The sequence below is a fragment of the Hippopotamus amphibius genome, chromosome 1 (assembly GCF_030028045.1).
Source record: "Hippopotamus amphibius kiboko isolate mHipAmp2 chromosome 1, mHipAmp2.hap2, whole genome shotgun sequence".
NCBI classification, from domain to species: domain Eukaryota; kingdom Metazoa; phylum Chordata; class Mammalia; order Artiodactyla; family Hippopotamidae; genus Hippopotamus; species Hippopotamus amphibius.
The window spans coordinates 112928420-113000508 of record NC_080186.1 but is presented as its reverse complement, the minus strand read 5'-3'; the positions used below and the strand labels follow the sequence as shown (position 1 = coordinate 113000508).

The window sequence follows — 72089 nt, the reverse complement described above, 5'->3', positions numbered from 1 at the left end:
CAAAAGGGTTCTTGCTGTGATTTATGTCATAGAGTGTTCTGCCTATGTTTTCCTCTAAGAGTTTTGTAGTGTCTGGCCTTTACATTTAGGTCTTTAATCCATTTTGAGTTTATTTTTGTGTATGGTGTTAGGAAGAGGCTGTCTTTTCTCCATTGTATATCCTTGCCTCCTTTGTCAAAGATAAGGTGACCATATGTGCGTAGGTTTATCTCTGGGCTTTCTATCCTGTTCCATTGATCTATATTTCTGTTTTTGTGCCAGTACCATACTGTCTTGATTACTGTAGCTTTGTAGTATAGTCTGAAGTCAGGGAGTCTGATTCCTCCGGCTCTGTTTTTCTTTCTCAAGATTGCTTTGGCTATTCAGGGTCTTTTGTGTTTCCAAACAAATTGTAAAATTTTTTGTTCTAATTCTGTGAAGAATGTCATTGGTAATTTGATAGGGATTGCATTGAATCTGTAGACTGCTTTGGGTAGTATAGTCATTTTCACAATGTAAATTCTTCCAATCCAAGAACATGGTATATCTCTCCATCTGTTTGTATTGTTGTTGACTTCTTTCATCAATTCCTATAGTTTTCTGCAAACAGGTCTTTTGCCTCCTTAGGCAGGTTTATTCCTAGGTATTTTATGCTTTGTGCTGCAATGGTAAATGGGAATGTTTCCTTAATTTCTCTTTCTGATTTTTCGTTATTAGTGTATAGGAATGCAAGAGATTTCTGTGCACTAATTTTGTACCCTGCTACTTTACTAAATTCATTGATTAGCTCTAATAGTTTTCTGGTGGCATCTTTAGGATTTTCTGTGTATAGTATCATGTCATCTGCAAACAGTGACAGTTTTTATACTTATCTTTAGGCAGTCAGCTTGTTATTTACATAGGCGCATTCCTAGAATCAGCATTGCTCAGTCAACGAAAATGCACACTTTCCCCTCTTAGTTTGTCTGTTATCATTATCATCATTATTGCATATATTTGTAGAGTGCTTATTATATGCCAGGCAAATATGCTTGATATGTATTTTCTCATTTAATCCTGACTATAAACTATGAGTAGACACTATTGTTATCTCCATTTTACAAATAAGGAAACTAGTCAAAGAGGAATTTGGTAACTTGACCAAGGTTATAAAAAGTAGAAGCAGGATTCAAAACCAAGCAGTTTGATTTCCTCTGCATTCTCACCAGTAGATTGTAACAGTACCCTCCTCATCCCTCACAATTCCTGCTTTGTAGTAAAAGAGCTGCTGCTTTAAAAAATGAGTGAATGTGTTTCATTGACCAGGAACAATTGGGGGAATAAGTATTGTTGCAGAAGAGGAATGAAAGAGATCCATGACCTGGAAGGATAAAATACTTTTTTTTCTAGTAAGCATCTATAGTTTACAAAATTTGAGGAAGTAGGTTTGAATCCATGTAAAAAAGAACTAGCATAATGCAGCAAACATTGTAACTAAGGCAGAGAGTAGTCTCTAATATTTAATGATCAATGAAAGTCATGATGCTCACAAGAGCCATTAGGAGAATTTAGATCTATATATGACATTCATATTTCCATATATTGATGATATTTTATAATATCATCATACTCATAGGCTTCATGCTTTTAAAATCACTTTTCTCAAAGGTAGACACGAAGTCTTTTTTTTTTTAGCTTTCAAATTCTTTTTTTTAATTGAAATATAGTTGACTTACAATGCTGTGTTAGTTCCAGGTGTACAGCAAAGTGATTCAGTTATTATACATAAATATACTCTTTTTCAGATTCTTTTCCATTATAGGTTATTACAAGATATTGAATAGCGAAGTCTTATTTGTCTCTTTAAAAAATTTTCTCTTCTCTACCATAGAAAATAGTTTGTGAACAATTATTTCATATATTTTTAAAGGTAAGATAATTTAAATGTCATAAAGAAGTGACCAAAAATTTTTTTTCACATTCTTTATGAGTAAAAAGCAGTCAGTAATCCTTGATGCTCTACTCAGTTCCTTTCTTAATAACCGTAATATTTTAGAAATTACTGAAATCTATCAACTAAATTTTAGGTAAATAATTGTATATAATTGTCTTCAGCACAATTTTGCTTAATATGTTTTGTATGCTGTTATATCCTACGTTTATATATCTGCTAATGCTGGGAGTGTTTTTCAGAAGATTCAGACAAACTTTACCTGATGTTTTTCTTCAACTATCATTCATTACAAAAAATTCCCCACTGGTTTAATTTCAAGTTTCCATTAGAAATTCAATTGATTTTTTATTATTATTTACTTTCTACTTTATCAAATCTTTCTCTTGTTCCTACATCCTCAAAGTGATTTCATCAACTTAAAAATTTTAATCTTCATCTATGACTTTATATCATTTAACCTTTATGATTAATTTATGATGGTGTTATAATTTGTCTTTTATAGGTTGTTTTAATTCGGAATGACCTTGTCCATTCCTCTTCCTCTAACCTCACATTTTTGTCATTGTGAGTATATTCATCAAGGCTTTTGTCAATTTTCTTGTGTGCACTTGAGATCCCTTCCTAAGCTTTTTGGTGGTAATTAGAAATCTCAGTCTGTCTGCTTTTGCAATCACTTCCATCATTCCCAAATTAGCAAGGTCACTGCATCTGGATTTTGTTCCTGCATCACAGCAGCAAGACGTTCTGGTCAAATTTAAAAGTCCAGAGGAAGAGGGGGAAAAGGTTAAAACATTTATGTATCTGTGTTTCTAAAAATAGCTATCACCCAAAACAGAGAAATTATTCACATGAACCCCTCCCCCAATTAACTGATAGTGTGAGTCAACACTATTCTGATCTAAATCCCAACAAAAACATAAATATGTCAGTTAATTTTGGGAGGATTTGTATCCTTATGACACTGAATCTTCCAAACCACGAACTTGGTATATCTACTCAATTATTTGGTATTCCTTAATAACTTTCCATAGATGTGCCAACTACAAATTGGCATTTGCCATCTACCTCTACAAGGAGGTAAATTATGAGCTGCTGCAGCTGCTGACCTTCAAGACCCCCTGAAAGGAGTTCAGGGTGGAGATCAGGAATGAGGCACTCTGTGTTCTGGGAGAAAGTGACAGAACATATCTTCAGATAGATATTTTCAGGAGCCAATTTTATGAGCCCAATTCTTGCATCTCCTCGTATCTAGAAAAGCACTAAAATCCTTCATGGTAACGTCTGCTCCTCGTGACTAGCAGCAATGTTCTGCAAAAAATATGTGCTTCATATCATGTACTCCCCCTTCAACAAAATCACATATAGACAGACTTTCCCCCCTACCTCTTCAGAGCAGTTTCTCAGAGCTATCTGAAATGCTGTCTCTGGGCTATAGTCCTCATTTTGTCCCAAGTAAAACTTAGCTCACAGTTCTCAGGTTGTGCTTTTTTTTTTTTTTTTTCAGTTGACAGATGCATAGTTTTTTCCATATATGTCTTGAAGAGATCTTATGGGATTTCTTTCTAGGGGTGTGTGTGTTGAGGGGGGGGTGTATCTTTGCCAATTCAAAAGGTAATTTACAATTACATTTTCTAAATGTTTGTTCATGGTATAATGGAAATGCAGGTGATTTAGGGAGCAAAGATTTTATATCCACATACTTTCTAAAGTCTTTAGAAATTGTTTTCAGATTATTTATTTGCAGATTCTTTTGTAACTTTTTTAATGTTATAGGGCTTTATTTCTTCCTTTCCAGTCCTTACATGATTATTTTCTACAGAATTTTGGTAGATGTATTTTTCAGGAAAATGATGCTTTATTTCTTAGTTTGCTAAATCATAAATGGTGTTAAACTTTATCAAATATTTTTTCTCTATAAATTGAGATAATATAATTTTTCTCCTTAAATTTGTTAATGTGGCTAGTTGTATTTATAGATTTTCTAACTGCTAAAAACTCTTAAATTCCTCAGTAAATCTAATTTCATCACGATTTATTATATATTTTTAGATATTGATGGATTTGGCCTGTCAAAATGACAACATAACCCAGAATCTAAAAACTTTACTATTGGTGATACATTTCTGTAATGATGGGGATATTTTCCTTGTAATAGCCTATGAGAAGAGGGAGACTGGAGTAGTGGTAAGGAAACTTCACTATAAGTGAAATTGACAGTTTGAAGAGCATTTTACAGTACAATGCTACTTCAGCTAGAAGCTTCTACTCTAATGACTTAGCTAATGCTCCTGACTATAGTTTCTTCAGCACACAGTCCAGACAATAAGTAACCTTCATCCTGTGGTCAAGATTGGTGGGAGTCAGATAAGTTTTTCTGAACTTCGAAAAGCTCTCAGCTCACAGAACTACTAGGGGTGAGTAGGTGTGGACTGATGGACTCAACAAGATCTTGTCATGGGAGAAAGTTATTTGAATGAAAATCTTGTACTCTTGAAGATCAGAAAAAGCATATACAGTGATCTTAATCCTTGAAAATTTTGTTTTAGCCAGTCTATGTGGGTAAGGTTGACCCTTACTCATAGTCTAACCTGTTCCTTGCCACCACAACTTAGTTTCTCTTTCTCCAATAGCCTCTAGGCAGATTCTTAGCAGGACATGAAAACAAAAGTTATTGGAAAGGCAGAGTAACAAATTAGACTCATCCATCTAAACAAGGCTGGAACACTCCAACATTTTTACTTGGATGAGAACATCTAACTATTATCTCAATTTTATGCATGAGAAATAAAGCTAAAAGAGGTCAGGTGACTTGCTGGTGGTCAAAAAGTTAATAAATGAAGCAGTGAGACACAAACTAGCCCCAAGTCTGATTTTGTTCAGTAGCAATATAATAATTATAATATTTAACAGAAACAATTATTACTAATTGATCACAGGTATGCTTCCCTCTACACTGTAACTCAAAATCTTTTCTCAGACAATTAATGACATCCTGTGGAAGGGAAGGGGGCTGAAATTCAGTCAAAGCCAGGTCCTCTCTTGGGAAAATTAGTCCTTGGTAGTAGGGATGTGGTGAGTCAAGAAACAGAGCATTTACATCTTCATGGCAGCTTAGCACTTAGTAGCAGTAGTAATGTAACTGACCAGGACCCTATGGGGCCTTCCCGGGACAGACTTCTCCCCCCAGGTCCTCTGCTTTAGTTCCTCTCTGAAGTACCTAGATAACAGTATCTGATGTACATTTCCTGAGTTGTTTTACAGAACATATCTGATGTACATTTCCTGAGGTGTTTTACATAATGTATCTGATGTACATTTCCTGAGTTGTTTTACAGATGCTAAAACCCCCACCAAGAAGTTGGAAGTTAACTACTTGATGACCATGAGCACTGAAGCCCCTAGACCTACTGGAGCCTGAGGATTGATAATGTAACACCACCCTGTTACCTCAGCATCAACCAATCAGCATGAGCTAATCACACACCCTGAGACTCCCTCCCTCCGTCTTTAAAAATATCTCCCTGACCCCCCCCCCCCAAAAAAAATAAAATAAACAGAAAAAAAAAAAAATCTCCCTGAGGGACTTCCTACATGGTGCAGTGGGTAAGAATCTGCCTGCCAATGCAGGGGACACGGTTCGATCCCTGCCCCAGGAAAATACCACATGCCGTGGAGCAACTAAGCCCATATGCCACAACTATTGAGCCTGCGCTCTAGGGCCCATGAGCCACAACTATTGAGCCCATGTGCCGCAACTACTGAAGCCTACACGCCTAGAGCCTGTGCTCTGCAACAAGAGAGGCCACCGCAATGAGAAGCCCGCGCACCACAATGAAGAGTAGCCCCAGCTCACTACAACTAGAGAAAGCCTGTGTGCAGCAATGAAGACCCAACACAGCTAATAAAATAAATAAATTAATTTATTTATTTATTTATTAAAAAAAAACAAATCTCCCTGAAACCCATAGGGGAGTTTAGGTATTTTGAGCATTAGCTGTCCCAGACTCCTTGTCTGGTACCTTACAATAAACGGTGCACTTTTTCACAACCCAGTGTCAGTAGATTGGCTTTACTGCGTGTGGGAGAGTGAACTCGTTTGGCTTGGCAACAGTAAATGCTGTATTATCATCTTTTGACTTTTCAGAGGGTAAACACAGGCTTCTTGTAGTCAAAAGGGACAAAGAGAGATATTTCTTTTTACAACTATAATATAAGATATTAGAACACAATAAAGACCCTGTTTAAGTCACAGCATTTCAGATCAGATCCTCTGAGCTTCTCACCTGACTTCATGAAGATGGCATAATATAGATATAATGCAGTTTATGTCCAGGTTTTCTGTTGAACACTGCCCTGAAGGAGAAGAGCTATGTTTGTGCCGACTGCTGAGCCACAAAGGCTTGAACAGCATCTCTTAGGAGCAGCATAAGTAAGAGGATGACAAACACTAACTCAGAGAGGATTAAGGTGGTTTTTAAATTACAACCATATTCCTTCCCTTTCCACTACTCACTTCTAGATCCAAGTCTTGGTTCTTTTGACCTTAGAGACATCACTGCCCTAAACATGGCCCAGTCTTCTGTTCCATCTCTACGGTTTCAAAAATTACGAACTATGAGACCAAATGAAATAGATAAGATTAGAGCTCTAGGAATACAAGGACTTCCTGGGATGATATCACTATTCTCCCTGTTTTGGTTAGGAATATTGTTATCCTAGCTCAAATAGATGGCAGTTGGTTCAGTTCAGAAAACTCACATGGGGAAAGGCCATTTCCAGTGTCAGATTTGTGGCACCCTCTTCTTCCCCAAGATAAGTGAGTTAAGGGTAGTTTTTCCTTCATACATATTAAAAAAAATTTCCTCTGCTCACAACACTTCTGACATTGAATGTATGAGTTTTTCCCCTACATTAAGCAATTATGATACTAACTACTCAAAGCACAGACCCCACACGGTAAGGGCTCAGTCCCACAAGCCTGCCGCCCCACTTCACCTGTGCTTCTGACTGACCAGCTATGAATCAGGAGTTCCCACAACCTCCTCTTCAGGTTTGCAAAAATTATTGATAATATCAGGTTGGAAAGAATGAAAGCCCATCCTTCTCAAACTCTTCCAAAAAACTGCAGAGGAAAGATCACTCCCAAACTTATTCTATGAGGCCACCATCACCCTGATACCAAAACCAGATAAAGATACTACAAAAAAAGAAAATTACAGACCAATATCACTGATAAATTGAGATGCAAAAATCCTCCACAAAATACTAACAAACAGAATCCAACAACATATTAAAGGGATTATACACCATGATCAAGTGGGATTTATCCCAGGAATGCAAGGATTCTTCAATATACACAAATTAATCAATGTGATACACCATAATAACAAACTGAAGAATAAAAACCATATGAACATCTCTATAGATGCAGAAAAAGCTTTTGACCAAATTCAACACCCATTTATCATAAAAACTCTCCAGAAAGTGGGCATAGAGGGAACCTACCTCAACATAATAAAGGCCATATATGACAAACCCACAGCAAACATCATTCTCAATAGTGAAAACTGAAAGCATTCCCTCTAAGATCAGGAACAAGACAAGGATGTCGACTCTCTCCACTACTATTCAACATAGTTTTGGAAGTCCTAGCCACAGCAATCAGAGAAGAAAAAGAAATAAAAGGAATCCAAATTGGAAAAGAAGAAGTAAAACTGTCACTGTTTGCAGATGACATGATACTATACATACAAAATCCTAAAGATGCCACCAGAAAACTACCTGAGCTAATCAATGAATTTGGTAAAGTTGCAGGATACAAAATTAACACACAGAAATCTTTTGCATTTTTATACACTAACAATGAAAGATCAGAAAGAGAAATTAAGGAAACAATCCCATTCACCATTGCAACAAAGAGAATAAAATACCTAGGAATAAACCTAACTAAGAAGGTAAAAGACCTGTACTCAGAAAACTACAAGACGCTGATGAAAGAAATCAAAGACAACACAAACAGATAGAGAGATATACCATGTTCTTGGATTGGAAGAATCAACATTGTGAAAATGACTATACTACCCAAAGCAATCTACAGATTCAATGCAATCCCAATCAAATTACCAATGGCATTTTTTCCAGAACTAGAACAATAAATCCTAAACTTTGTATGGAGACACAAAAGACCCCGAATAGCCAAAGCAATCTTGAGGGAAAAAAAACGGAGCTGGAGGAATCAGACTCCTTGACTTCAGACTATACTACAAAGCTATAGTAATCCAGACAATATGGCACTGGCACTAAAACAGAAATATAGATCAATGGAACAGGATAGAGAACCCAGAGATAAACTATGTTCAACTAATCTATGACAAAGGAAGCAAGGATATACAATGGAGAAAAGACAGCCTCTTCAATAAGTAGTGCTGGCAAACTTGGACAGCTATATGTAAAAGAATGAAATTAAAACACTCCCTAACACCATACACAAAAATAAACTCAAAATGGATGAAAGACCTAAATATAAGGCCAGACACTAAAAAATCCTAGAGGAAAACATAGGCAGAACACTCTATGACATAAATCATAGCAAGATCTTTTTTGACCTACCTCCTAGAGTTATGGAAATAAAAACAAAAATAAATAAGTGGGACCTAATGAAACTTAAAAGCTTTTGCACAGCAAAGGAAACTATAAATAAGATGAAAAGACAACCCTCAAAATGGGAGAAAATATTTGCAAATGAATCAACAGACAAAGGATTAATCTCCAAAATACATAAATAGTTCATGCAGCTCCATATAAAAAATACAAACAACCCAATCAAAAAATGGGCAGAAGATCTAAATAGGCATTTCTCCAAAGAAGACATACAGATGGCCAAGAGGCACATGAAAAGCTGCTCAACATCACTAATGATTAGAGAAATGCAAATCAAAACTACATGAGGTATCACCTCACACCATTGAGAATGGGCATCATCAGAAAATCTACAAACAATAAATGCTGGAGAGGGTGTGGAGAAAAGGGAACCCTCTTGCACTGTTGGTGGGAATGCAAATTGATACAGCCACTATGGAAAACAGTATGGAGGTTCCTTAAAAACCTAAAAATAGAACTACCATATTGACCCAGCAATCCTACTACCAGGCATATACCCAGAGAAAACCATAATTCAAAAAGACACATGCACCACAATGTTCATTGCAGCACTATTTACAATAGCCAGATCATGGAAGCAACCTAAATGTCCATCAACAGATGAATGGATAAAGAAGATGTGGTACATATATACAATGGAATATTACTCAGCCGTAAAAAGGAATGAAATTGGGATATTTGTGGAGACACAGATGGATCTAGAGACTGTCACTCAGAGTGAAGTAAGTCTGAAAGAGAAAAATAAATATCGTATAGTAATGCATATATGCAGAATCTAGAAAAGTGGTACAGATCAACCAGTTTGCAAGGCAGAAATAGACACAGATGTAGAGAACAAACATATGGACACCAAACAGGGAAAGTTGCGGGGGTGGGGGGGGTGGGGATGAATTGGGAGTTGCGATTGCCATATATACACTACTAATAAGAAAAAAAAATCAAATTGTACACTTTAAATATATGCAGTTTATTTTATGTCAACTGTATCTCAATAAAAGTTCTTAAAAAATAAATAAAAAAACAAAAAACTTTAAAGAAAAAAAGAGAAAAAAATCAAATTGTACACTTTAAATATATGCAGTTTATTGCATGTCAGAAGAAAAAGAATGAAAGAAAATGGATACTTTTATGCACTGTGTCAATGGAAGTAAATTGGCAAAGGCTTTTTTTTTTTTTTTTTAATGTTATTAAGCAGTGTAGAAGCAAGTTTGAATTTTGCCCATTAGGTTAATCTACTGTATTGAGCCATATGAAACTGCCAATATTTGAAATATTTTGACGTAAAAATGAACTCAAAGATAAATTGAAACTATCCACATTGAAACACACACACAAATGAGCGAAATGTTTTCAAATTTTCAAGAACATATGGGTCAGAAAAGAACTGAACCAGACCAAAATTTATTTTTCAGCTTGGTTGCTCCATCTATGTTAGGTAAGGCAAGAATTTCCCTCCTACATAAGACAGGAGAAGTGGGTGGCATAATTTCAATTGCTCTATCAATTTCTCTATCTCCTAAGAGAACACTCTTGCTTTCCTGATTCCCAATCCATATACCTCACTGTCATTTAAGGGAGTGTTTTATTGTGTCTCCAGAGACGATTTTTCACTTAAAAATTAAGAAGTCATAATTTCTAGATACCATTTTGAAGCAGGAAATGAGATGACCATTCAAATAGAAACAATGGTAATAACCACTTCCAGGTACAACATTAGATAATGCATGACTTATTGAATAGGCTTATGATAGTCAGAAATGCCAGTAATTAGGTTTCTTGGGTCCTAAGATATCCTTACAGTTGGAAAGGATCCCAGGATTATCCCACTGTAGGGTCACAACCGCCAAAAGCATCTCAAGGATAAAAACTGGTGAAGAATTTCTCTATCGCGTCCTTGAAATCCTAAGTAAACCCTCTACTTTTGTACTTTAGAATCCTTTGACAGCAGAGCCACTTTCCTTTGCAGACTCAGCTTCTATTTATTTAAATATTTATTTCTGTCACTTGAAGGCACTTGGAACCTTTCACCATTCGTTCATTAATTCTACATGACGTGTCCTTTGGCAAGTAATTAAAAACTTCAAGGACACTGGAAAATGCCAAAAAGTGTGCTCTCAGTTGTGGGTGAAATAAGGCTATGCCATCTTATTCAGACGGTTGAAGTTGAGGCTGGTGGTTCTATGGTGGCATTCTTGATTCTCACCTGTGAAAACTTATCTCAATTTCTAGCCAACACATACATATGCATCTATCTACTACACTCTTCTAACAACGTAATAAAAATAAAAAGTTTAATTTTAAATGATGTGACTTGATTCTCTTATCCAAAGTAAAGTCTGAACATGTATAGGATTGCCATTGGGGGGATCCAAAGGAAAAAAAATGTTAGCTTTTGAGATTGAAGCCTTTGATTGCATGGCCCAGAATAGACTGGTAACTGGAATAAGTTAAGAAAAAGAGGGGAAAGAAAATTCTATAGTAATTTTCTGTAATAAAATCTGTTTTTGTAGTGGTCTGATAGTTTTTACAATGGTGGAACTGTGACTTGTACTCCATCTTTTGGTATTGGCAACTTACATTTAAGTCAGAGCCATAGCAATAAAACATGACCTTAATTTTTGTGGCATTTAGTATATTTTAAAAGTTGATGATACATTTCTGGTAATAGTGGCTAGAATATTTAAACTAACCTTCCTTCTGAAAACAAATAATTGTTGGAAAAATGCAGAAAACATATTCTTAAATGCATTAAGGTGATGATTAGATAATAAAGAATCACCAGGTCTAAAGTAAGGAAAAACTGGAACCCAGAGACATAAAAAAGCATAGAAACCACAATTTTTGCCAAGGGCACTTCCTGATCCTGCAAATTTGGTGTTACAGCTTCCTGTGGCTAATGGAGCAGAAATAAAAGATCAGACTCTGCATAAGTTGGGGGGTCTACCAGAAAAGCATTCCTATAAAAAGCTAGGACCCCAAATGAGTATAATCTTAGGATGAAGTTAAACTAGAAATGAAACATCCCCTGTGTTGTACAATTAACTTCAGAGCATCTTTCACAGCTTTTACTTGGTTTAAGCTTGTTTTAGGCTGGGAGTGTTCCCAGGTGCCTGGCAGGAAAGCCTTCATTGTAAGTCTCAAATTATTCCAAAACTATTTTTTCAGATACAACATGTAGCACATATTCAAAGATAACAAAAACAAAGACACTAGATCCATGCACAAGAACCAGCAGACACATCAGGCAACAGAAACTGACCCTTGAAATATTAGCTATATTGGAGTTATCATAAAGACTATAAACAATGATGTCTACATTGTTCATGAAACAAGTGAAAAATTTGAAAATACTAACTCAAAAAGATACATGCACCCCCATGTTCAGTGCAGCATTATTTACAATAGCCAAGATATGGAAACAACATAAGTGTCCATCAACAAATGAATAGATAAAGAAAATTCAGTACACACACACACACACACACACACACACACACACACACACACACACAGAGAGGAATATTATTCAGCCATAAAAAAGAATGAAATCTTGCCATTTGCAATAACATGGATAGACCTTGAGCACATTATGCTAAGTGAAATAAGTCAGACAGGGAAAGACAAATACCATGTAATCTCACTTTTATGTACTATCTTAATAGAAAAAAAATGGAGCTTCTAGTTACAGAGAACAGATTGGCAGTCGCCAGTGGTGGGCAGTGGGGTATGGGCGAAATGGGTGAAGGGAGTCAAAAGGTAGAGACTTCCAATCATAAAATAAGCCATAGGGATGTAATGTACAGTATGGTAACTGTAGTTAATTGTACTGTATTGCATATACAATTAACTGTAGTTAATTGTACTGTATTGCTAAGAGTAAAATTTAAAAGTTCTCATCACAAGAAAAAAATTCTATGATCATTGTTAATTAGACACTGTGGTGATCATTTTGCAACATATACAAATATTGAGTCATTATGCTGTACACCTGAAACTAATATAATGTTGTATATCTATTATACCTCAATAAAAAATTTAATTGAAAATTTGGAAGAATTTTACCTTTTAGGGAGTTTTCTTAGCTTCAACGAAACATTCAGAATCACAAGATTTTCACAGGGCACACATGGCACCACTCTACTCAGAAAGATAAAAGATAAGAAGTACAGCTTCCTGGCAGGGCAGTCTCAGGAATTACTCTTCTATGGGAGGAGTCCTTGCAGCAGTCTGCACTGTCACCCAGGAGATGTTATCTTCGTTCTCTGCCCCTCACTTTCCACTCCAGGATGCTGAAGAGTGAGGTGTAAGGGAACAAAATAAAGTGGAGCCACTCTGGCTTTGAAAATCCATGTCCCAGGAACCAACATCTCTTGCAAAAACTTCACAGTGTAAGCAGATGAAGAAAACCAGGCATCGCTTTCTTGACATAAGAGAAGCCATTTTTGGCCTAAGCCATTTTGTGATCTAAGCCTGACCACACTGCTTGCCCTTGAACAGGTCTCAGTAATAATGATCTTAAGGGAACAAAAGAACAAACTGTTATCAAGCAAGAGAAGTAACAACAGCAAAGATAATAAATCAGTTGTAAAGACTCTCAGGTCTGTTTCAATGGTAAAGACTAGCCTGAAGCACTTTCTGGAGCTGATATGCAGAATTTAACACCCCCTACCCCCCACCCACCCCCAGGCTCAACCACCAATTCAACAGGAATCTAAGGGATGAGAGGCTGGCCTTTTCCGACCCCTGACGTCTATCAACTAAAGCTTGGATTCTGTTGGCTGCCCACCCCCCTTTATGAATACGCATGTACCCTTAGCTTAAAACTTCCCCAATTTTGCTGTCTCGGGAGACACTGGTGTTCTCCTTACTTGCTGCAAGTAATAAACCCTTCCTTCTCCCAATCTTTAGCTTGGTTGTGTCTTTCAACACCTAAGAGGTGAACCCAGTTTTCAGGTAACAATAACGTAGTTTCCAGTGTCTATACAAGGTTTATGCAAGTTACAAGAGTCACTGCATTCAAGGAAGCTCAAAGTATAGCTTCTCACCAGATACTTCTTTTTCCAAGTCCATGTGTCAATCAGGAGACATTTTTTTTTATCATACAATGTATTTTAGTAATACAGTTGATATTTTACCCTTATAAGATTCCAGGAAAACAGAGCTAGAAGGTTAATTAAAGGGGAAAACAAAACTTTTGCTTGTTTATTTAACATTTTACCCACAAAATGGAAACTAGAAAAAGTGACAGAACTGACTTAGAGTCAAATAGAAATTCTAAAATGATATACCCATCCGAATGAGAATAAGCAAAAGCTATTTATTTAGAATTTGCTATAGCAAAGGAGTCAGCCACCATCCTTTGGGTTTAGTAGAGACTCAAAGGGAAAGCTTTATGGAAAAAAGGGATGGCTTCAGGTATGCTATGTTTGGAGGCTGTTGGCATGCAGAAGCAGTAGGCAGGCTAACAGCTTCCAGCATCCAGCTGTAGAAGCAGGATGTCCTATACGACTGGTTAAAGGTGCATATTTGGCCTTCTCTGGTTGGTCCTAAGTTGGAAGCAGGGTCAAAAATTAAAGAAGCTGTCAGTTATTAATCAAGTCCTGGCCATTTGGGGCTGATTGCTACAAGGGTTTTTGCTTGGCTTCCTGGATTGCTTGCTGAGAAAATGGTTGACTTTCTACAACTCTGACTTACAGATAGTAGGTTGACTTCCTGGGTTGGTTAGTGCAGATAATGGGTCGGTTTTCTAGGCTGGTTGCTGCAGATTGTGGGCCAGAGTTCTATTTTCATTTGTTATCTGGCCATTGTACATTTGCATATTTGTCTCTCATCTAGAACTTACTAAAATCATGCTTTTATCCCCACCACTCCCCTGAAACTGCTTTTCTCAAGGTCACCAATGACTAATTTTCCTAACCCAATGGTCAGTTCTTACCTTTATTTATATATCTATCAACATTAATCTATCAACAACAGTTGATCCTTCCCTCTTCCTGGAAATGTTTTCTTCACTTGGTAGAAAAAAAAGAAATTCTGAAATAAAATATAAATAACTAAAATTTAAGACTTAGTGGAAGAATTTAACAGGAGAGCAATCACAGCTGAAAAGAGAATGAGTAAAGTGGTAGATTGGCAAGAAGAAAAAATTTAAAATGTAGAACAAGAAGAAAAAGTACTATTAAACAAAACTGAAAAAATAGCAAATAGAGTGAGAAGGTCTACCTTATTTTTAAGTTAGAGTCTCAAAAGTAGAAGAGAGAGGAACGGGGTAAAAGTAATATTAGAAGAAGTAATGTTTGAGACAACATGAAACATACAAACCAACAGATTCTAGAAGGGAAAGCAATTCCATACAAGATAACTAAAGGGACATCAGTACTAGAGAGATCACACTAAAATTGCAGAAAATCAAAAACAAAGACAAAAATTATAAAAACACCCAGAAAAAAAAGAGAGGTTACATTAAAATCATAGCAGTTAGACTATTGACTGACTTTTTAAAAGCAAAAATCAAATGCAAATATCTTCAATATTCTGATAGTAACTGCCTCTAGACTCCTATACTTAATAAAAATAGTCTTCGAAAATTAAAGAAAACAAAGACTCTTTCAGAGAAAAACAACTGAAACAGTTCTTCACCAGGGACCAATACAAAAGAAATTTCTAAATGATGTTTCTCAGGCAGAAGGAAAATAATTCCACCTGGAAAGACAGACACAGAAAAAAATAAAGAGAAAATAATAGTAAATACATAGATAAATCCAAATTAATATTGGCCATAGAAAAATATATAAATAGTCTTCTGGGGTTTAAAATGCTTAGAACTATAAAAAAATAACAGTATATATGTAGAGTGAGACTAAATGGAATAAAAGTATCCAAGGTCTTTATACTGTTCATTATGACGGTAAGGGTGATAATTATTACTGTGCTCGATAAACTAAGGATTAAGATTGTAATTTTTAAATTAATCACAAAAAGAACAGAAACAAAGTGAAATAAGATTAAAAATTTAGAAGGAAAAAACTGAAACAAAGTATACAAAACAATAAAAATATAATGTTATAATAGTTTAAAAGATAACCAATTTTTAAAAATCCAAGAAATAGAAACACAGAGCAACGAGGACAAATAGAAAAAGATAAAGATGTTAGTTTTAAATAAGTTATATCAGCAATTACATAAATGTAAGGAGATCAAATTATTTAGTAAAAAATAAATATTGCTAGGCTGGATTTAAAAATTAACTATATGCTGTATTCGAGAGATATACCAAAATCATAAAGCAACAGAAAGTTTGAAAACAAAAGGGGAAAAAAGAAGTTTTATTGAAAATATAACCAAAAGGTAGCTACATTAACAGACTTTAAGGTAAAAAACATGACTTCAGAATAAGTCTCTTGTGGAATACAACCATCCATTTCTAATTGATTTTTATACTAATTGTTTATTACGGGTAATGATATATAAATTAATCTCCATGGGCCATTTTGTTAGACAAAGAACTTTGATATTTTCTTCTTCACCCTGCAACTATAAAGGCATAAATAAACTAAAATATCTTTAAAGATACCTTATCTTTAAAATTTGTGTGTGTGATTATAGTCAGGTTATAACTTAGGAAGATTTCCATGCCACAGCCTGCCCTCAGAATTTCTTCCCTAGGCGAATCTTAGGTTATTGACTGCCCAGGGTCAGGGGAGACTGTAGGAAAAAACCCAGGATGACACTGCCTCTGGCATACAGATGGACGCATGGTGGTGCCAAACTCTCTGCCTGCTCTTGCCCAGCTTTCTGCCGCTCTTTAGTCTCAGCCTCCCATAGTGAATCAAATGCTCATTTATGTGGCTTCTCTGATGCCAACTGCTTCACTTAGCACTGGGCCAATAGCGGGAGGTATCTGGACCAGAACAGTCTCCCACACTCCACCGAACTGCAAACACTATCCGTTCCTCCCTCTTAATTTTGTCTCTTCAGAACACCAAGACTGGTGATGCCAATTTCCCCATCCTGATTGTTTGGCTAGCCCCTACATTCCTGTGTTTCCTACGCATGTACCAAAGAAGCAGCGATCTTACACTCTCTTGCACTCTCAGCCTTCTGGAGCTGGCAGATTTGGACAGAGCAGAGATAAGGAGGCCAAGGTCTCTGTTTCAGCAGGTGAACTGTCCACATTAGCACCTGATGTAGTCTCGTCTGTGAGGAGTGGCCACGTGTTCAAGCAACTAGGGAGTTTTGCTGTTAATTGAGTGGTTGGCAATTAAAGCTGATTGGCTTTTGACTGGCTTTAGCATTTTCTAGAACTTCTCCCACACTTCAGTTCCTTTCAGTTTATTCTGTATTTGCTGTGCCCACCTAAGTCAGAAGTTCTGAATATTCCTCTGTTTGTTAAGTTAACTGTAAGTGTCTGATAGACTGTTAGAAGAGGTAAATAATTAGCGTTCAAAATGAAGAACTGACTTCTCAGATACTAGGTTCCAAAAGTTAACTCAATGTACAATTTTGACCATTTGTGACATTGTGGTGACCTGTACAGTGACCCATTGAGAGAAATGTTTTTATTGGCCAAATTTCTCATCTTTCTGGTCCAATGTAATATAAGAGGTTTAAGAAAAGTTTATGGGATGGCAGCCTAAAGGAGAGGGTGAGACTTCCTCTATGTTCCTCAGATCTCTTAGGGGTATATTTACATGCATCATGACAAGAGAAAACCAGAATAATACAGGCATGACAAGGGAGGGAAATCTTCTGATCTTTTTCCAAAGCTAACTTCCAAAGAGAGAAACACAGTATTCTTCATATTCTAGGACACTCCATTTGGTAGTATGTGATGTCATGGTCAGAGGTTATACACATGAGTGCGGCAAGGATTTTAGCTCCAAATGTTACATGTCCCAGCAACACACCAGAACTTACTTCCTGCCTTGGAAGATGCACCCCAGAGGAGCAGTTGTGTAACTCATGCCAGGCACTAATCTTTCCATGATCATAGCCCTATCCCACTCCCAAGGCTGTCACATTACTCTTTGGAAACGTCTTCAATAATTTTTGTTTCCAAAACACTGCCCATTTTATTCTTTCCCTCCCTCTCCTCAGCTGACTGTGTTGCCCCTGCCTGTTGGGTCTTTGTATAGATGAGACTTGCCTTTGCAATAAAGACTTAATAGAGGTAGTCAATGAAGCCACTATGTTGGAGAAAAAAGAAAAAAAAACAGATATACATTTTGGCCTGCAGTCAAACCTGGGTCACTCAGGTGGGAGATAAGATGCTTTGCTATTGAAGCACCAGTATTCTTAGTTTAAGGTGTTCTTCGTAGGTCATAACACATCCAATAATTCATGAGATTGATTCTCCCACAACCACCAGCAGGTCCTAGGACTTCATCTACCAGGATTCTTCAAAGAAATGGAGCTACCTATCCACACCTAGACTCAATGACCACACAGATTCCAGCACATTAAGCAGCCCACTGTTTCTGGAGCTTGGTCTGGGATGGAAGAGAACTGCAGGTAGAACTCAGCTCCCTCTGAAGGATAAATATTCTCCCAAGGAACCCAAAGTTGTCCCTGTGTGAAGACCTCTGTGTTTCTAGGACCTCTGAATCTTGACAACTAAGAATTCCAGTAAGACCAAGTTTCAGAATATTTCCTCCAGAGAACTTCCTACAGGGGCCTTTTGGTGAGCTTTACTCCAGCTGCTAGGAAACTGACTTGGTGAAACTGAAAATTCAGAAGCCCAGGTGTACCAGCACAGTGACTCATTTTTATCCTTGCTCCCTAATTTCCAAGCCCTGTCAGAGACTTGTGCTTTTCCAACACGTAAATGTTCCAAAGACAAGTCCAGAAACCTAAGTAACTCCAGAGGCTGCTCTCTTGCAATTCTTTTCCCAGCACCTCCCACTGTCTCCAGGGCCCTAATGACCAAAGGAGAGAGGACTACTGTTGCTTGGCTACTTTTTTGGTTGACATGGATTTAGGTTATAGGTAGGTCCAGATTTATGCCACGGAATGGTCAATCAGAATGCAGTGTGGCAAAGGGACTGGAGTTGACTAGACTGGCTGTAGGGAGGCCAGTTTTTAATCTGCTTAGACTAATGGAGGTAAGAGGTGATAGAGGAAGGGTATAGTAATAAAGTGGAGGTGAGTCTGTAGAAAATCCAATAAAGTTAAGCACTATTTATTAATTATACTGGAAATAAACTTCTGTGCTGGGAGGATTAGAGAGTCTGTCCGAAAAGGATAGTAAGATCTGGCATGGGCAACAGGCTGGATGGTGGTGAGGGTTTGGGTGTTGTTTTAGTGATCAACTGAAACATGGGACAGAATACTACTCCTCTGGGGATGCCATACCTGGGTCTAATCATAGAGTGTGAGGCAGGTGTGGTGTGTGATGCTGACAGGGAACTCACTGGTGTGTTGAGTTTTAGCATTTGTGACTCTGAGACGCATAGGAGGCACTGACTTGTGAATTAGGAGTTGTGCGTTGAAAGTGCATGTTTGTAGTTTAGAAAGAGGGGTGGGAATACATGTAGTTCTGGTTGATGCTGGTGGTAAATGGAAGCGTGTTGGCCAGAGCTGGTGTGTGTCTTGGGTGTTGGGCAGAGGGCAGACAGAGCCAAAGCTCTTCAAGGTCAAGGTGATGGTCATTTTCCTTGTTGAGCTCAAGTTTATGACTCAGCCTCCACCTAGCTTGGCTTCTCAGCAAGAGAAGGATGATTGCAGGTCAAAACTCCTGTCTTTCAAAAAGTCCTAAGTCCCAACATGTGGGGGAGCTCCCCAGGTTCCTTTTGTCAGTTTAATTTCCCCAGGAAGAGTTGAGGAAAGAAACCTCTATACTATTTGAACTTCACCAAAAGATCACCATGCTAATATTTTAATGATCAATATTTCTTTAAAATAGTCTATTCCTCAAATAGCTAATAAATCAAAGCCTATTAATTTAGGAAATTGGATTCTCCCAAAAAATTAAATATTGATTGCAAACAATATTAATCTTTTCATACTATATACCATTCAAATGTTTTATGCACCTTAAAAAGCAGACACATAATATTATTATAATGATTGTAAGACTGATCATTACTCTTTCACACACACACAAAAAAGCCTCAAAGGACCAACTCCAAGAAGCAAAATTTATCTCTTCACTATCTCTATCTTGATGCTGTCCCTTTTCCCCCTCCTCCTTCTACCTGTAATTCTGATTCTGATTCTAATTTCTTTCCTGGATTAGAATGCTACCTTACCTAACCTACAAGTTAGGTTACCTTCTCAGAACCACAAAGGCAACAGTTTGAGGTTGACAACTGAAGATTTAGAAACAGAAACAAAGAAGCTGGATGAATTTCTGATGTTTTTCTATCAGAATCTGTTGTGCAACTGGATAAAACCTTCTTCAGAGTTAAGAGTCTGATCAGATAAATCAGATATTTTGTTATTTATAGTTCTGTCTACTATAAGTCTTCTATTAAAAACCTTTGGGATGGTGTTGTGCACTTCTTATTGCATACTGCATCCCATTTGTTTTGTGTGATGCTAAGATTAATCTGCTGTCCATCAACCATTCCCCTGATGATTTTAGTATCCATTGATGATTGTTGCCTACAACCATTATTTCATGAAAGGCTGAAAAATAGTGATTTTAAAATTCCAATCTTTCTGGAGGATTACAGTGGAAGGGGCAGGCTGTCATCCATTGCAGATGGGGCTCATTGTGCCAAGGGCTCATGGGTCACCAGTTCTCCAAGTGCCAGGGGTGGGCAGGTGGTGGCACTGATCCCCCTCCAACATTGTGCCCTGGTGGAGAAAGCACTGACCTGTCCTGCCCCTCAGTCTCCCTCTTCTGACATGCCTCTTGCACCCTTCCTATTAGGACAATCAGTCCCCTATTATTTGGGAGCCCTCTTTTCTCTCTCTCCTCAGCCTCTCCTGGCACCCAACCACCTGCCCAGGGGTGTCCCTCCTCTCACATCCCCCCCACCCTCGTGGCCAGCCCAGCTGATTTTGTAAGATACTAGGTCGGTGCACAGTGATTTTTTTTTTTCTTGTAATTTAAACAGGCCTAGCATTGTTGGTTCTATTTAATGGACATGAGATAATGTTAGAGGTTTTAAAGTAATTAAAAGTGCAGACTATGCAAACCAAATAAACAAATAAATAAATATAAATTAAAAAAAATAAAGATAAAAAAATAAAACCTTTGGTTCTGGTGTCCTTGTTAGCTATTAGCACCATAAAAAGCCTCTTTTGGAACTATTGCTGAGTCTTTTTGGACACTATTTAGTTACTCTGCCTGTGGTGTAACAAAGGGAAGCACTGGTGGTTCAGTGGTAGAATTTTTGTCCCCAACACAGGGAGGGACCCCGTGTACCTGGCTATGTGTGTCAACAGGTGTAAAAATTGTACTTTTTTAAAGGGAAAATGAACTAAGAATCTGGCAGCTGTTTATCAGGTTTTGTTTTATACCTCTTGACACGTTAGGAAGCTCCTGTGAAAGACTGCCACTTAAAAGTAACCGGTGTTAATGCGTTAGAAAGACAACTGGTAATTAATTTTCTTTCAAAATTTTTTCACCTAAGAATAGCTTAAAGTTTAAGTTTTTTTTAAACCTATTTTCAAACCAGCTACATTTCCATTATGTCTTTCTACATTTTGTTTATAAACTGATGTTTTGTTTGTTTGTTTGCCTTAAACTGGCCTATTGTGTTGAAATCATCAGGGTTGTTTTATTATTTTGTTTTAACTTGTTTGGGAATCTCTGTATTTGTCGAATAAAAATCGTAATGTGTTACATACAGGAATCAGGCTTTAGAGAGAACAAACTAGGGGACTTGATTAATAAAAAAGAAAATGGAAAATGATAGATTACTTATGTGATGAGGCACAATAAAAGGACTCATCAGGTATCAGGGAAAATTGAACCAGGATGATCAACTTCAGGACAATATCATGGTAAAACTATTAGACTTTAAAGAAAAAGAAAACATCCTTAGGTTTGCCAGGCAAAACTATGAAATAAGTTACAAAAGCAACAAAATTAGATAAGCACAACATAGAAAGCAAGGCTACAGTGGGTCAACATTTTCAAGAAACGTATGTAAAGAGAACGCAAATCAAAGATATTATGTCCAGCCAACCTCCTTTTAAAGGTTCATAGTATAGGGGAATGGCTCTGCTATGGTACTCTGGTGACCTTGTACTTCTCCACATAGGCCACACAGGCAAGGCTCCACTGTAGTCTGACCCAAATCTTGGCTGAATGCGTCCTGGCACGTGGAAAGATAGGCAGTCTTATGAGGTGTTATCAGAAGGCTATTTCTCGCTGGTCTTGTATGGGAGGTTCTCTACCTTGGGACAGGCTACCAGTAGACAGTTTCTTACTTGCCTCCTTGCTTCTGTGAGACATGCAAATTTCCACCTTGTACCCACCCTCCTAGGGTACAACTACAAGCTATAAAACTGCTTAGCTGCAACATAAAATTGGAGCAAGCCATCACTTGTGTCTTCTTGTCACCTGATCCCTCTAGTATGGTGTCATTTTGTGGAATTATGGATGTGGGGGGAGCTGACAATGTGCGACATTTGCTTGTGCTATGTGTGTAACTAACGAACTACCTCAATTCATTTGAGATTATTGTCTCCGTCACTGAGCAATTCCACGGAAGTGTGACAAGCACACCTAGCAGCTACCACTATACCATTGCCTGGGGACTGCCAGACAGCTTGACGAACTTGGTGCCCAGTGTGGGGCCAGTAAGGTCACAATACCTTCTTGGAGAAAGGATAGCAAGGACTGTGGAAGCCAGGTTAGGGGATGTGAGAAGGCTCCCAGGATGTTCTCCTCCAGGTGGCGGGTATGAGCAGGAGAGGGGAAGGAATGAGCGTCCTCCCACTGTCCCACATGTTAATGCACATTTGGCAGTGACAAGGGAAGACTGAAAACGGTCACCTAAATGGTGCTTTAGCTGTTCTAAAAATCTGTTGAAACTGAGTGAACAGCCTCTTAAAACCAAAAGCAATTGCAGAGCTCTGCTTACTGTTGTGGGGCTGCTACCCCCATGCTCCCCAGTTCCTCCCTTTTCCTCCTCCTGACCTCAGATAAGAGGAAGCTTCCCCACGGGTCCAACTGACCTCACAGACTGGTCACACCTCCGTGCACTTCCTGAGCTTTCTGTCAAGGGGATAAAATGGTCTCTTGGCTGCTGCTGTAATCCATCAAGGGCAAGTGTTCAACTCCCTGGTCTGTGTTCCTGAAAAAGAGCGTATGAATTCAACTGACAGAGTTTGGGTACAACTTGCATTTAAGAGAAAAAAAAAAGTTAAAGTTAGTAGTGAGGCCTCTGAGCCAATTCAACACATTGGTGTGAAAATGTATAATTCAAATTAATGAGTTACATGCTTATACTATAAATGCTCTTAAAGTGTTAGAGGAGATTCTTCTGTTCAGGGTACTGTCATGTGTAAAAAAAAAGTGCTAATGGGATAAACTGGGGTTTGCCACCAGTGGATGAGTCTATGTTTACCGTGAGTGCCTATACCCTCTAATGTCCAAAGTTTCACTGTGTAAATAACATCCTGTTGGTTGGCAAGTCAACAATTTAAATATCAACAGCTCTGACTGCAGTGTTATCAGATTTCTACTAGCTGGAGTGACTGATAAACCCCAATAAGCAAGTAGCTCACTTTGTCAAGTAAAGTTTCTTGGAACTAGGTGGATCAATCCCTCTGGCCATTCTTAATCCCTCTGGCAGCTAAACAAAACAAACAAACAAAAAACAAAACTGCTTTCTCTCACAAAGTAAAGAACTCTGCTTTTCTGATATGGAAGCCACCACTGCATGCTAGACTTATAACTCCTGCCAAAGTTTGACCTGTTTGTTTTACAGTAGGAAATACTGTTCCACTGTCTTCTGGCCTCCGTGCTTTTTGATGAGAAATCTCTATTATGGTTAAAGTTTGAAAAATACAGAAATAACATTAAAGCAATAATCTCCATTGCCTCCAAACTGGACTTTTCCAAAATAAACAGTGTTTAAAATATGGTGGGTATAATTTCAAAACATGGTGGAATTAGAGCACTTAACCGTGGTATTTGGCCTGAGGACCACAGAATTCCCAAATCCCAATCCGCCAATAACTTGGGTTTCCTGGTGGGTGTGGGGGTTCCTGAAGGAGATATGCACACAAAGAAAAGTAGCAAAGTGTATTGGTTATTACCAATAACAAAACTTGCTATTGGTAGGGCTTGTGCCACAGTAGAAGCAATTTCAGTAAACTAGACCAGAATATAAGGCTCGGTTCAAGGTCTTAGAGGTTTTTCCTTCTGTCTACACACAAAACAACCTTTACCAAACTTCCCCAAATGAATCTGATGGTGCAAGTCCTATGAGAGGAGAAGGCCAGAAAGAAGGCAGATGGAATGGGGATGTATGGTTGGAAGCTCCCCTTGACACCAGTCGGGTTGGAATTTTTGATGCTCAGGTAGAAAGGGGCAGTATAACCATACCCTTTGGTATGATGTTTTAATATACTGTGACCTCAATAATTAGAAAAGAAAGCCCAATATCTGTCCTGGATTGTAAAGAATGAGAAGAGTGTTTGCTCCCCTACTGGGTATTAAGGGTTGGGAAGAGGAAGAGCAGAGAATGTCCCTTTTCTACATAAATATTTCCCTTTGATTTCTGATGTCATTTCAGGTAATAAGAGAGAGAGATGAGGTAAGTCCATCAAAAGGCCATTTTCTTCCCATTGTCACTCTGCCTGTGTTTAATGCTTGGGCAGGAAATGGGCAACACAACTGGCCAAGGAATGTCATTTTAATATAAAGTATGTGAGAACATGGCATAAAATCAGTTAATTTCAGGGGTACACTATTTAAGAGGTTACCAACACCGTCCCTTTATATTTCCCTTCTTGAATTATAAATAGTTGCATTATCTATCTGTCTATCTATCCATATGTAAAATATATACAAAACAGGATGTGTTACTACATATTTGAACATACTCATCAGGTAATGTTATACAGTGGGCAATACATAAGCATAAGCCAGCTACATCAATGTGAATAATGTAAGATGTGAAATCTTATTATTAAATTTTATTATTATTATCACCATTATAATAAAATTTTTTTTACTGTTTGCCTTTAGATAAATAAAAATATAGAAAAATGAATGATCCAATAAAGAAATTTCCTTCCACTAATGTCCTCATCAAAATAGATAAAGTGGCCATCAAAGTGAAAATTAAATTATGAAAACAACTCCTCTCTGGTTTTAAAAAGTCTGCTGTGAACCTAAATGCCCATCAACAGATGAATGGATAAAGAAGATGTGGCACATATATACAATGGAATATTATGCAGCCATAAAAAGGAATGAAATCGACTTATTTGTAGTGAGTGGATGGACCTAGAGTCTGCCATACAGAGCAAAGTAAGCCAGAAAGAGATAAACAAATACCGTATGCTAACTCATATGTATGGAATCTAAAAAAATGGTACTGATGAATCCATTTGACAGGGCAAGAATAAAGATGCAGTTGTAGAGAACAGACTTGAGGACATGGGATCAGAGGTGAAGGGGAAGCTGAGATGAAATGAGAGAATAGTACTGACATATATACATTACCAAATATAAAACAGATAGCTAGTAGGAAACTGGTGCATAAAACAGGGAGATCAACTTGATGATGGGTGATGACTTAGAGGGATGGGATAGGGAGGGTGGGAAGGAGTTGCAGGAGGGAGGAGATATGGGGATATATGTATAAATACAGATGATTCACTTTGTTGTACAGCAAAAACTGGCACAACAATGTAAACAATTCTATTCCAATAAAGAGCTTAAAAAAAGAAAGTCTGATGTGGATATAAACTACTATACATAAAACAGATAAACAATAAGTTCCTACTGTATAGCATAGGGAATTATGTTCAATATTCTGTAATAAACCATAATGGAAAAGAATATGAAAAAGAATACATATATACATGTATAACTGAATCATTGTGCTGTACACCAGAAACTAACATTACATTATAAATCAACTATACTTCAACTGAAAAAAAAAATCTGCTATGGTTCCAACCAGTCTTTGGTCTTCAGAAACTGTTACTTTCATTTCTGGTGTTTATTTCTGGCAACACTTCCAAAGATGGATTTAGGGATCCTCCTGTGTACCACGTTTCTGAAGTTTCTAAAGGTAAAGTATACCCATGAAACTATCCAAGCTACAGCTCTATATCCACAAAATTTAAAACCGGTGAGACCACTGCAAGCAAAAAGGCCAGGCTTACATTTTTTATTGCAACTTATCTTACCTGGAAAAAAAGGGTGAACACCAAAACAGAAGAGAACATAGAAAGAGTCTTGAATTCAAATTGGCTCAAATACTAGGCAGTTCCTTTAGTCTGTCTCATACAGACTTAAAATCCCATAGGGAAATTGATGATGAAGAGACTGATGGTAAATAAAATTCAAAATCATATCTAAAATACTGATAATTTCTAGTTTTGGTTTTGAATGTGGGGGAGAAAAGTCTCATACAATTTGGGGCATGTAACTGGTATTTATACGTTGGTGGTCGGTGCATATGTGAGTTTTAAATTCATACTACGTTTCACCTAGCAGTTCCACTTTCTGGAATGTATCCTTTATAAATAGTTAACCCCAGGTCTCCTCCAGTCGTGGAAAAAAACTAATGATAGCAGTTAGAAAATGCCAAACCTAGTAGTAAGAGCAAGGCCGCCTTCCCTGACCGGGAATCGAACCCGGGCCGCGGCGGTGAAAGCGCCGAATCCTAGCCACTAGACCACCAGGGAAGTGTGCACAAACATCTATTCTTCTTGCTTCTGACTACAGTGACCTTTTCCTTTTGCTCTGAGATGCCCTGGATCTCTCTGAGGGTCACCCGTCGTTCCAGAAACCCTTTCCCTCCCTGCTTCCTCCAGAAGAGGAGCTCGCAGGTGACGCACCGAGCGCCCGCGAACCCCACCGGGTCCGCAAGTCCCGAGCGAGTTGCCTCATCCCGGCCGCACCTCAGAACTGGCCTGGTGATGCGCCTTTGCGAGGCGGCCGCATGGGGAGAGAAGGCTGCCGGGGCCGGGAGCAGGCGGGAGGGAATGTGCCCGGGGTGAGAAGGGGCCGCGCACCCAGACCCGGCATCGCCATCGTCCAAAAGGACTCAAGCGGATGCAGGAACGGAGACGGCGTGGATGGAAAATGCTTTCGAGCCAGGCTCCGAGACCCTGAACTGAATTCCGGATCTTCCCCATACAACCTGCTGCACCTGCAGTTTTCTTACCTTAGTTGAGGGCAGCTCCATTCTTCGTATGCTCACGCCGAAAAACGCAATGCCGGTCTTTCTTTCACAATCCACAACCTAATCGGTTAAGAAATCGGTTTTCCTCTCTGGTTAATTGCGCACTTGCATCCACACAATCTTTTTCTCGGTCTGATTTTGGCCCTCGACCCTCCTGATAACGGCGTGGAGACTGATTCAACTCGCGACCCTCGGTCTGCTAAGACTTGGGGTGTGAGACCTTTAACCTCGGGTGCGCGGGGCTGGGCCGCAGGTGAGACTTTTCTGGGCTCCGCGGGTCAAAGTCGGCCTGTCCCGGCCTGTCCTGGAGGCCCGGGTGCAGGCCCGGCGCCTCGGCGCGGCCCCTCTCGCGGGGTCGGGAGCCCCACACGTCGCGCGGCGCCGGCGGAGACGCTTCCGCGGCTTTGGTTCCATTCGCTGGGAGCCCGCGAGGCGCAGGGCCGCGGGGCGCGCGGGCGCAGGCGGCGACTTGGTGGTTCTCGGGCACCCGCTGCCCTCCCGGCTCCTCTCGTGCTGACCCCGCGGGCAGTAACGTCCGGGCAGGAAGAGACCGGTAGGAGGAGGGCAGCCTCTCCTTTAAGTCCTGTCCCGTCAGGATCCAAAAACAGTCTTGAAGAGACGGTGGGAGAGGTGGAAATAGATGAAGGGAAAAGAAGAAATCCTAGGTGATTTCCTCATCTTAAACGCACCCTGAAGATGAAGTCGGCGTCCTCAGGGACCGGGTCCTCCCGGCGCTGCTGAAGGTGAGTTGAGTTCCCTTGAGCGGTTGGAGCCGAAGCAGACAACCTTGGCGGGGCGACCAGTGAGTAAGCAGCCCCTCTTCCTCCCCAACTGGGCAGCACTTGAACTTGTAGCACATGAACGTCTCTCCCTTGGCTTTTAATGGATTCCAAGGATGCAACAGATACATCTGTTTTTTTAATGCACTTACTTGGAGTACTTTAAAATCTTTTAGCAATGGAAACGGTTTATGGCAGGTTTTGAACGATGACTTTGAGTTGTGGGGGAAATATGAAAACCAACACGCTAGGGAAAGCAACTACGACAGACACACAGGAACAGCACTTCAGCCAGGTAGGTTGGCCCCTTAGGTTGGGCCCACTTTGTTTTAAATGCATTGTTGGTGGAACTTAAAATAAATCTAGGACTTTCACGATGAATATTTTAATTTTAATAGTTTTAAATGGAAATACACATTCCGGAAGTTATATAACAAACACATGAGGCCCGCTTTATGCCAATTTTACAAAAACGAAAAGGAAAGATGATATATAAATGACAAGGCCTAATAAAATGCCTTTAAATATTAGGGGTTTTTTCTACCAACATTTTCCCCTCTCTGGATAGGTAGAATCTAACTCCTCTTTCTACAAAATCTGACAATCACTGCAGGATCCTAATATCAACTTTCTAGTTCCAGCTTACTCTTCCCTAAGCCTTTTCTCAGCATCTCCCCATCATCTTTTCTATAGAAGTAAATTCTACTTCAGCCTTTAATTTGCAACCCCATACTCAACAATCAGCTTAGTAAGTTAGGGTAGGGACTCTTCAGGGGACTCTCCCTGCAAAAAATGGAAAATTGCAAATCAAACATTGTATTCATTGCCATAAGGAAAATGAACTTTTTTTTTTCTTTCAAGAAAAATCTAGATTCATTGTCGAATGTTGCAGATATTTTGTCTCTCAATCATCTCTGAAGGTAACTGGCGAATTTTCTCTGGAGGCTGCAATAGAGGATCTTTGGCTAACGGGTCACTACAATATGTGAAGGCATGTTCCTACAATTAAATGAGAGGGATTTAGTGACCGCATATCTTGATTTGCATGGTGGCTACTTCAGTATATACACATTTTAAAATCTATTGAGCTGTGTGAAAAAGTCAAACCTGGGAGACTTTAAGATTTACTATCAAGCTGTTTATTACTACAAACAAGATAGTATGGGAGTGGCAAAAGAATACATGTACAGATAAATAGAACTGAATTGAGACACCTAAAACAGACCCATCTTATATGGTCAGATTATTTTTTTTTAAAGACACTAGAGCAATTCATTGGGGAAAGGAATATCATCTCAATAAATAGTGCCGAAACAACTAGATATCTATGTAGTGAAAACACCTGCAACCCCTACCTCAAAATACACACAAAAGCTAATTTGAATTGGATCATAGATCAAACCATACAAACTAAAACTATAACGTTTTGTAAGAAAATACATGAGAATATTCTCATGACCTGATAGTAAGCAAAGGTTTTCTAAATATGACACTGAAAAAAATAAGTAAAAAAAAAATGGTGGGGCTTCCTAGGTGGCGCAGTGGTTAAGAATCCACCTGCCAATGCAGGGAACATGGGTTCGATCCCTGCTCCAGGAAGATTCCACATGCCGCGTAGCAACTAAGCCCAGAGCGCCACAAACTATTCAGCCTGCACTCTAGAGCCCGTGAGCCACAACTATTGAGCCCATGTGCAGCAGCTACTGAAGCCCGCACGCCTAGAGCCTGTACTCTGTAACAAGAAAAGCCACGGCAATGAGGAGCCCGCGCACCACAATGAAGAGTAACCCCGGCTCATAGCAACTAGAGAAAGCCCTTATGCAGCAGCAAAGACCCAGCACAGCCAATACATAAATAACTAAATTTATTTAAAAAAATACAATGGTAAATTAGGCTTTAAAGCCTAATTTAATGACTAAAATCAATGACTTTTAAAGCATTAAAAAATCTTCTCATGAAAATATACCATTAAGTAAGTGAAAAGGCAAGACACAGATTGGAAGAAAATAGTTGGAAAAGATATCTGACAAAGACTATGTCTCCAGAATATATAATGAACTACTACAATTCAGTATAAAAAACTGACACCCCATTTTTTTTAAAAAAGGCAAAAGCCTAAACACACTTCAGAGAGGAAGATATACTAATGGCCAGTAAGCACATAAAAAAAAGTGTTCAATATCATTAGATGTCAGGGAAATAGATATTAAAACTACACTGAGATACCACTCCACTCAGCAGCAGGGCTAAAATTATAAAGTCTGAAAACATCAAATCTTGGTGAAGATATGGACAAAGCAGAATTCTCATATATTTTTAGTGGGAATGTGAAATGTTATAACCACTTTGGTTTGATAGTTTTTTATACATTTAAACATAAATTTACATAAATGTCCTTTTGTTCCCAGAAACACTTCACCTAGATATTCTTCAAAGAGAAATGAAAACACATGTCTGTACAAAAAAATTGTAGCAAGAATGTTCATAGCATTTTTATTCACAGTAGCCAAAACTTGAAACAACCCAAATGTCCGTTATTAGGATGGCTGGTAAACAAATTGTGGTATATCCATGCAATGGAATACTATTCAGCAATTTAAAAAAGTAATGAACTTTTGATATACTCAACAACATTAATAAAACTCAGAGCCATTATGTAGAACACAATGGCATTCATACTCCATGATTCCATTTACAATAATTTCTAGAAGAAGCAAAACTGATTTAAGGTGCAAAATATCAGCACAGTGTTTTTCAAAAATAATGCAGAGTATAATGACAATGAGGATGATGATTCTACTGACTATAACATTATTGATCAAGTAGCTACTAAATTCAGGCACAGCTAACAGTGGCAGAATAAAGTAGACTACTCCTAATAGTCCTTTCAATAAAGTCTACTACTCCTAATACTCCTATCGTTTTACAGAAGAAAGAATTGAAGCACATAAAGTTTGTTACCTGTCCAAGGCCACACAAGGGCTGAATCAATTTTACAAACCAGACCTGTGCTGTTAAGCACAGATTGACCAGGTCTTTCTTCTCAGTTTTAGGTTTTTCTGGTTTTCTTATCTGTAGGGATGAGAAGCGGAAAGAGAGGGCAAAAGAAAGAGTAAGAGATGGAAGTACAAGGATCTGTAGTTATCAAAGAGCAGAGCGGGAAACTGTTGTGAATGTTCTTACATCAAAGGTTATAAAAACTTCTGGGCGTCTGGGTTGGTGGTCTTCAGGCAAGCCATGGATTCTATAGTGGTTAAATATTGTGCTGAGGTTGGGAGATGAACCATATATTTAAAAGCTGAAAATTAAAATATTAAAGCTTCTAGAAGAAAATATAGGAAAATATATTCACAATCGTGGATTGGGAGAGATGTCTTAGAGTAAGATGCCTTAACAATAAAAGAAAAAATAAAGAAATTAGATTTCATCAAAATTAAAAACTTCTGTTCATCCAAAATCACCATAAAGTAAAAAGGCAAGCCACAGACTGAGAGAAGATATTTGCAATATTCTTAACTGAAAATGACTCAAGTGTTAAATGTATAGAGAACTTGTAGAAATAATAATAAAAACTAAGCCATTTGAAAATGAGCAAAATACTGCAGTAGACTTTCTTTACAAAAGAGAATTTATAAATGGGCAAAAGACATAAGAAAAGATGCTCAATATCATTACTTATTAGGTAAACACAAATTAAAACCACGAGATACCTTTATGCACCCATAAGAATGAGTAAAACTTTAAAGACAGAGAACAGCAAATGCTGACAAGAACATGGAATGACATATCTTGCTGCTGTTGAGAAGGTAATATCACAGAGTCATTTTGGAAAACTGTTTTGGCAGTTTCTAATAAAGTTAAATAGCAATTCTGCTACAAAGTATATACTCAAGGAGAATGAATGCATGTCTACAGAAAGGAATTGTACAAGCATATTCATAGCAGCTTTTTTAACAGTAGCCAAAACTAGAAATAACTCAATTATCCATCAACAGTGATATGGACATACACAGGAATAACCTTCATGAACAACACCAAAATAATACATTCAAAAACACAGACACATTAAAAACATTATGTTGCATGAAAAATAAAAAGCCAGACACACACAAAAAAGTATATTCATTTATGTGAATTTCAAAACAATCAACACTAATCTATGGAGACAGAAATCAGAATGGTTTTCATTTACTTAATTATACGTATTTGTGGAATCATTTTTAGGTATTTACAGACATCATGATCATTGAACCTAAGTACTTCAGCAGGCAGATGACTTCATCTCTTTGATTATCATTTATGGACTCCAATATTAATTCAGTTTTTTAATCTACTGCACTGTGGTCAGCAAACTTTTTCCTGTAAAGTACCAGATAGTAAATATTTTAGGCTTTGCAGGCCATATGGTCTCTGTTACAACTGCTCAACTCTGCCATTATAACACAAAAACAGCCATACATAATGCATATATAAATAGGCCTGGCTATGTTCCAAAAAAAACTATTTACAAAAGCAGGCTGTAAGCCAGATTTGGCCAGTAGGCTATAGTATACTGACTCCTGCACAAAAATTACAGTTCCTTTTCACTTTCAGATTATCACAATTTATGCCAGTGGGGGTTCCTTCAAGTGGCTGTGTGTTTTTGAAAAGATCCTAATAGTTTGTTAATAAATCATTACTTTCTGGTCCAACCTTTCCCATGCTCACCTTGTAATTCCCCTGCACCATTCCTGGAAGTAGTCATTACTTTAGGAAGTCTGCCTCATTTTGTGGACAATGATATTAAAGACCACAACCTGGATTCTGTGAATACTCATTGAGTTTTGGGTGATGTTGCTTCTGAAACAATTCAGTTTACAGTGCTAAAATAGATTTTAACTGAATTTACTTATTTTACATATATCAAATATCATTTAAAATAACAATGTGTGTATATCTGTTACAGATTTTTGTGATTATCATGAGGTTTATATATAGCAATCTTTATCTATATCTGTATCTCTGTGCGATTATTTTAAGTTGCTGATCTCTTAAGTTCAAACTCATTTTAACAACCCTGAACTTTTACTCCCCTCCTCCCACAATTACTGTTTTTGACGTCATATTTTACACCTTTTTGTATATCCCTTAACTACTTATTGTGGATATAGATGATTTTACTACTTTTGTCTTTTAACCTTCCTACTAGCTTTGTAAGTAGTGGATCTACTACCTTTACTGTATATTTACCTTTTCCAATGAGATTTTTCCTTTCATAATTTTTATATTTCTAGTTGTGGCCTTTTCTTTTCCACCTAGAAAAGTTCCTTTAACATTTCTTGTAAAGCTGGTTTTGTGGTGCTGAATTATTTTAACTTTTGCTTGTCTGTAAAACTTTTGATCTCTCCTTCAAATATGAATGAGAGCCTTGTGGGGTAGCAAGTTTTTCCCATTCATCACTTTACATATATCATGCCACAGCCTTCTGGCCTGCAGAGTTTCTGCTGAAAAGTCAGCTGATAGCCTTATGGGAGTTCCCTTATACGTAACTTGTTGTTTTCCCCTTGCTGTTTTTAATATTCTCTCTTTATCTTTAATTTTTGCCATTTTAATAACGTGTCTTTGTGTGCTCCTCTTTGGGTTGATCCTGTTTGGGACTCTCTGTGCTTCCTGAACCTGAATGTCTGTTTCATCTCCCAGGTTAGGGAAGTTTTCAGCTATTATGTCTTCAAATATCTGCTTGGTCCCTTTGTCTCTCTCTTCTCATTCTGGGACGCCTATAATGCGAATGTTAGCATGCTTGATGTTGTCTCAGAAGTCTCTTAAACTGTCCTCATTTGAAAAAATTTATTTTTCCTTTTTCTGTTCAGCTTGAATGGTTTCCACTGCTCTGTCTTTCAGTTTGCTGACCTATTCCCCTATATCATCTAATCTGCTGTTGATTGCTTCTAGTGTATTTTTATTTCAGTTATTCTTCAGCTCTGTTTCATTCTTCTTTATATTTTGTAACACTTTGTTAAACTTCTCACTGTGTTCATCCATTCTTATCCTGAGTTCCTTGAGCGTCTTGACCACTCCCTGTCCTTTAATGTTTTTGATGTGAAAACATCCACAATGTTTTTCCTGCTTTGTTCTTAAACAACTACAGGTTCTTGCACATTCTCTCTTTCAGGTCCTCTTTCTCCATTTATCCCTCCCCATTCTGATACAGAATAAAAACAATTCTCTTCTCTCAGGATGTGGCCTGGGCCTCTGTGTAAGCCCCATAGGAGGTCTTGTTGTTCTTGACCATGCCTCCCCTGCTTCTTTTCCTCCTCCTGAAGGTTCCCTTTTGGCCCTGACCCTTTCCCTACACCCACCCACTGACCCCATTCCTCATCCCACTGAGACTGGATGCAAATGAGTTGAGCGCTTGGAGCTCAAGTGGCACAGATGGTGCCCTTTAGGCCCCTCCATTGTCCTGCCTGTGGGATTGCACACTTCAAAATCAATGACCAAAATAGAGCCCTTTAAAATAAAACTCTCCTTTTTTTGAAAAACCTTTCTTCTATTTCTGCTCTCAGAGTGCTTCAAAGGACTAAAAGCTTAAAGGTTAAATGTATGGAAATAAACAAAGGCCAACTAAATGAGAAAAGCAAAAGCTGTTTCTTCAGAGCTTGCTATCACAAGGGAGTCAGCCACGGTTCCTTCCATTTTAGCAGAGTCTCAAAGGCAGGTGGAGGAGGAGGAAAGCTTTATACTGGAAAAAGGGGAAGGCTTCAGGTGTGCCGTGATTGGAGGCTGTCAGCATGGAGAGGCTGTAGGAGAAGCTGTAGGTGGACTAACTAGAAGCCAGGCATCCTGTATGACTGGTTGGGGGTGCATATTTGGTTTCTCTAGTTGGTCCTAAGTTGCAACGGGGACAAAAATTAGGGAAACTGTCAGTTATTAATGAAGTCCTGGCCATTTTGAAGCCAATTATTTCAGAAGTTATTATTTAACTTCCTGGATTGTTACTAAAGATAACAGTCTGACTTCCTACAAATCTGACTTATAATAGGCTGGCTTTCTGGGGGTTTATTGTTAGAAAGTATTGGTTTTCTGGGCAGGTGACTACAGGTTGTGGGTCAGAGTTCTGTATTTTTATACCATCTAGCCATTGTCTATTTTTATGTTCAGACTCTCAAAATGCATTAGTTCAACAAGTCCTAACTGAGCTCATTGCGTGTTAAGCTTCACTTGGGTCCCACTTGGCTGGTGGTGGGGTGGGGAGGATTCCCTGCCTGGGCATCTGTGGAGAGGGATGCTGGCTTCTGAAGCTGGTGAGGAGCAAGGCAGGGGAAGACCATTCAGGTGCCCTGGTTTCAGAATCACCCAACACACTGGCTTCAAATGTGACAACTTAATTTGTGGATCTAAACTCTCTAGTTTTTTGAGGCTTTGGAGCCTGCCTAGTCATATTGCAGAAAGTGGGTGGAATCCATTTGTGTTAAATGAGAGATCACTGTTTATTACAATGAAAATGGGAAGTTGACTATATCTCTGTGGCGCAAGTACTTTCTGCTGTTACCCGAAGGTTGGTCGTTCCATCATACCAGAGGGAAGGTGTAGATCTTTTAGAATTGCTCAGTGGATTGCTGGTGTCAGTGGATTGCTCACTTACCTTCCTGTCACCTAATGGCCACTTCTTGTCATCTCACATCCTCCCAGAAGATCTGTTGGGGAGAAATGTACAGTTGAGATACACGCCTTATCTACAAACAAGGAACAAGAGTGGTCTGATGTAACGTGTGTTCGAGAGCATTGGTTCTGGATGAAATCATCTTTCTCTTCTGCGGGCTATTAACAGATTTCCTGTACTTCATTTTTCTTCAGCTGTATAAGTGGTACCTTACCGGCCATATGTGACTGGATTTAGCAGTTGCTCAATCAATAATGTTATCAATAGAGTCATGATCATTGTTATTATTCTCTGCCTTTTTTTGATGAAGGCATTTCTTCCTATGTACCTTTGTTTGTACCCTTTACATGTTGTTTTTTAAGTGGGTTGATTTCATGATTATATGATTACAAATAATGCTGCAGTCATCATTTTTGTACACTTGTCTTTTGCCACTTGTACAACTCTCTCTATAGGATAGAGTCCTGGAAGTGCCATTGCTCTGTCGTAGTGGTTACAGTATATGTTTTTTAATTTAAGTCATAAACCCTGTACGGTTGCCTTCCATGGGAGTGGGTACGAATTTATAGTTAAATTTATTTTTCTACCTCAGAGAATCCTTTTCCTCATACTCTTGCTAGCACAACAAACTTTCTATACATCTATCTATGATATTCTAATAAGGGGGGTGTTCCCATTACCTAACTAAGAGGAGAGATACAACAGATGACACAGTGGGCGTTGAGCAGTAGGATATCTCTGCATCTGCTCTTCAGCTAAACTTCTAAGATGTTTTGTATAGTTGTGATTTATTTCTGTGGTGACCTAGTCAACCAGAGAAGACTGGCCAGAGTGGCCTCTTTAATGGCTTTGTGCCATGCCTTAAGGAATTGGCTTGCCCAATTATGGAGGTTTTACCCTTGTAGGGTAGGATGGCAGGCCAGTGACCCACAGAAGTGCTACAGTTTGAGTCCAAAAGTGATCTGCTGACAAAATTCTCTCTTCCTTCAAGAAGGTCAGTCTTTTTTTATTAAGGCCTACAACTGATTGGATGAAGCCCACCCACATTATGGAGGGCAATCTACTTTATTCAAAGTCTACTAATTTAAACATTAATCTCATCTAAAATACCTTCAAAGAAACATCTAGTATAAATGATTGACTAAATATCTAGGTATGTGGCCTAGTCATGTTGACATACAATTAACCATCACAGTGACTCTATTATTCCCTGAACAGTTTGGGGGGCTATTTCCACAAAAATTTCACCCATGTGAGACACATCATTGTAGCCAATAGAGTCCTGCACCTCACAGTCACCTGTGCAGACATGGACTGTTGGTGCTATTGGCTCATGTTCCCTTGGTTCTTCTCTAGTACCTCAGGAGCAGAAAACTGAGCACTTTGACTTTTACACACTACGTATAATTCTTGGACAAATCTTTTTTCTCTCTCATTATGAGAGTTCCAGGGGCAGACTTGGCCGGGGGAGGGGTGGAAGAACTAGAAAAACGTGACTTAAACTCACTCATTCTTTAAGACGGGATTCTTATGACTCTCGGGTGGGGGTTACCTGGGACGTCATGAGATCACTGAGTAACGAAATTCTTTGAATATCACGATCGTTTCTATAGAAACAATCAATCCTAAGGTGGGGACTGTACTTAACTCTGCTCCGAAGGTATATAACGTGCTCATGTAAGACCCCTTCTCGGGTCTCTCCACCCCCTTCTGGTGTCAGTGCCAGAAGCTGTCATACTTTCTTCCTAATAAACTGTTATTCTGTAATTTAAACCTGAGCAGTGGCTTGTTACTGATCCCAAGGAGATATTCTTTTCCTTCGGAGATCACGAATCCACTCCCTAGACGGATTTCACAGCATCAAGTTGTGCATTGTCAATTATTTTCTTCCATCAGTGGTACCAAAGTGGAATTCTGGTTTTGATTTTTGTGACATTAACAGCTGGAGATAATCTCTGTTGGATGGTGGTTCACAGGGACCCATTTTCTGTTAGGTTGTAGATGACAGCTAATCTAGTCTGAGTCTTTTTTGATTGGCTCTTTGCTTGTCCTAAGGTTTTTGGTATTTCCTGGTATTTGAGTCTACAGTGTAGAGAAGTTGTTCACATCTTATCCATTGAATACTAGATAAATCCTAAGGGTCCAAGAGCTGTCAATATTTGCAAAAGTGCAATGTCTATAACAAGGGTGATCTCAATACACAATGATTCACCCCTAAGAACTCTTGACTTTAATAAATTGCTCTACATAAAGGGGATCTTACAACAGAAAGAAAAGTGAATTTCTGGTAACTAATAGTCTTCATTCTTAGTATACTGAAATTCCTAAATAATAGAATAATTTCACAATTGTTTAAATCAGGCTAGAGAAAAAAAGGAAAAAGATATTTATGTCATTGCAATGAGGCAATTGAGTCAACAAAATAAGGGCTTTTGACAATTATATAAGCCAAGAATTAATAATTGAGAACTATAAGCTAATCCATCCTTTTATTTAAAAAAGACAAACATTTAAATGGATTTTTTTAATGGATAGAATTTAATGACAGTAATGCAAAAGATATGTCCTGAGCAGGTCCTGCTGAACTGAAAGGGTATCATAGAATTACCCAGATTTTCAACAAGTCTTCTCCAAAAACCTAACATTGCTTAATTATTTCTTTTTCTTTTCCTCACTGAGAAGCATGTTAAATAAATATCATTGCTTCTTTTCTACTTTAAATGATGTTACTTTCTACAATTAGTTCTTTTAGAATGCTCAGTCACTTTAGGAGACTTTACCATTGCAGAAATATAAATTTTCTAAGGAAACAAAGTAGTATAATTTGTTTTCTTCCAGAGAATATAGACAAACTAGGTCTCTAAAAATTCAAAAGATGTACTGTCTAGGTTGGTTTATGGATACTAACAATCATTTTATAAATTGAAAATAAGAGAAATTAAGTATTTTTTAAAAAGCTAAATGTTACTCTTTATGTTTATAAGTTCAGAGAGTATTTGGCCTCTTTCAGTTTTCATAGATAATTATTTTGTGACTTTTCTACGCATGTCCCTGAAGTTGCTGCTGTTGTTATCATTTTGAGTAATGAAAGGACTTTTCTATGCTCACCAAACCAAAATGCTACCCAGACCATTGTCATCTGGCCATTCTAACAACAGGAAAAAAAAGCATTTATTTATATATTATTAAGAATCTAACATGCTAAAGATATGATCTGAGACTCCGAATTTCACCAGTTTGTGATATATGAGGATTTCTACTCTGGCTCATTGTTCTTAAATTAGAACACATGACCTATAACGTATCACTGACTTTGGTTCAAATAAATAAAATCAAGCTTTAGATACTCTACAGATTAGCATAAACGTGTTACCTAGAATAGTCCATAATAGTGAAATTACCTTTACTGTTGACTGGCCAGCTACACAAAAGCTATCTTACTTTTTTTGAACTAAGGACTTAAAAATTAATCAGTCAATTAAAAAGTTTACCTTGTTAGCTAAGGTGGACCACACTGATTCTTGAGACTTATTCTCCTTTTTAGGCCTCTGCTAACTGCAAATTTGGGTATGAAGTAGATTCCAAATTTCTTATTTGTGATTTTACTCAAAGTTCTTCCACTAATATTCATGTGTATAAATGTTGGTACAGAACCATTATCCTGCAGTAACATCCTACTCATTATTATGTATAAAAAAGAGACAGAGGCTCTCATAGTCAGATTGGCTCCATTAGAAGTAGAATTTTGACCAAACTCTGGCAGGTTAAAAATTTTGAAGAGGAAAAATGGCACAAACCTGGTTTGACTAAAACAGGGGTTCCAGTGGATGGACACTGGCAGACATAGCTTGTCATGCCCAAATTTTCACAAGCTTTCAATGCTATCCGAAAACCCCCAAATCTCTGACATTGGTTTCTCCCATGACCCAGTGAAATTGTTCCCAAGGCAGACTACTCAGACTGTTCTTTAAGAGATTCCAGAATATCAGCTTATGAAAAAAAGAAAGGGAAGAGGGAGAGATCCATCATTCCCTGGTTGTGTTTTCTTTTCTCCCCTCTTACCTATTTTGTTTTAATATATTTGGGGGGGGAGGGGTGCTTTATTTGAAGATCAACAGTTCTCCTTCATATATGAGAGTGAATTATGTACTGATAATTGTCTCTGAGTTATTTTTTAACGCTATCTATTAATATGGACACATAGCATACAAATACATATACACACATTTATAATACTCATGTTTTACTTTTTAAATGAAATTGTGAGTTTACATTCACATACGTTGGATCCTCTAAAGACTAGCAAAATAGCAGCAGGATGAAGCAGCAGAGTGCAGAAAGCTGACAGCAAAAAGGAACTCTGTTATGAGCCAGAACGTGAAAAGCCAGGCTGTAAAGGAGAAATATCTCTCTCATTGTTCAGAGAAGCTGGTTGCTGGGCTGAAATGCATTTTTAAAAATGTCTGGAGTCTCTCTATTACTCAGATCCCAAATCCGGCTGAAAAAAAATTTCTAATCCTACTCAAAAACATTTGAAGCCAGTGGAAAACTGAACCTAATTAATTAAACAAAACCAACCCAGCTCAGAACAGACACATTAGATTGACTCAGCGCTCCACACTAGAGACCTGATAGAAAAATGGATATGTCCTGGGAGTAAATGTTTGCTTCTCTCTCTACACTGTCAAACACACTGTCTGGCGCATATTAAAAAAGTTACAGGAGGCACAGTGAAGCAAAAAAATTGACATATAATCAAAAGAAAAATTTAGTCACGCAAGACAACCCCCAGGTGGCCTAGGTGCTGTACTATTATGCAGGGACTTGAAGATAAACATAAGAAATATATTAAATGACTTAGCAAACAAAAAGTAGATAATACATGTGAGTAAGAAAAAAATGTGAATCAATGTAAAGAAAACATCAAGGTTTCAATAATAAAGGTACTTGAATATGGCTAAATATGAAAGTGTTACCTTTCACTGATGAACTTAGAAAAGCACGATTTTGTTTCGTTTTTTATGGGATGTCCTCCCTCCTCCTTGTCCCTCCAGGAGCACTCCCTCTTCTCTAAGTCAAGAAGATAGGGGTGCTCAGCTGTTCCCTCTACCCTTGGAACACAAAAGGCACTGTTACCCTCTTAACTGTGAGCCCCTCTAGGGAACGCCCGTGTTCAGACCAGAAGAATTAAGGCTCATAAACACTTCTGGTTGGGTGATGTGACTACATCATCTCTGGAACCACGGAGTCTGTGTCTGGGGCAGGTTAAATGATTTTATTTACTCTTTCTCCTCTTCTTCCTTATTTCATTAATTGATTCTGAGTGTTTTATAGACCTTCCTTTCAATCTTCGTTTTCTCTTTGAAATCTTGGAGGTTGAACAAGAAGGAAGGGATGCAAATGTTAGTGACGTCTTCTCAGTTACCACTGAGCGTGATGGCCAAGGGAAAGGGCCCTGGAGCAGCCTGGGTCTGAGTGCTGGCTATCACCATCACAGGGGTGGGACCCTTGACATTAGCTCAACCTTTCAGTGCCTCCGTGTGCTTATCTGCAACAAGGGGGTGGTAATATCCTACACTATCTTTTAGGATTGTTATGTGGACCTAATAAGTTATTACATAGTAAAGTACTGAGGAACAGTGCTGGTCACACAGTAAAGCTCCGAGAAAGCTGTTATTATTATTAAGGTTTTTATATCCACTTCTCACTGTACCAATGCTGACTTTCAACATTCCCTAGAATAAACTAGGGATGTTTAGTGGTTTAATTGGCCTCTTCTCCTGTGTAATGGTGACCAGTATCTGGAAAACTGGTTACTGGCAAGGCTTGATAGTGATCTAACTGAAGTACAGACAGTTCAGCACAGAACTGGATCAAACTTCATCAGATCTTTGGACCTTATACAGGCATGACGATTTTCCAGCTCATGGTAAAGAATCTTTTGCACGTGATTCTAGGAAGTGCTTTTAATATCCAGCCAGACTTATGAAAATATTATAAGAAAAATCCAAGTATGTATCAGTGACCCCTTCTTTTTTGTTCTTAAGAAATCAAAGTAGGAAATTTTAATTTACCTGAAATTTCTAGATTTCCTCTTTCAGTTATGATGGAGTATCTGTAGCAAACCAGCACACACCCTGAAAACAAATAGATAAAATCTGATTTAAAGGAAATCTGTTTGAAGTCTTTGCAGTTAGGACACACAGAGCCAGTTCTAAAGAAAAGCTCATTGGAATGAAACTAATTCTCTGCCTTTTCCTCTGAAGGCATTTGGCAGTTCTTGGCAAGGAAGGAGAGGCTTAGAAGCTGGGTAGAGGGCAGCTGCTAAGAGTCAGAAAAAAATAGCAACACTTTAGGTAATCTCATGGAGTTGGGGATGGGGGAGTTGGAGAGTAGAAGGTTGGAGAGGGGGAAGGCTCATGAGCTGTCCAAGTATTCAGACTTGAGGAGTCAGGATCCTGAAGTGCATTGGAAAGTGAGCAGGACACTTGGTAAAGGCTTTCCCCTCAAAGCATTTGCAAATTCAGCTCTATGCTGGTAGGAAGCTATGAAAGAAAGCAGAGTACAGCTGAAAGAAAAGCAGTTTTCAGTGGTCCCATGATGCAGAGGAAATAGATATAAGTTGAAGTTCAGGACCCTCCAAAGAGATGGTGCTTCTCAAATGGGAGCCCTAAAGCAACAGCCTAGGCATGTTGGAAAAACGAGATATAGATTAAGACTTCCCATGAGGGCAAACAGACTGTAAATCAGTTTAGTTATGGAACAGATTGAGGCAATCTGCCCCTCTGTAATCTCCCCCCACAATAACTTTATCCAAAGCTTCCATCGTTTTTCACACATCAGGGCCATCATCCAATCACATGTTCAGGCATAGAAAGATACTAGACCAAGGGGAAAAAAGCAAACAATAAAAACTGACTCATAATATGATTAAGCTGTTGGAATTATCAGATAGGAACACCAAAATATGTATATTTTAGGTGTTCAAGGACATAGATGACAAGATGGAAACATGTCAGAGACTAGAAATCTATTAAATCAAATGGAAATTCTAGTACTGAAATATATATCTAATTTTAAAAAGCAATATTTGGCTTTAATAGCAGTTGGACATAGTTGAAGAAGAATTCATAACTGAAAAATAAATAAACTATCCAGTTAAAGTATAGAGAGCTAAAAGGAAGGAAACTTCAGAGAGGAGAGTTTTTTTAGAAAGCATAGATCATGTTATAAAGGACTAATATACACATATTTGAAGTCCTACATCATAGGAGATGGAAATTTTATAAAACAATTTTATAAAATGTAACAGTCAATTAAAAAATAACTGATGAGCTAGGAAGCCAATTGTACAAGAAATTCTACCAACTCCAAACAGGATAAAAATAAGAGAACCACATTTAGGCACATGGTTGTGAAACTGCTGAAAATCAAAGGCAAACAGAAATATCATAGAAACATCCAGAAGAAAAAAAATTCACATTATATTCATTATTAAAGAACTAAAATACTATCATTTCCAATCTACAGTTTAGTCCCTGACAAAATATCTTTCAAAAGGAAGGTGAAGTAAAGGCCTTTCCAGATAAGCAGCATAATTTCACTAGAGAAAATGCAAAAGGTAGTTCTTTGGGCAGAAGTTAAGTGATCCCAAGGGAAACATAGAAATGAAGGATTGACAAACACTGGATAGGTTAAATATGTGAGTAAATCAAATAAATATTACTGTTCAAAACGATGATAATACCTGTGTGATTTAAATGTATTTTGAAATAAAATGAATGACAATAACTCAAAAGACAGGAAAAAGGTAAATGGAATTAATATTAGTAAAGTCCTAGCACTGTCTAGGAAGTATGAAAGTTCTAATTTATATTGGTCTTTTGTTTAGATTTTATAGAACACATAAAAGTAAAAAAAAATATGTATTAGGATGGAACAGAAAGCCAAACAATTATTCTTGTGTAATTTCAGCAGTTTAAAAGTATAATTAATCTTGTTTTATGCTAACAGTAGTTATTATGATATAACTTACAAATAGCACAATGCACATATATAAAGTGCATGCTTTGATGAATCTTGACAAATGTACACACCCTTGTAAGCATTAGCCAGACCAAATTCTATAGAACATTAACTCAGGAAGTTTCCTTTATGTAAGTTTCCAGTGAAAGTACATCAAAGAAACAACCACTCTTCTGATTTCTGTGCCTACAACTTAGTTTTGCCTCTTCTGCACGTCTGGAACTAACTGGAATCATACACAAGTAACACAGAGGAACATTAAAATAGCTATGTTTTGGATATTCAAAAACATTCATTCCAGAGGCATCCTTTGCTGAACATAGTGTGTTGGAGGGATTTATTCATGTTATTGTAAGTATATGTCATCTGACCATTTGTATTGCTGAGTATATAATAGTTTATCCATTCCCTGTTGATAGACATTTGGGTTGTTTCCAATTGTTGCCTAGTATAAGTGACACAGCTATAATCATTTTCAAGAAATCTTTTTTGATTTATACATTCATTTCTCTTGGAAAATAAATAGGAGTGAGATTGCTGGATCATAGGATAGGCGTGCGTTTAACTTTAGGAAGAACTCCCAAAAAGTTTCCCAGAGTGGTTGTGCTAGTTTATAGTCCAACCAGCGTCACACAGCAATATCATCACACATCTACAAGGAGTTGGGAGAGGATTCGGCAGCAGTGACAGCTTTCAAAATTAATTTGAAGCTGCCTTCCTTCATCTTCTTCCAAACTCTTAGAAGAATGTGTGGCGATGGCTAGGGTCACATCAACAACTGGCACCACCAGCCTGTCCAAGTCTGACAGCAGAGCCATAGAAACAGCTAACCAGAGCATCCCACTCAGACCTTAGGTGGGAATCAACCAGTCGTATGCTGGAGCCAGCTAGTACCAGCTCTCAAAGCTGGTTGTTAAATTCGCAGGAATCAGCCATTAGTAAAAATGAAAGCATATTAACTTACAATTAAATTACTTCTATCAAAAATAAGATAATAAATTCTTAAAACTCATTTCTTCCTAATTATTTTACATTTTACTATTATCTATGCTATTGAGGTTATTTATATCTATTGTATTTTTTAAATTGCGGTTAAGTATACATAACATAAAATTTACCATCTTAACCATTTTTAAGTGTACAGTTCAGTGGCATTAAGTACGTTTATGTTATTATGCTACTATCATGACTCACCGTCCATCCACAGAACTCTTCATCTTGCAAAACTGAAATTCTTTACCTATTAGACAATCACTCCCCATATCCCCCTCCCCCCCAGCCCTTGGTAACCACCATTCTTATTTCTGACTCTATTAGTTTGACTATTCTAGGTACCAATTTTTAAAAAAAATATGTGGATTTCACCACCTATAAATAGACTCCTTTACCCTTTTGTTACTGGCTTATTTCGCTTAGCATAATGTCTTCAAGGTTCATCCATGTTGTAACACGCGTTAGAATTTCCTTCTTTTTTTAAGGGTGAATGGTAATCCATTGTATGTATACACCACATTTTGTTTATCCACTCCTCTGTTGAATGGACAACTGGGTTGCTTCCACCTTTTAGCTATTGTGAATAATGCTGCTATGAATATGGTTGTACAAAGATCTCTGAATCCCTGCTTTCAATTCTTTGGGGTATGTACCCAGAAGTAGAATTGCTGGATCATATGGTAATCCTGTTTTTAAAATTTTTTTGAGAAACGGTTATACAGTTTTCCATAGTAACTGCACTGTTTTACATTCCCATAAATAGTGCATGCGTTCCATTTTCTCCATATCCTTGGCATTTGCTTGTTTTTTTAAAGTGGCCATCCTAATGGATGTGAGGTGGTATGTCTATATTATTTGCATAGTGGATATAATATCTATATCATGGTATGCTGCTTAGCATCTCATCCCACCTCTGTATTCAGTGATGTCTCATTGGTAGCTTAAAATTGGCCATAGTGAGAGTATTTACCCTGTGAAGATAGGCAAATGCTACAAATCAGGACTTTATCCTGGGGAGTGCTTGTTGTTAAACACTTACCAGCACACCACTGAAACGGAGGCTTAGGAAGTGGAAAGCAAGGCAATCCCTGGCACTCCTGTTGTGCCTGTGGTTCTCTTTCTAGTCTCAGCTGCTGTGTCACTGAAAACTACTGCTTGCGTTTACTACCCATTCCCTCCATTCCATGGGCTAGATCTTACTGAACTCTGTCAAGGGCCATTTTCAATGGTTTTTTGGCAGCCCAAGCAACTCTATCAAGACCCAAGGGAAAGAATAAATAAATCTGTTAGATTTTTAAAATCAGCACCAACATTAAGTATCCATTAATCATGTTAAAGGAGATAAAATATTTTAAGTGATTTGATAAAGTGGAAAGTAACTTGTAGATCCAGAATTCAATTCAGAACAGAATATGGTAGAGTATAATGTTTATACAGATTTTTTTTTTAAAAAAGCAGTGCAGAAACAATCATCTGTAAGTAGCAAAGTTGGGTGAGGGTAGGCGTTCGGAAAGTTAAAATTGACTTCTTATTAAATGAAACCCCTGTATGTCTCCCTACTTCAAGGGAAAGAAATCCAACATTGCATTGGGATATATTAATTATTATGGAATGAAAAGATCAATGCAAAGTCACTATTCTAAACTTATTAATCATACTCAGAACATATCCTCCAGTTTTTGATCACTATGCTGTTAAAATAATATAGGAAGCAAAATCTGGAGAGAAGCCTTAAAAAATTCATTTAGGAAAAGCCACAAGAATTGTTTTTATTGAAACTATCTTCAAGAAAATAAAAGGTGTTGAGAGAATATTATTTGTTTTTAATTCTAAACTTCTCTGGACCTTCCTCTTCCTTCTCATAGCAGCATCTCCCCCTACTTGCTGCATCTTTCTTCCAACCCAGTGGATCACCAGGGTTCTCGTGGCTGATGAAGGACTCTTCAAGGGGGCTCATTGTAGGGTTCACTGTTTCCTTCCTTATAGGTTCTGCTCTTGTAATTTTTATGCTCCTAGGGGACCTTTCTTAGTAATCCAACCTCTTTAAACCATTATTTTGTTTTGACTTCTCTAGGTAGCTTTGGAGGAAAGTCTAGCCATTGTGGAAACCCAGGTGCATTTCTTTTCTATCTTTCCTTTTAAAGGAGGCAGTAAGAGGGTTCTTTGTGAGCAAACGCTCCAGCTGAAGACTGGGATGCATCAGCCCTTAGAGAAGAAGGGACCTACTGAGAGGGGAGCGAATGAGCAGAAGACTCAGCCTGAGAAAGCAGAGTTCTCCTCCGTGTCCCACAGTAGGTAAGAGACTCTTTGTTCAAAGACTTCTTCTGTCAGAATTAAGTCATTGATATCATAGCAGCTTTCAGGGTCTGTATTCAGGCTCTGTGCCTTAACTGTAAGGCTTTCTCATAAGACCTTCCTGGAAGTTCCTTAGAGAAAAGTCTATAGTCTTTTTATTATTAACTACTTTATATCATTCAGAGTAATTTGTTTTTTTACTAACCAACAATGCATGTATTCACCAAATATATGATCTCTTGGGTGCTTGAGATTTCACGGAGCTCTTCCAGTCCTGTGAGCAGTGTCTCTTTTCTGCATGATGGGAGCACATAAGAATGTCCTGTTACCTCAGATGTTTTGATGGTGAAAGCTGACCCATACCAGTGCCTGAGGAGGTGAACTTATACAGAGACTCTTCCCTCTCCACTCCATTCTCTTCAGAAGTTCATGTCCCTGGTTTCTAGAATGGCAATTTGGATAAGCTCAATTGTTTTAAATTTATTTTTTATTGAGGTAACATCAGTTTATAACATTATATAACTTTCATGTGTACAATCTTATATTTCTACTTCTGTATACACTACAGTGTGATCAGCTCAATATTAAAAATAAGCTTACAAAATTGTCAAATAGGCCTGTTGGCTAGATTTGTCAGTCTGTCTTTAATGGCTGTTTTCCTATAACTTTTTGAAGGCATTCAACTCATATGGGATTAATCTATTATGCCTGTGAGTGCCAGTTACTGAAATAGTAAATCGTCACTAACTTATGTAGTGGTTGAGGAGCAGCTTTGGAGGTGGTTCAGATTTTGCTTCATGTTCCATTGGGTCAATATGCACCACTTAAATTTCACTGACCCAGAGAATAATGTTAGAGCTAAAATAACCTGAGAATTGTTCTAGAACTGAGAACACTCAGGCCCAAAGATATAGTGGCTTGATCACTGTTGCACAGTAGCCTTTGGCAGAAATAATATCAGAATCCTGGGCTCTCAATTCACAAAGCCTACACCCACTTTGTCAAATGTATTTTAAAAATTTATATTCTCGTAATCATTCTTTTTTAAACATAGACTTTATTTTTAGAGCAGTTTTAAGTTCAGAGCAAAACTGAGTGGAAAATAGAAAGAGTTCCCATATACCTATCCCTGACCCCACACATGCATAGCCTCTTCCCCCAATATCAACATCCTGCACCAGAGTGGTATATTTGTTGATATTTGTTGCAATTGATGAACATTACCACTCAAAGTCAATAGTCTACACTAGGGTTCATTCTCGGTATTGTACATTCTATGTGTTTTGACAAGAGTATAATAACATGCATCCACCATTACAGTATCATATAGAATGACTATTCACTGCCCTAAAAATACTCTTCACTCCACCTATTCATCCTTCCTTCCCTTCTGATCCCTGGCAACCAGTGATCTTTTTACTGTCACCATAGTTTTGCCTTTTCTAGAATGTCATATAGTTGTAATGATACACTATCTAGCTTTTTCAAACTGGCTTCTTTCACTTAGTATTATGCATTCAAGATTCCTCCATGTCTTTTAATACTTTGTGCATTTCTTTTAAGAACTGAAAAGTGTTCCATTTTCTGGATGTACCACAGTTTATTTATCTGTTCACCTACTGAAGCACATCTTGGTTGCTTCCAAGTTTTGGCAATTATGAATAAAGCTGCTATTAACATTGTGTGCAGATTTTTATGTGGACATAAGTTTTCAACACATTTGGGAGGAGTGCGGCTGCTGGATCATATGGTAGGAATATGTTTAACTTTGTAAGAAACTGTCAAACTGTCTTCAAAAGTGGCTATAGCATTTTGTATTCCCACCAGCAATAAATGAGAGTATCTATTGCTCCACAGCCTCACCGGCATTGAGTGTTGTCAGTGTTCTAGATGGTCACTATTCTAACAGATGTGTAGTAGTATCTTGTTTTAATTGGCAGTTCCATGATGACATTGATATTGAGCACCTTTTCATATGCTTATGTGGCCTCTGTATATCTTCTTTGGTGTCTGTTCAGGTCTTTTGCCCATTATTTAATTGAATTGTTTGTTTTCTTGTTGTTGAGTTTGAGAGTTCTTTGTGTATTTTGGATAATAGTCCTTTATCATATATGTCTTTTACAAATATTTTCTCCATGTCTGTGATTTGTCTTCTTACTCTCTTGACTAAGTCTTTTGCAAAGCAGAAGTTTCAAATTTCAGTCAAGTCCAGATTATCAATTATTTCTTTTATGGATCATGCCTTTGGTATTGTATCTAAAGAGTCATCACCAAACTCAAGATGAACTAGATTTTCTGTTGCATTATCTTCTAGGAGTTTCATAGTTTTGTATTTTCCATTTAGGTCTATGACCTTTTTTTGTATGTTTTGTGTGTGTGTGTGCGTGGTTTTGTGTGTGTGTGTGTTTTGTTTGTTTTTTTGTTTTTGTTTTGTGTTTTTTGGCTGCCTTGGGTCTTCGTTGCTGTGTGTGGATTTTCTCCAGTTGTGGCAAGTGGGGGCTACTCTTCATTGTGGTGCGTGTGCCTCTCAAGTGTGGTGGGTTCTCTTATTGTGGAACACGGGCTCTAGATGCATGGACTTCAGTAGTTGTGGCACGTGGGCTCAGCAGTTGTGGCTTGTGGGCTCTAGAGTGCAGGCTCAGTAGTCACGGCTCACTACTGAGCCACGGCCTAGGCCATGGGCTTAGTTGCTAAGCTGTGGGCTTAGTTGCTCAGTGGCATGTAGAACCTTCCCGGTTCAGGGATCAAACCCATGTCCCTTGCAATGGCAGGCAGGTTCTTAACCACTGTGCCACAAGGGAAGCCCTCTGATCTATTTTGATTTAATTTTTGTTAAGGGTGTAAGGTCCGTATCTAGATTCATTTTCTCTGCATGTGTTTGTCCAATTGTCCAGCACCATTTGTTGAAGAGACTATCTTTTCTCGATTATATTGCCTTTACTCCTTTGTCAAAGATCAGTCAACTATATTTTTGTAGGTCTGTTTCTGGGCTCTCTATTTTGTTCTATTGATTTGTCTATTCTTTCACCAATACCACACTTTCTTGATTACTATAGCTATATAGTAAGTCTTATTAAAGTTGGTGGTGTCAGTCCTCTGACTTTGTTCTTCTCCTTCAATATTATATTGACTCTTCTGGTTCTTTTGCCTCTCCATGTAAACCTTAGAATCAGTTTGCCAACATCCATAGAATAACTTGCTTGAGATTTTGAATGTGAGTTCCTTGGATCTTTAAATGAACTTGGGAAGAACTGACATTTTGACAATATTGCATTTTCCTATCCATGAGTGTGAAATATCTCTCCATTTATTTAGTTCTTCTTTGATTTCCTTCCTCAGAGTTTTGTAGTTTTCCCACATAGATCTTGTACACATTCTGTTAGATTTATACCTAAGTATATCATTTTGGGGGGTGCTAATACAAGTGGTATTGTTTCAATTTCAAATTCCACTTGCACATTGCTGGCATATAGGAAGGTGGCTGACTTTTGTATATTAACCTTGTATTCTGCAACCTTACTATAATCACTTATTAGTTCCAAGAGTTTTTTGATTGATCCTTTCAGAATTTTTACATAGACAGTAGTGTCATTTGCAAACAAAGACAGTTGTATTTCTCCCTTTCCATTTTGTACACCTTTTATTTCCTTTCCCTATCTTACTGCATTAGCTAGGAATTCCAATATGATGTTAAAAAGGAGTGATGAGAGGGGAATAACCTTACCTTGTTTCTGATCTGAGTGGAAAAGCTTCTGGTTTCTTACTACTAAGTGTAATGTTAGTTTTATGTTTTTTTGTAGATATTCTTTATCAAGTTGAGAAAGTTTCTTTTTATTCCTATTTTGCTAGGAGGTTTTTTTTTTTAATGTGAATAGGTGTTGGATTTTGTCAGATGCTTTTTTTCTTGCATCTATTGATATGATCATGTGACTTTTCTTCATTAACCTATTGATGTGATGAATTACATCAATTAATTTTCTTTTTTTTTTTTTTTTTTTTTTTTTTTTTTATTGTGGCACACGGGCTTAGTTGCTCCGCGGCATGTGGGATCTTCCTGGAGCAGGGATCGAACCCGAGACCTCTGCATTGGAAAGCGGATTCTTAACCACTGCGCCACCTAGGAAGCCCCCATCAATTAATTTTCAAATGTTGAAACCAGCTTTGCATGCCTGGAATAAATCTCACTTGGTGTGTTGCATAATTCTTTTTATACATTGTTGACTTCAATTTGCTAATATTTTGCTGAGAATTTTTGCATCTATGTTCGTGAAAGATATTGGTCTGTAGTTCTTTTTCTTAAATGCTTTTGTCTGGTTTTGATATTAGGGTAATGTTAGTTTCATAGAATGAGTTAGAAAGTATCCCCTCTGCTTCTGTCTTTTGGAAGAGACTATAGAGAATTGGTGTAATTTTTTCCCTAAATATTTGGGAAAATTCACTAGTGAACCCATCTGTGCCTGGTGCTTTCTGTTTTGGAAGGTTTTTAATTATTGAATCAATGTCTTTAATAGATAGAGGCTTATTCAGGTTGTCTATTTCTTCTTGTGCGAGTTTTGGCAGATTGTGTTTTTCAAAAGATTGGTCCATTTCATCCAGGTTATCAAATTTGTGGGATTAGAGTTATTCATAGTATTCCTTTATCAACCTTTTAATGTCCATTGGATCTATAATGCTGTTATCTCTTTCATTTCTGTTATTAGTAATTAGTAATTAGTAATTCTCTCTTATTTTCTTAGTTATCCTGGCCAGAGGCTTATTGATTCTATTGATCTTTTCAAAACACCAGCTTTTATGCAAAAAAAAAAAATTACCTAGATACATTTTAATTGTTATTGTGATAAGTGCTATTTATTATTTGGAAACAGGCTGAGAATAAATAATAGACCTATAGAATCCAGAATAATAAATGTGTTTCAGAAAAGAGCCTTGTTTTAAAAGTGGAATTAGCCTTATTTATATATCAGTGACCCCTGAAAGTCAGAAGAGGATGCATGGTACGGATAAAGAATAGTAGGTTGGGAATTTGAAGGCAAAATTTTTAATGATGGCTCTTCCACCAACCAATTGTGGGAATTTAGATATATCCCCCCTCAGCTTTACTGAGATATTATTGACATATGTCAAATATCTCTTATTCTTTGTGAGCCTTAATGTCTTCATCTGTAAAATAAGACGAAGTCCCTTCCTGCACTAGTATTTTATGCCTCTTGATGGACTAGGATGTTAAAGGGTCTGTTATCTTAGTAGATGCAGCCAGGGCCAGGCCTTGGCCCCTGGTGTATATCTGTGTGTCGTATACATGTGTGTATGTCTGTGTGTTTTTCTTACAAGGAATGCTATGCTAATATTATATCCTAAGATAGAATTGAAAGAGCAGGTAGGAGAAGGAGCATCTTCTTAGTTGGAAAAAGAGAAGAAGAAGAAGAAGAAGGATGGAGATGATTGGGGCGGGGGTGGGGGGGGTGGGGAGGGGATGGATGGGTAGCCAAAGTTGATGTGAATGAAAAAGTTAGAGGGAACTGGGTGTCAAAAATCCAGAAAAAGCAACATTGAAACTATTGGATCATAAAAAATAGTAATTAGTAAGAGTTTATTGTGCATATAAAAACAGTTCATGAACTGGGAACTCTCAAACTGACAAAATGAGGCTCAGAGTTGTACTGTTGTAAGACAGCTTATATAGTGAGAATGTAGAGGCTGTTTATTATTACAATGATTTGTTATAGCATTAGTTTTCCCAATGATAGAGGATTGGTTAAAACTGGCCACCTTATCCGCCTGCCAATGCAGGGGACACGAGTTTGATCCCTGCTCTAAGAAGATCCCACATGCCGCAGAGCAACTAACCCCGTGTGCCACAACTATTAAGCCTGTGCTTTAGAGCCCGTGAGCCACAACTGTTGAGCCCATGTGCTGCAACTACTAAAGCCCACGCACCTAGAGCCCGTGCTCCGCAACAAGAGAAGCCACAGCAATGAGGAGCCTGTGCACCACAATGTAGAGTAGCCTCCTCATGCCAATTTGGGGGAACAGCTTAAGTTTTGTTTATGATTTTCAAAGACACTTACAAGACGCAGCCCAGTGCAATTTTTGCTTGTTTTGCAGATTGAGTTTAGCTTCAGTAATTTTCTTAATAGCATAATCAAAAATTTCATTGTCATTATCTATTTTAAAATCTGTGTCATTATGTATAGGAGTTCAGTCTCCATCATCTAAATCAAACCAAACAATGTGATTAAAGAGTGAGTCCAGAACATGTCCTAAATCAAGTCAGTACCAGTAAGGTTTTCTATGCATAGGGACAGATTGCCAGCAATGAGTTTACAGTGACTACGGGCCATCCTTTGGCTTCCAAAGCTTCCTTTCAATAGCAGATTAATTGGCCATCAATATTAGCTGAATGGCCAAAGGATGGATACCAGATCTTTCCATAAGGCCATTTTTCCTGTCATCCAAGCATGTATAAAACCTGGTTCTAATATTAACTGAGGGTCTCCCTTAGCATTTAAGTGGTTTCATAACCACCTAAATAATAGTAACAATCATTTTGATTAGTAAAGGAGGATATGCATTGAATGGTGGACCTTAGTGAGTGGAGAAAATCCCTAACAGAAAAAGGAGCATGAGTCTGAATGTTTTGTGTTTGTAAAACAGTAATAGCACAATAATTGTGATAAAAATAAGCCCTGGAAGAAGATGGGGGATCCAGTAGAATCATGTTCTGTGATCTTGGGTGTAAGCTGTCTACTTTGTGTTGTCGTCTGCTTTGAGGGAAGATCTTTTTCCTGGAGAGCTTTCATGCTAAGTCTGCTGAAGGTTGACAAATTCAAGAGTCGGGTGGTGGTGGGGTGGGGAGGTGGTGGGGTGGCGGGGTAGCGGGGTGGCGGGGTGGGGAGGTGGCGGGGTGGGGAGGTGGCGGGGTGGCGGGGTGGTGGGGTGGCGGGGTGGGGAGGTGGTGGGGTGGCGGGGTGGGGAGGTGGTGGGGTGGCGGGGTGGCGGGGGTGGGGAGGTGGCGGGGTGGCGGGGGTGGCGGGGTGGCGGGGTGGGGAGGTGGCGGGGTGGGGAGGTGGCGGGGTGGCGGGGTGGCGGGGTGGGGAGGTGGCGGGGTGGTGGGGTGGCGGGGTGGCGGGGTGGCGGGGTGGGGAGGTGGCGGGGGTGGCGGGGTGGCGGGGTGGTGGGGTGGCGGGGTGGTGGGGTGCAGAGGCTCTCTTCAATTGAGAGACCTGGATCCAAGTTTCAATATCCTTTAATTTAACTGCTGTGTGAAAAATTTTAAAAACTTGGTAAGGCCCTTTCCATTGAGGTTCAAGTGGTGTTTTCCACTGATGTCTCTTCCAGAATACTTAGTCTCCAGGTTCCAGTGTATGGGATAGAAAGTCCTCATTAGACCGAAGGTCTCTGAAAGCCTCTGTGACCTATTGAATATAAGCTTTTGGATATTGTATTAGTGCCCTGCAGTATTGGGTCATATTAGAATTTGCGAGGGCAGGATGTGCATGGGGTTCTCTTATCAAAGCATGGGTTGCCCAGTGATGATTTCATAAGGTGTTAATTTATGTTTCCCAAGAGGTGTTGCCCTCACTGTGGTGAGGGCTGAAGGCAGCCCTTTAGGCCAAGGTATTCCTGTGATTTCAATCAGTGTTGCCAATTTTAATTTTAGAATGCCATTGGTACATTCAACTTGCCCTGAGGACTGAGAATGATGGGGACAATGATAGTGCCATAATGTTTGAGTAACCTTGGTCGGTTGTTTTATAACCTGTCTAGTAAAGTGAGTCCCTCTGTCATGTGAAATTTCATTTGGGATTCCCCACAACAGAAAAACATTTTCTAATAATTTCTTGGCTGCCGTTGTGACATCAGCTTTCCAACATGGGAAAGCTTCTGTTCCTCTAGATACACCATCACAAGTACATGTTGATAGCACATAAAGCAGACAATTGAAAAAGTTTAGTTTCAAATGTTCAAATGGTCCAGATGGTGGGGGAGCAGCCCCTGGAGTTACGTGAATGGTTTTACCCATGTTATATGAGTGACATTTTAAACATTGATCATAAACATGTCTTGCTAATTTAGAACAACGCTGTCACTGACATTTTTTCATAATTTGAGTCATTTTGTCGATTCCATTGTGGGTAGTCTCATAAAGTGCTTACAAGAATGGTAATTTGAAGGATTCAGGAAGCACCAGACAGCCATTTGGGCTCTCCCAAAGTCCCCTTTTTATGTTAAATATTCACCCTTCTTCGTGCCACTTTTGTATCTTTCAGCATCAGATACAATTTTTTGCTTATTACACAAATTGTCTTAAGTAATCCGATTTGGCTCTACTGTGGACCATAGGTTGTGGAAATTCAGGAAAAATAGCTGTGTGGTATTTTATGGAGTTCGTTTAAATTATACAGTTTTGATACATTAGGAATTCTTGGGTAGTAGCCTCACATTTTCCTGGTATTCAGGGTCTGATCAGTGGGCATGAGCCTCAGTTTTTATGACAGCAGCTTGTGAGGGCAAGAACAGTGCAGAGAGGAGGTCTGCAACCTGAGGCTTATCGGTGTGCCACATGATTTAAAAATCTTCTGTTCCCAGAGCATCCCAAAGCCATGGACTTCTATGAAGGCATACCTGCTATCAGTATACATAGTTGCAGTTATTTCTTTTGCCAATTCACAGGCTCAAGTGAGGGTAAGCAATTCTAGAGGTTGAGAGGAATTGAATTGAGGAAGGGACTCCTCTTTCTAATAGTTCGTGTTGAGTAGTTATAGTATATCAAGCTTGATATTTCCCTTCAGAATTTTTGGCACAGGAGGCACCAACACAGAGTATTTAAATCTGGACTGATTAATAGGGGGTTTTGTAAATCTAATCTCAGAGTTAGATTTTGGAAGCCAAATTCAACACAGCTATGAGTCTCTGTCAGGTAAGGGTAGGAAGGTAATAGCGTTTAAAGAGTAGCAGCAAAGAAAGCTCAGATTAGAAGACAGAAGTAGAATCTCATGTTAGTCTCCTAGCTGAGAAATGGTATGTATGCTCAGTGTTTAGCAGACTTTCTACAACATGAGGAACCTGTAAATTTAATTCACTTCCAGTTTCAAGGAGGATTCCACAATTTTAGCGGCCGCAGCCAACTATTTGGATATACCCTAGCCACTGAACCCAATTGGTCTATTTTTTTCCTCCACGTTTTTGCATAAGAACTTCCAAACCCTGATTATTACATTCCTAAACAAACAACATAAAAGGCTTAGAATAGTTGGGCGGGAGGATTCCCAATGCAGGGGGATTTTGTAAAGCCCATTAATTTCAGTAAAGCCTTCCTCATATTCTGTTTTCCAAGGAAGAGGTTCTTGAGTGTTATTTTCAGTCAGTTCATATAGAATGGAGAAGCTAACAAGGAAAAGTTAGGGACCTGGCTTGGCAGTATCCTGCAGGTCTGAGGAAGCCTCTAAGTTTTTAATCGTAGGTTGGGATTACTTGGGGTGATACTTATTCTTTCTGGAGACAGAAAGATTCCTTTCACAGATAAATCATGACCTAAGTAATGTACCTTTCCTTGTGAAAACTGAAGTGTCTCTCAAGAGGCCTTATGGCCTTTATAAGCCAGTTGTAACAAATATTTTGAATTAACTTCTGAGTTCTCTCTAGATGAGGAACAAAGAAGTAAGTCATCTGCATATTGAATCAAAGTTTAATTTCTGAGATTTCGCAGTGTGCTTACATCCTTAATGCATCTGAAGCAGCAGTAATAATAATATTTTTCTGTTCTTATATTACAGAAGGGCTTTTATACATAATAGCTCATAAATATTTACCGAGCGTATCATTTTCTAGACACCTTGTTAGACACCTGGAATCAGTAAGATCTGGTCTCTTCCATGGAGAAACTCAAACCAGTGGAGAAGAAAAATACACGAACAGATCGCTTCAACAGAATATTTTAATTGTTCTAACCCCTGGGTGTTTTGGAAGCCTCGATGAAAAGAGAGTAGGGCAAGGCCATCTCATCCTGAGAAGGTGTCACCCATTGGGATGAATTTCTGAGAACAAGCTCCTTTCACAGGCCTCCACACAAGTGAGAGCACCGTCCTTCTTAGAGGAAAGGTTTTCTGCATCGATGGAGAATCCATAGGCTCTCTGAGAGGACACTTAGGACAGGAATACAGGGAGAAATGCGTGGAGGTTTGCAAGCACATCTCTTTTCCATTATTGAAGAACTGTTTATTGAGACCCTCCTCTGTGTTTGCCTGTGTGCGTGAGATGAATAGAACACTCCCAGCACCGAAAGAATTCTTGGCCTAGTAACCAGTGTAGCTGCCTAATGACATGAGAAATGTTAGGCAGAAATGTGAATAAAATACAGGGTGGGTTAAAAGGTTCAAAGGGGATTTTATGCTACCTGACCTGCCCTGATCCCCATTCAGCCTCCTTCTAACACTTGGATTACCTGTTCCAGACCAGCAACTCTGGGCCGCAGGCAAACTTCAGCTTCTCAGAAAACAAATAGCATCTGTGCTCCCTGCTGGCGCAATACAGACGACACTGCCTAGGTCTCCAAGAAAAAGTGGTGAAATCAGAAGCCTTTGGTTCTGCTCTGGCACATCTGTAGAAACACAGAGGATGCCAAGTCGGTCTTATAAGTTCACCATTACCAGAATGACAATCTGTCTTCCTTTTGATAAGTTAAATGCATTATAGGCTTTGCTCTACTCATCCCAACATTTAAAATAAATTTCAGTCCTGACCGTATTTCTAAAAAGGCAAAGAAACTATATTACTCTCACTTTGCAGATAAAGAAACTGAGGCACAAAGTAGTAAAGTGACATCCCAAGTTTGCAGTGGGAGGGCACTGGGCCTGCTGATTCCTGCTTATACATCTAAACACTTTGCTTCCCTCGGGAACAAAATAAACTAAAACCTCCTTTCCTACTCTTCTATATAACAAATAGTAGTTATGTTGGCCAAGATATCATGGGATTCTAAATTCATTCTGACGATTTTTGGAGGTCATTTTTTTCAGGTCATTCTTTTGAACCCTATGGGCAAAACGCTGTACTAGTTACACTGGAGAATACAGAAGCGATAGTCTACAGTGGTTAAATTAAAGGCTTGAAGATGTCTTGCCAGTCGAGCCTTCGCTGTCTATGGAAAAGACACAGATAGGTCCATTCTGGTGAAAGAAGAATCCTGCTGCCTAGAACAAGTGATCTCTTCTCTCACACAATGATTTTCCTTTCAATGTTTTGACTAACACCCGGCTTTGTTTACTGTATTGAAGTGGATTATAAGCTGAAGAGAGGGATTGGGAGCAGATTTTGAAGTAGAACTAGAGAAGAAAGCCATTTTCAGAAGTATGGGGCAGGGGAAAAGATGATTTTAGAAGGAGTCTTTTACACAAAGAAGCTCTTTTGTTTTCCTTCCTTCACTCCCTTCACCACATTCTGGTCACTAAACAGTTGCTAGAGTTCAGCGTAGGGGCTCTTTTGGTGAAATTCTCAAAGGACCTTCTGCTGAAGCGCCATAATCTATCAGTCACCCCTTTCCACCCTTACTGTATCTTTCCCACTTTAGGAAATATTCCTTGATCCAGGATCAGGCTCGAGAGTTGACCCACCTGCGGGAAAAGATGAGGATTGGGAAGGCTGTCTCTTCCCTTCTCATCCAACATGTCAAGAACACAGTGAAGACCTTTGAAGAGTTCCTCAGCAGTAATAAGATTGACCACTACATGGAGCAGCATTTCCGTGAGCAGCTGGCCAAGGGCAGCCAGCTGGCAGAGAGCCTCGCCAGCAAATTCAACACAGGTAATCTGGCCCCAGGGCTCGGGAGAGCCTTTAGTCCCTCCCAGGGACCTACACTCACACAGGCCCACACTCACCCACAAGTGAGTTTTCAATCTGGTGTCCTGCTTTGTAATCACCATCTTGGGGCCAAGGCAGAGTCAGGACTGGCTGATGAGGAGCAGCAGAGAGGCACACAGAGTTGGGGATGCCATGATGATCACCAGCTCCTCCAGCTCTCATGGAATAAGGCCGCCATGGAAGGAAGCATCACTGGGGGTGACAGCATTTATCTGAAACTAATTGGCAGAAAGAGAGGTAGAGTAGGGGCATCTGCTTGCTATGAAAAGAGCCCTAAACTAGGAATCTAAAGGCTCTTGCTCTAGCCTGTGTGTGTTCATTACTGGTTCTGGACACATTCATATTTCTTTTGATATCTGTTTCCTCACTTAAAAAGTTAGGTCAAATAATACCAATCCCTAAAGGTTGTGTGATTGTTCTTAGGATCAAATAAACAACATTAATCAGTGCACTTCAAAAGAATGATTGAAGAATCATGCTGATTTGGGAATGGTTTAAGAACTGTATATTTTAGTACCTTTTGTGGGAATATTTGCTATTTCAGGAGACCTTTACATAGAATATTGCCTCGAGCCATGAGGGCATATTGTAAGAGCAGGCTTGAGGCCACTGTGCAGGCTCTTGATGGCCGATGCAGAGGTGGGACAGGGATGTCTGTCACCTCTACGGAAACAGGGGTAGGTTCTGCATGGAAGCTGTGTTGGGACACACAGACACAGGACTGGAAACCAGCCTTGTGGCAGGACTTGGAGGCTCTGGCTGGGGTGGTCCAGAGGCCAGCTGGACAAGTACCTCATGATCTGTGGGAAAAAGAGATATTTTCAACTTTTTACTTTGATTCAGGGCAGAGCAGGGGAGATGATGACCTTCATGGAGGGTCCAGGAACGTCTGCCAGATAAAGTCTCTAAAGATTCAACCCAATGTCCCCTGAGAAAATTCAGAGTATCCTGGACTTGAGCATCAAGCAGCTATGTGTCTCTGATCCCAGAGAGAGAACCCAGTGTGTGTTTGTATTCAGTAAATGAGAACTGTTTAAATTATGACTGGTCCTTTTTTGAATCTGGTTTTCAGATGACTGTATAAGTAAGAAGAAACAAAGAGAACAGGTGCTGCGAAACCTCAGGTAACTCTAAATTTTCAGGGGCTATGAAAGATCTAGTCTGGTAAAGGATCCAGAGCAAAGGCCAGAAGATCAAAGGAGCAGGAGCTCTCACACCCCATAAAAAAAACCAAACAGCTGATTATATCATCAAACCATTACATATCCTTAGTGACAAAGTTATCTCATGTCCTATTTTTTTAACTTATTATTCTTTTGGTTTCCAAGTCTCATATGAATTCACTAATTTAGTAATATAGAGCTGATCTAGCCTAACTCCCCCGTCTTAAGAGTCTTCTGTACTCCCAGGAATCACCTCTAATTTCCCCTAGATCTTTAAAAGCTGGAGTGAGATTATATCTGATATCTTCAAGGGTGACCCACCAAGTGCTGGCAGATGTTAAATGGCTACAAATTTTCTTTGAAAGAAAAAAGAGTTATACTATATGAGCATACTTAGGGAAGGAAGTCTAGAAACTTCAAGACACCTAGAAGGCAACATTGCCTCAGGAAGCAGTTTTAAATGGGCCACCATAAATACTATTCAATGAATTATGTTCACAGAGTATGTTGAATTCTTATGGGTGTCTTGTGAAGGAACCAAAAGTTTTAAAGAGCCTGATGGGTCTTCTCTCTTTCTCAGGATGTTTGTGGCCAAGGCACTGGACACTGTTGTTCTGCCTGCCTCCCAGCTCTCTACCCCCAAATGGAAATGGGTTGTTTGGCCTCTTCTCTAAAGAAACAGTCTCTTTGACTCCTGGGGCTTCTCCTGTGAGCCCCCAGATCAATACAGCTGTGGTGTTTGGGTGACTTTCACTTTTCCTTTTGTCTTTCTTACGCCCTAGTATCTTAAGGGAGTTGCAGAAGAGGGGTAAAATGACAGAAGTCCCAGAGACCAAGCAGGATACCCAGCCCCAGACCAGCTCCAGCAGCCGTGCCCAGTCCACGGTCCATCGCTTCCCTAGCAGCACCTCCCCGCTGCTTGATGAGCAGGAAGTGCGCCCTGCAGTGGACGTAGCCAGTAAGTATCCAGAGAGCTGAGTGCTCACTCATTTGACTAGACGGAGAGGCGGCGTCTTGGCAGCCAGACCATGCAGATCCACTCTGATATACCTGGTTAAGCACAGACAGGTCTGGGACTCAGTGCCAAGGACAGGCCTCAAGGATGTCAGACAGCTTTTCTCCATTCCTAGTCCCACACGTCATCAGCCACCAGACCCCCTCAGGCCACATACATGGTGCTGGACTTGAGGGGAGGGGTCATGAGTTGGGAAAGGGAGGGGACAAATGCTCCCTCATCACTGCAACACAATCATGTTATCTTTCAGACCATAGATATGAATATCATTAACACTGGGCCTCTGATCTTGGACTCCTTTGGGTAAACAGCCACAGTTCCTATTTTCCATTCACCACTAAATATTCTTTATCATTTGTGGATTTCCAGATCCCACCCATCATCCTAATAGTTCAGCTGTGATATCCTCGAAATGGAGCTGGCTGCATCTATCACTAGCATGCCCCTCCCCAGAATTCCCCAAGGAGGGCCCTTGGGTAGCCCTGGTAGAGGTAGGAGGAGGAGAGTACGTTTAAAAGCAAACTCTCATTTCCTCCTGCTAAGCCTTCTCTTTATTTTCCCTCCTGAGAAAAGCATTTGAATTTTTAAGCAACTGTATGAGTCAGATTCTGGTAAAAACAACCAGGGACCAGAAAACCATCCTTAGTCCCTGGCTATATCTGTTGGGTTTGTTTGCTTGTTTGTTTGTTTTTTCTGAATCAATTATTTAAGGCATGAATAAGCCATGATGGATTTTGACCTGGTACTATTCCTGTTTCTCATTCTACCCTGAGAAACAAAGCAGCATAATGTTTCCTCACACATACAGCAGCCAAGGGAAGACGTGAAGCTCACATTTATTGAGCACCTACTATGCTTATATTATTGACCACTATACATATGTTGCCTCATTTAATCAGGACAGCAATCCTCTTACATTGGTGCTGGTGTCCTGATTTTACAGCACAGCTAAGGACACAGAGACACAGTGAAGTAAGGGAACATACTGAACAGCCCAGGTTGGGGTAGTGTTCACTGTGAGCCTGCCTGATCCTAAAGCTTAGACTGTGCACTGCACTGCAGCCTGAGTGTTCAGGGACCAAGCAAGGAGGGAGTCACTCCTTTGCACACCTCTATCACTAGGCTTCTGGAGCAAGTGTTTTCCCCATTCCACTCTTTCTGCCCCTGTGTCTGGCACAAAGGTCTAGCCTCTGCAAAGAATACAAGACCCTAGACGCTTTGTACTTCCACCCATGAATTTATAAATGAATGGGCTGACCTTGATGTGTATGTGACATCATCCAGGGGGCTGATGGAAGTTTTATGTGCGTCCTTGAACTCAGTCATCCATAGGCATTTGGTTCCACCCCAGCGCCGCCCTGAGAGACAGCAGAAGGGCCAGTACACCTCCTCCTTACTTGCAGTTCCTGCCACTACTTGTAAGAATGGCCACATTTAAAATGTGGCCACTGGAGTGGCACTCTCAGAGCGTATCAGCCTGTTTTCTGTTATATCTATCTTTTCTGAGGGAGACCGAAGCCCTTTTTTTCCCCATCTGAAGTCATTATTTTCTCAGAGGGGCAGTAGCTTATCACTACTCCTTTGCTTTGGGGGTCAAAATTTCTAGGGTGGTTAACAGATGGTGTGTGGCAGATGTGGCAACTTCACTGTGAGGCTGAATTCCCTTCACAGGAGGCTCGTCTCTGCTGCTTCCACATACAGTGTAGGGCACGTTCCCTGTGTGCTGTGGCCAGGGGAGAAAGGGACAAGGAAATGATGATCACTGTTAACTGACAGACTCAAACCCTCTTATGCCCTTAGCTGGGAGTAAGCTGATTTTCTGGGGAGGGAATAAAGGAGCTTTGAAAGGGGTTGGGAATCACATTGTGATCGAATTCCTGAGTTAAGTGAGGCTGTGAACTAAAGGCTTTACTCTTTATTTCACAGAGATGTTAATTACATCTGGTATGTAAATTGGGGAAAGATACTGATTTAAGTAGGCAGTTCCCTAGAGGAACTTGGCTTGGTTGAGGGAAATAGGACCTCATTCCTACCTGCTCAGAGGAGAAACCCTACTACTCTGTGGCCCTTGATGATAATCCTTGAAAGGGACAGACTCAAAATCTTCTCTGAATTATGGCCCTGCCACCAGCTGGGTTTTTCTCTAAAGGGAGCTGGCAAAGGACATGATGATGTTCCTCCAACAACAGTGAGCTGTAAGATACCATATATTGTTTGGTTCTATAATCCCCCATGCAGAAATACCCCAGTCATTCTTTGGACAGGAGCCAGACAACCTGAGTGATGTTTAAGAATTATTTTACAGTCTCATGAGCCATTGTGGGTGGGATGCAACTCACCACTTGCTTTCCTCAAACACTCCCTCAGCCTCAGAAGGCATCCAGAGTCAGCTGAGGCAGGAGGAGTGGGAGCCATCAGGTGTGAGGCCACCCTGTCTAGGTTTTCTGCGCATCTGCCAGGAGTAGAGACCATTTTCCCTTCCTCGTCCTCTTCCAACAACCCCAATACAGAACAACCTCAGGAGGGATTAGCTGCTGTGTTGCTGGCAAGGGCATAGACTGTTGGGTGAGTAGATCAGCTGTTCACAGACCAGCAAATTGCTTCATCTCCTTAGTCTCATACCTTAAAAGACTGGCAATGGTCCTGCTATTGGAGGAGACATTTCTGAAGTACCTCCCTGAAAATAGTCCAACATTTCGAGGCTCATAGAGGGAGCTAGGAGAGGGGCCCCTGTCCTTTTCCTGTGTGTACGCTGTGGCCCTCAGACACTGCATCTAATAACTACTTCTTGATATCAGAGGCCAGGAATGCCAGTAACCTTGGGTGAAATTTATAGTCCTTGAGACGTGAGTTTTTAGCTGATATTCAGCAGTAGGCTGGGGGTCACTGATACCCACCTTATCTTCATTCCATGAATTACTGCATTCGTTTTCTAAGGCTGCTGGAACAAAGTACCACAAACAGGATGTCCTCTCACAGGTCTGGAGTCTAGGAGTCTGAAATCAAGGTGTCAACAGGGCCATGCCTCTTCCCTTTTCCTTGCCTCTTCCTGACTTCTGGTGGTTGCAGGGAGCATCCTTTGCCTTGAAGATGCATCACCCCCATCTCTGCCTCTGTTGTCACGTCGTTTTCTCCCCTGTGTATCAGTCATGTTGGATGCAGGGTCCACCCTAATCCAGTATCATCTCATCTTAACTAATTACATCCATAAAGGTCACAGTCTGAGGTTCCAGATACACATGAATTTTTGGAGGATACTATTCAACCCAGTATAATTACTTTTAAAACACTTCATTTCTGACTTTCCCATTAGTTCCTCACTCATATTCCTTTTTGGACAGATGTCAGCCCAGCCACTCCTGCTGATTCAGCTTCATTGCCCAGCAACCATTCAGAAGCCATGTCTGCTCAGCCCTTCTATCCTTTGAGTGGCACCACACAGCTGAGTGGGACACCAGACCCTGGGCTTCATGGCAGCAGTGGCCCATGGGACGAGATGAGGCCTCAGAAGATGAGTGCATCTGGGAACCTATCCTCCTTCTCCTCTTTGTACCGGCCCAACTCCAAGCCCTCTGGTAAAATACAAAGGAGCAATTGGTGAAGTAGAGCCCATTGACAGAAATGATACATTCCTTTCCTGGCCAGATGGGTTTTTGTTCTTCTGTTAGACCCTGGCTTACAGAAGTGGGTGAGAAGATGAAGGGCAATATCCCTTGGGTCAGCCAGAGAATGAAGTCCCAGCTCAGTGCTGGTCCTTTCTATGTGCCTCTCCCATTGCCCTTATCTAGGGACTCCTTCTGGGCAGGAGAATAAAGGAAGTCAGTGGCATTCTAAGGCACTCTATAGGAAGGATGAGTTGTCTCACATTTGTGTGTTCCCTTCCATGGGGAAGGTAGGTCTTCCTTAGGTCAAGAGCTTATTTCTACACACACACACACACACACACACACACACACAAATACACAATTTGTATACAACTATAAGCCAGTACTGCCTCTCAAACTTTGCCATTGGGTTTGGAACCAAGCATCCTGGCACCCAGTGGCTAGGGGTGCAGCCATGTAAAGGAATGGCTTGAAGCAGCTCAGTTTCTGGGATGCAGACAGTGTAACAATACAACACTTGAAGTTCTCAGAGGAAAACCTGGCCCTAAGTAAGATGTCCTGGTGGATGAAGCTATTTTTGGTCTTTTTACCCTTCCTTCTATGCATCTTTTTCCTTCCTTGAAGGTGTTCCCTTCTCTCATTCCTCCTTCGAGTCCTGATATTTCCCCAGGCGCTTGTCACTTTTCACCAAAGGAAAACATTCAATGTCACTCATCATTCACAGCTTGATCTAATTTCATCTGTATTTACCTTAGTCTTTCTATTAGTGGGTGGATGTTAAAAGTTGCTCAGTCATGGATCATAGGGTAAGAGAGGCCTGAGGCAGAGAGGGAGGCTTTCTGGACTGCTACCAAAGGAGGCAGACACACTTTCTCATTGTTAGGCCAGTCCTACCTAGAGGCCTTAAGTGTTTTCTCACCCTTGTTCGCCAGCCCAGTGTCCATCTCCCTGAGATGTACTCAGCTTCTGTCTGGGAGGAGGCCTTGTGGAGTTTCTAACAGAGGGCTATCTTGTGATTGAAAGCACAGAAGCTCTTTAAACAGAGTTGCCTGGTGCTTCCTGGGTGCCCAGATGAGAGGAGGAAGTTGACGGAAGTATAGATACCGGCAGGGATCTTGCAGGGAGACTCTGGGCAGACACCCCACCTGCCCACAAATGACAGCCTTCCCCATTTCCTACCTCTCCTATGTCTTGGTGGTATGCAACAGGGGCCGACCTCCTGGAAAAGAATCTTGTTGAGATCCAGAACCTGCGCCAGCGCCTGGAGGAATCCGTATTCGTCAATGACCGCCTGCGGGAGAGGCTGGAATATGTGCTCAGCAATGCTGACCAAGGAAAAAGTAAGTAAGGCACCCAAACCTCCTGGTTCTGTCCACATCTAGGTAGTCTCAAAAAGGCATATAGGTTTGCTGTTATAAAGCTCATTGGTGTGCACTACTGCACTCTTCCTGACAGTCAGTCAGTCCAGAGAGGTAAGCAGGACAGGCACTATTGTCCTTACTTTATAAATGAAGACACCAGTGGCTTGCCCCAGGTAGGGCTAGTTCTCATCCTCAGGGCTGTCTGCTGTGATGCCCATTCTTGTGACTCCTTATGCTACCTGGTGCTACCCCAGGGCTTGTAGAGCCAAGGTTTCTGTGGTGCCCACTTCAGCAGAGAGAGGACCACATCCCACCGTCATGTTACTACCATATGCCCTGCATACCACCTGCCACTCCACCCCCTCCCCAACCATGCAAGTGGCCCATATTTCCACACTTTCCACCCAGATGTTCTCACTGGAAGACCAGTACTTTCACATTCCTCCTCCCTTGTGAGGATCAGAAAAACGGTGACCAGGGCCCCTACAGCATCACAGCAGCAGCCAATTAGGGGGAAAGGCCCTGTTCCACAACTGCAGCCATTGACATGAGTGTGAGGCCCAGCATGGACTCAGCCACATCATACTGTGGCCCCAATGCATGAGGCCCCCAGGTTTTCTGTTTGGCTAGGGCTGAAACTTTAGTGGATGCAGGGAAGCGTATCTTTGAAAGAATCTGTTACCCAAATGTGTGACTTGTCTGGGTTGCTTTTATTCCCTGAGACAGTATCCACCTTTGGCTTCCATGGATAGATCCCAGAGTCTGTGCCTCAGCTCTATGACAAGAAAAGGGCCTTTAGGGAAGCCAAGCTGGAGTTTTCAGGCTTATAGAGGGCAAAACCCAAGCTTGGTCACTTCCATATTCCTCCTTTCCACAGCAATACCCAGCTGTGGAATCAAAGGGAAGAGGGTGGAGAGTACAAAAATTGGCCAGACTCACACGACCCAATCTAGATAAGGCTGCTTCTTATGAGATCCCACCTACAGGTCCCTAGACTCACAAGTTCTAGGTGTGAATAGCACTGAGACATTCACATTTCATATATAAGTCCCTTCTCCCATCCTTGCAGATAACCAGGGGGTTACTGGCTGTGAACTGAACACCAGCTTGGCCCCTCTCTCTCTGTCTTTCCCATTTCCAGCTGAGTGTGAATAAGGAGGGGAAAGAATGTCAGTTTCTGTTTGGAGCAAAATCAGTGAAGAGAGTTCCCTAAGTCCCTCCAGACTTCATTGCAGCTCTGTCTCTCCCTCCTCAGGCACTGCACAGCCAGCTCCAGGTGTCTCCCTTATAACCCCTCATTCATACACTGAGAGTCACTCTTCTGGCTCTGGTAAGGACATCTTGTGACGTGACACCAGGAGGGTCTAGAGGAACGTTCTCCAGATTTTCCAGCCCTATCCAACAGCATTCATGGGTGTAAACCTGGAGGTATCAGACATTACCTTTAAATGAATGGATCAAATTAATAAATTATTATTTAAAATTGTTTACATGTATTTATTGATGTCTATAAAAAGTAAAATTTGTGCAGGAAAGAATAAAACCCAGAATGGCCTGAAATTCATAGAAAGGTTAAAGGAAAAAATGTGTTTTCTCTATTTAGCTATCTCTGTTTCAGAGAACTAAACTAGAAAGGCAAATGCTGGGAAAAGGTTGGAGCTATTGAGAGTGGGGTTGTGGTATTCTTTGACCCCCATTACATGCTTGGAAAGGAATAGAAAAATTATCACATGTGAAAACATAGTAGGATAAAATCTGAAAGTTTATAATGAAGACCATTTGCCAGACCCGGGTGAACTCCATTCAAGAGAATGACAGAACCTGCTTCTCAAAGTCATGAAGATCAGAGTTGCCTCAAGCCTGGAAAATAGCAATTATCAAATTTTCAAAATAGTGAAATAATATATTTTAATATATATAGAAGAGTAAATTTTATTTTGATCTTTTTCAAACTAAGAATGGATTGGTATTCATTAGATGACATGTAAGCACATAGAAAAGATGGGCACTGGTAAGCAGAATGGGTTCACCAAGAGCAAGGTAAGCCATATTAATAACTTAGTAGGTTAATAATAATAATTACTATGAGGACTGCTCAGAGAGCTGAGTCAAGGATAAAATTTAGGCCCAGATGCTCTATATCGGTCATGGCATAACTTGGTTTTAAGAGAACTTCTAGATGCCAACTAATAGACATCGTTTTGCTAGTTTTCAGAGGATGACAGTATTTCATGAAAAAAGGTACATGAGAAGAAAAGACGATAAATACAGTATCATCAAATATTGGACCAGCCGCCATGTGGAAATGAAATTAGACTATGGAGTTAGAGGGCAGAATGAACGCCAGTGGCTGAAAGTGGTATGAAGGCCAAGGTGGACTAGGTGAAGAGAGCTGTACAGCGACAGAAGTAGCATGCCTCATTGTGGAGAGAGCGCTCTGTCCTTGGAAGTGTTCAAGACCAGAGTAGATGCTTCCTCATGAAGAATGTCTGAAAGCGAATCCTTGAAAGGAGAGCTTGCTGAACTAGATGCCTTAGGCACAATACACGTGTAGGGTTCTATGATTCTTTAAACGATATTCATGGCTTGGTCTTCTAAATAAGTCTATTGCTTGTCTTTACTGGATGCTACCTTTATCAGTAGGTTATCACAAGGGCACCCACACCATCTCAACAGCTCTCTGCAATCCCCATCAACCTCCCACAGATAAACTTGGTACATCCCCTAATGCCTGGGTACTAAGCTCAGTTTCACTGAATTTAGATTCTACTCTTATTTCACTGAACCCAGATAAGTGCAGGTCACCCCAGGGGCCATTATATGGCCCTAGCTCACCTCAGATACCAATAGGGATACTTCCCTCCACCTTTGCTTTAGATCAATATCAGTGCAGGCGTGACTGGGCTCACCTTGCAGCTGATGACTCTGCGGTGATGAGAACCCACATTCCCCCTCCTTTATCCCCTTCCCCGCCTGGGCTCACCGGAACACTCCAAGGAGATGCAGTTCCTGAGGCGGCTCTGCTGTCCTCTCAGTCCCAGCTTTAAGAGCTCAGGTGGAAGGTAGAGCAAAAGAAGGTGGAGTGATAGTCGCTTTCATAGAACTGGAAGGAGAAGCCACAGAAGAACTTGTAATTCCAGGACGAATGTCCTTCCAGATAAAGACTCCGAATGAGGTGGCCCTCATTTCATGAGCTGGAAGTGACTAGGGCAAGACAAGCGATGCCTACATTGTTAGAATCCAAGATATATGTTTGATTGTAGGATATAATCCCAGTACTCACTGGAGGGGTTGTGTAATATAAAGGCTGTGCTTTATATTATTTTCCTAAAAGAATAACAAGTTCTGACATCTTGAAAACATCTGGCCCCAAAGATTCAAATAAGGTATCATGAGCCTTTACCGTATTATTTACAGCTTCTTGTCCCCACTGTCTGCAAGAGGTTCTGGTTTGCCACTACTTTTTTGGTTTCTGCTTTAGGCAAACAATGTAGACTCTCGGGTATTTAAGCTAGTTCCAAATTCTTCATTTCTAATACCATAGTAACAAAATCTACCTCATGTGGTTGTTGGAAGCATTGAGTGAGATAGTGAGATGCCAAGCAACAGAAGAATCACTGAATTAATGGCAATGCATATTCAGTGTATTTAAGATCTTTCTCTTCTGTTTTGGGGTACATTGAAATATACAAAGTGCATTTGTGGTGCACTTTGTGATGTGCATCCTTATTTTGCACTCTCACATCCCTCTGGACTCAATCTTCTTTGCTTTCTCAGGAGGGCATTCTTAGCTCTTCTCTTATTCTTTCCCAATCGAATTTCCCCTGTCTTCAAAAGAAATGTGGATATCGCCCTCAGCAACCCAATCTCCTTACAGTTTTTTTTTTTTTGGGGGGGGGGATGGAGGGGAGTGGAGTGGGGCAGGGAGCTGTGCCATGTAGCTTGTAGGATCTTTGTTTCTGAACCAGGGGTCAAACCCGGGCCTTCCTCAGTGAAAGCACAGAGTCCTAACCACTGGACCCCCAGGGAATTCCCAAGTTTCTTTTTTAAAAAATATAGTAGTGTTTGGTTATGTCTTCCCTCTATCCATTCCTCCTGCTCTCCTTGCCTTCCACAAGAGGCAGCCCTCTGTCTCAGTCCCTGTTGTACATGCTTACACTCCATGCAGGCTTGAGCAAGAAACAATGCCATGCTTATTAGAAAAAGAAGAGTTTTAATCAAGATGCTGTCAACAAGATGACTTCTCTCTTATTAGAAAAAGAATAGTTTTAATCAAGATGCTGTCAACAAGATGACTTCTCTCTTATTAGAAAAAGAATAGTTTTAATCAAGATGCTGTCAACAAGGTGACTTCTCTCATGAGATCAGCCCAGGGCCCAGAGGTAGTCACATCTGTGGCTCTTGGGTTCACTTACTCCTTATTGCCACTTATAGGTCAAACAAAGTAGAACAAAAGGTGGAGTGACAGTAGCTTTCACAGAACTGGAAGATGAGGTGACAGTTCTACCACTGTTCTTATACCAATCACTAATACTTTTGTGTACTCTTACATCTATTGTGGGTTTGGCTTCTGTGATGGCCATGATAATTTGCCTTATAGATCTTCCTAATACATAGATCTTAACTGACTAAAGGACCCAGATATGCTTTCAAATTTATCTCTGAAGCTGCATCTCCCATGCGCTGCTCCCTGCCAGTAGCTGAGTGCAGTGGGGATGCAAAGGCAGACCCATTCCTGGGAGACATAGGACTCTTTGTTGGCTGACTTTGGCTCAGTGACTCCACAGTGACTTTGATGAATTTAGACTTCCTGGCAGGTAGTCTTGGACACTTTCTCTCACTGTCTTCCTTATTCAGGGTCAGACTCGCTTCATGGCCTAAGGCATCTCCCGTCCTTCCTAAATACCTTCCTATTTCCTTTCACACAGGTATTTTCCCTAATAAAGTCCTTGCATATTTAATCCTGCTCAGCATTTGCTTTTTGGAGAATCTGGAATAACATAGTTGTCATCCTGCCAGCCCCTTCTCTGGCTGTGTGCTGTGGGCACTTTGAACTCTGCTTTGTTCCAGACATATCTGTCTTGATAGTGCTCCTCTTTTGTCACCCTGCCTCACAAACACAGGGGAGTCTGTGCACCGTTATCATTCATAGTTTTATTAAGTTCACAAACATAGAGGGTGCCCTGTCAATCACGCTTTACTAGCTTATAGTCACTTGGCACATACCCATGAGCACAGGACATTCAGGGAGGAGAACAAAACCACTAAATCAGAAAGAAATGAAGGTATTTCATATTGACAAATCACACATATGAGAATGTTTAGAAGTTTGGCAGCCATGTGATATCTCAGCCTTAAAAAAAAAATCTTGCCATTTGCTACAACATGGATAGACATGAGGGTATTATGCTAAGTGAAATATGTCATGTGAAGAAAGACCAATACCATGTGATTTCACCACATGTGGAATATTTTTTTAACTTTAAAATAAATGAACAAGCTGAACCAAGGAAAAACAAACACATAGGTACAAAAAAAAGTAAATGGTTTCAGAGGGGAGGAGTGGAAGGGGAGGGAGAAGTGAGTAAAGGGAGTCAACTGTATGGCAAGAGATGGAAAGTAAACCTTTGATGGTGAGCACACTGTAGTGTATACAGAAGTTGAAATATAATACTGTACACATAAAAAATAATAATGTTATAAACCAAAAAATAAGTAAAATGTTATTCTGGCAAGAGCACAGAAAGCCAAGCAAGAGCCAAGGGGGCAGCTGCACCTCCCTGAAGGGGCTCTCCCCAGGCAGGCGGTTCTAGCGCTAAGGCTGACCCAAGACGCCACTGGCCACCAAGGCAACCAAGCAGAGTCTACAGGGCAGTGGGTTCGGTGGGGGGTGGGGGCGAGAGGGGGAGGGGGTGTTTGTAGCCTAGTCGTGTTCCTAAAAGCTCAGGGCCAATCTGCCCTGCAACATCAGGGAGAGCCAATTAAATTTCCACCTGAAGTTTCTTATAGCCTGCAGAGAATGGGGCAAGAGGGGCCTCTTCCCCAGGTCAAAATCTTCCCCAGCCTTGTAGGACAGGTACCTGCAGAAGCTGGTTTTGAGGGACACGCCAAAGGAAGGAAGCAACAGCGGCCGAAACAGTGATCTCCAGTTGAGATGTCTGAAAGTTACTCTCAAATGGTGTAGCAAATCATGCACATGGAAAGAGAATTAGAAAGCAAATGTGGGGAATTGTCATCTGGTGCATTTAGGTGAAAAATAATGCCGCTACTATTCTTGCAAATTTTCGAAGGTTTCCAAGTTTTTTGTTTGTTTGTTTAAGGAGTAATGGGTACTCCAACGAAGAGTAGCCCCCACTCACCACAACTAGAGAAAGCCCGCAGGCAGCAACGAAGATCCAACTCAGCCAATAAATAAAAAATAAATAAATTTATTTTTTTAAAAAAGGAGTAATGGGTACTC

The 72089-nt window shown here is 39.7% G+C and overlaps 1 protein-coding gene and 1 non-coding gene across 2 annotated transcripts; one reads left to right on the top strand and one right to left on the bottom strand.

Moving 5' to 3' along the window:
- Window positions 1-26323: 26323 nt before the first annotated feature.
- On the bottom strand, window positions 26324-26395 carry TRNAE-UUC (transfer RNA glutamic acid (anticodon UUC)). Its single transcript has one exon. It is a non-coding gene; the product is annotated as a tRNA-Glu (tRNA).
- Window positions 26396-27409: 1014 nt separating this feature from the next.
- LOC130840278 (myomegalin-like) lies at window positions 27410-67095 on the top strand. Its single transcript, XM_057715635.1, has 9 exons — window positions 27410-27638; window positions 46200-46289; window positions 46476-46626; window positions 58196-58428; window positions 59558-59609; window positions 60431-60606; window positions 64005-64238; window positions 65477-65608; window positions 66885-67095. Exons 3-9 carry the CDS (start codon window positions 46526-46528, stop codon window positions 66974-66976), a joined length of 1020 nt encoding a protein of 339 aa, XP_057571618.1. The 5' UTR covers window positions 27410-27638; window positions 46200-46289; window positions 46476-46525; the 3' UTR covers window positions 66977-67095.
- Window positions 67096-72089: the final 4994 nt, after the last annotated feature.

Bases quoted from the DNA above. Each gene is read 5' to 3' on its own strand.
- LOC130840278 (XM_057715635.1), top strand. From the start codon at position 46,526: ATGCATCAGCCCTTAGAGAAGAAGGGACCTACTGAGAGGGGAGCGAAT. The intron at 46,627-58,195 runs GTAAGAGACTCT...TTCCCACTTTAG, and splicing joins TCCTCCGTGTCCCACAGTAG to GAAATATTCCTTGATCCAGG. The intron at 64,239-65,476 runs GTAAAATACAAA...GGTATGCAACAG, and splicing joins GCCCAACTCCAAGCCCTCTG to GGGCCGACCTCCTGGAAAAG.